The sequence below is a fragment of the Lacerta agilis genome, chromosome 2 (assembly GCF_009819535.1).
Source record: "Lacerta agilis isolate rLacAgi1 chromosome 2, rLacAgi1.pri, whole genome shotgun sequence".
Taxonomy (NCBI): Eukaryota; Metazoa; Chordata; class Lepidosauria; order Squamata; family Lacertidae; genus Lacerta; species Lacerta agilis.
Genome location: NC_046313.1, coordinates 101,067,727 through 101,119,208, shown reverse-complemented (window position 1 = coordinate 101,119,208; position 51,482 = coordinate 101,067,727). Strand labels below are relative to the sequence as shown.

General features: G+C 47.0%; 1 protein-coding gene across 1 annotated transcript; it reads left to right on the top strand.

Annotated features, from left to right (window-relative positions):
• Positions 1-7,294: 7,294 nt before the first annotated feature.
• LOC117041972 (G-protein coupled receptor 22-like) lies at positions 7,295-37,960 on the top strand. The gene is made up of 2 exons (XM_033141370.1): positions 7,295-7,374; positions 35,452-37,960. Exon 2 carries the CDS (start codon positions 35,525-35,527, stop codon positions 36,815-36,817), a length of 1,293 nt encoding a protein of 430 aa, XP_032997261.1. The 5' UTR covers positions 7,295-7,374; positions 35,452-35,524; the 3' UTR covers positions 36,818-37,960.
• The last annotated feature ends 13,522 nt before the right edge of the window (positions 37,961-51,482 follow it).

The following is a 51,482-nucleotide window of genomic DNA, read 5'->3' as shown; positions in this document are numbered from 1 at the left end:
GTTGTATTGTTTTCTTTTGTTTTCATGGACTGAGACGGCTACCTGCGATTGCTTGCTACGGAGCTGATTATCCCCAGAGGCTTGCTGGGAACGCAGTAAGGATTATTCATTACATTTAATCTCATTCTTCCTCCAAAGACCCCAGAACCTGGTTCTTCCCCACTTTATCGTAACAATCCTGTAACGTAGGTTAAGCTGAGGGATCATGACTAGCTGAAGGTCATTTAGTGAGCTTCGTGTTATACTGGGGTACACAAGGGGACACACGGACACTTACAGAGGAAGGGAGAAAGATCAGTCGTAGAGCATCTTCTTGACTGTCCAATCCCCAGCATCTCCAGGTAGAATTGGGACCATAAACTTCCTGAAACCATGGGGAGCTGCTGCCAGCCAGTGTAGACAATACTCTTAAGATTTAGTGTCAGGAGTATAACGTATTCCTGGACACCGCAGAGTTAGACGCAGACTTTTCTGGAAGCTTCTGGCTGTTGTGTAATTGACTGGACAGCACAACGCAGGAACTCAGCAACTCACTGGATAACTATATACAGTATTTATTGAAGCAACTAGCATCCATAAGTTACTATTTACAGACTTTACAAAAAAAGAAACAAAACATAAAATCTTTCCTCTCTGTCTCTCTCTCTCTACACTGACCACTTTCTCCACACCAACACAACCAACACACTAACCACAAGCTCTCACACAGAGCTCAGTCTTTAGGAACTCATTGACCAATCACAGGTCGTTGCTAAGGGTCTGAGAGAGAGCAGATCTGGGCTTTCTGCCAACTAGTAATTGCTTGAAGATAGCTGAATTTCTGCACGTAGGCAACTCTGAAATCTCTAACAAATACTGGGCTAGACAGACCAGTAATTTGACTCAGCCTACGTATGTGCCTACATAAATGGTAATATATAGATGCTAGCATTTTTTGTTAATTGTATCTCCCGCCATTCCTCCAACGAACTCAAGGTGGCAGACAAGTTTTCCCGCGGCCCCGCAATTTTATCCTCACAACAGCCTTCGGAGGCAGGCTAGGCTAAGTGGCAGTGGCTGGCCCGACAATCAAGCTTTGTGGCTGAGTGGGGATTTGAACCCTGGTTTCCCAGGCACCAGTCCAGCGCTCAAACCACTGCACCACACTTAGCACAGTTACGGCACAGTAATTCCATGCCATCCCTGACCCTTTGTAGGGGTGGCGCACCATCCGCAACCTTATGAAAACACTGGATCTTTACCCCTCTGGACCCTGGGCTCTCCCACTGTGCACCCCTGATCTGTGGCGCTCCTAAACCTGAACCCCAGTTCCTGAATTCCAGCTCCAACCTAAGTTTGATTTACAGGCCCCACAAGGCACTGACGGTGCCTAATAAGCGTATCCTTCCAGTAAAGATTGCTTACATTTTAAGTGCCGTAACATGACACAGACGAATGGAAATTCATATTCAAATACATATTTACCCATTACATTGTAATAAATATTGCACTGCATATTTATTAATCAGAAGCAGTGTTTGTATAAGGGTTTTCAAGTGTTCAAAGCCCTTCCAGTGCATTATCTTGTAATCTTTATGACAGCTGTGTCAGGTGAGTATTATTCTTTCCCCGTTTTCACAGATGGGGGGCTGGGGGGGGAGCCTTAGGCAACCCTGTCATCCTAAAGCCACCAAGTGAATTCATCATGGCAGAGATTAAAACCCAAGACAAAAACTTCCAGCAGATGTGTTTTTTTAAAGCAGTTCGGGGGCTTTTATACGCCTAAGCTCCTTCCACTCCTCTGAACCGTGAGAAATTCGGGAGCGGCGCTATTTGGGTTTGAGGGGAGAATGCTGGAGATCACTCGTGCTGTTCTTTCAATATTTGCTCTATTTAAAAATATACACAAGCAAAGCATGAAAATGGGGGGGGGGGGGGAGGTAAGGTACCGTACATGGGAAGGGCTGCAGCTCAGCTGGCAAGGTGCATGCATTGCACACAGAAGGTCCCAGGTTCAATCCCTGGCATCTCCAGTTAGGGTTAGGGGAGACGACTGCCTGGAACCCTGGAGAGCTGCTGCCAGTCAGTGTTGACAATACTGAGTCAGATGGGCCAATGGTCTGACTCGGTATAAGGCAGCTTCATATGACCCTCTGTGCATGCCTTCCTGGCAGCAGATCCACTGTCTTACATGAGGTCTGCATACACCCCAGCTCACTTCAGGGCTGGCAGATCGTCTCCAAGGAGCGTGCTGCAGCTGTTGCTGCCACTGCGGCGGCTGCCGCCACAGCAGCAGAGGATGATGCATTCTCTGGAGGTAGGATCTGCTGCCCCCTTCATGGATCACTGCCTTGTCGTGGCGAAGGGGCTTGAATTACTCAGGGAAGCTATGAGCTATGCCGTGCAGGGCCACCCAAGATGGACAGGTCATAGTGGAGAGTTTGGACCAAACGTGATCCACCTGGAGGAGGAACTGGCAACCCACTCCAGTATCCCTGCCAAGAAAACTCCATGGACAAAGACAACAGGCATATAAAAGATATGACGCTGGAAGATGAGCCCCTCAGGTCGGAAGGCGTCCAACATGCTACTGGGGAAGAGCGGAGGACAAGTACAAGTAGATCCAAAGCTGATGAAGCGGCTGGGCCAAAGCCGAAAGGACACTCAGTTGCGGATATGCCTGGAAGCGAAAGGAAAGTCCAATGCTGTAAAGAAAAGTATTGCATAGGAACCTGGAATGTAAGAACCATGAACCTTGGTAAGCTGGATGTGGTCAAAAATGAGATGGCAAGAATAAACATTGACATCCTAGGCATCAGTGAACTAAAATGGACGGGAATGGGCGAATTCAGTTCAGATGACTATCATATCTACTACTGCAGGCAGGAATCCCGTAAAAGAAATGGAGTGGCCCTCATAGTCAACAAAAGAGTGGCGAAAGCTGTACTGGGATGCAATTTCAAAAATGATAGATTGATCTCAATACGAATCCAAGGCAGTCCTTTTAACATCACAGTAATCCAAGTTTATGCACCAACTTCCAGTGCTGAAGAAACTGAAATTGACCAATTCTATGAAGACTTACAACACCTTATAGAAATGACACCAAAGAAGGATGTTCTTCTCATTATAGGGGATTGGAATGCTAAAGTAGGGAGTCAAGAGATAAAAGGAACAACTGGCAAGTTTGGCCTTGGAGTTCAAAATGAAGCAGGGCAAAGGCTAATAGAGTTCTGTCAGGAGAACAAGCTGGTCATCACAAACACTCTTTTCCAACAACACAAGAGACGACTCTACACATGGACATCACCAGATGGGCGACATCGAAATCAGATTGATTATATTCTCTGCAGCCAAAGATGGAGAAGCTCTATACACTCAGCAAAAACAAGACCTGGAGCTGACTGTGGCTCTGATCATCAGCTTCTTATAGCAAAATTCCAGCTTAAACTGAAGAAAGTAGGAAAAACCACTGGGCCAGTAAGATACAATCTAAATCAAATTCCTTATGAATACACAGTTGAAGTGAAAAACAGGTTTAAGGACTTAGATTTGGTGGATAGAGTGCCTGAAGAACTGTGGATGGAGGCTCGTAACATTATACAGGAGGCAGCAACGAAAACCATCCCAATGAAAAAGAAATGCAAGAAAGCAAAGTGGCTGTCCAATGAGGCCTTAAAAATAGCGGGGGAGAGAAGGCAAGCAAAATGCGAGGGAGATAGTGAAAGATACAGGAAATTGAATGCAGATTTCCAAAGAATAGCAAGGAGAGACAAGAGGGCCTTTCTAAACGAGCAATGCAAAGAAATAGAGGAAAATAACAGAATGGGAAAAACCAGAGATCTGTTCAAGAAAATTGGAGATATGAAAGGAACATCTCGTACAAAGATTACCACAATTAAGGACAAAAGTGGAAAGGACCTAACAGAAGCAGAAGACATCAAGAAGAGGTGGCAAGAATACACAGAGGAACTATACCAGAAAGATATAGAGGTCTCATACACCCCAGGTAGTGTGGTTGCTGACCTTGAGCCAGACATCCTGGAGAGTGAAGTCAAATGGGCCTTAAAAGCACTGCTAATAACAAGGCCAGTGGAAGTGATGATATTCCAGCTGAACTATTTAAAATCCTAAAAGATGATGCTGTTAAGGTGCTACACTCAATATGCCAACAAGTTTGGAAAACTCAGCAGTGGCCAGAGGATTGGAGAAGATCAGTTTACATCCCAATCCCAAAGAAGGGCAGTGCCAAAGAATGCTCTAACTACCGCACAATTGCACTCATTTCACACGCTAGCAAGGTTATGCTTAAAATTCTACAAGGCAGGCTTAAGCAGTACGTGGACCGAGAACTCACAGAAGTGCAAGCTGGATTTCGAAGGGGCAGAGGAACCAGAGACCAAATTGCAAACATGCGCTGGATTATGGAGAAAGCTAGAGAGTTCCAGAAAAACATCTACTTCTGCTTCATTGACTACGCAAAAGCATTTGACTGTGTCGACCACAGCAAACTATGGAAAGTTCTTAAAGAAATGGGAGTGCCGGATCACCTCATCTGTCTCCTGAGAAATCTCTATTTGGGAAAAGAAGCTACAGTTAGAACTGGATATGGAATAACTGATTGGTTCAAAATTGGGAAAGGAGTACGACAAGGCTGTATATTGTCTCCCTGCTTATTTAACTTATATGCAGAATTCATCATGCGAAAGGCTGGGCTGGATGAATCCCAAACCGGAATTAAGATTGCCGGAAAAAATATCAACAACCTCAGATATGCTGATGATACAACCTTGATGGCAGAAAGTGAGGAGGAATTGAAGAACCTTTTAATGAGGGTAAAAGAGGAGAGCGCAAAATATGGTCTGAAGCTCAACATCAAAAAAAACTAAGATCATGGCCACTGGTCCCATCACCTCCTGGCAAATAGAAGGGGAAGAAATGGAGGCAGTGAGAGATTTCACTTTCTTGGGTTCCATGATCACTGCAGATGGTGACAGCAGTCACGAAATTAGAAGACGCCTGCTTCTTGGGAGAAAAGCAATGACAAACCTAGACAGCATCTTAAAAAGCAAAGACATCACCTTGCCAACAAAGGTCCGTATAGTTAAAGCTATGGTTTTCCCAGTAGTAATGTACGGAAGTGAGAGCTGGACCATCAAGAAGGCTGATCGCCGAAGAATTGATGCTTTTGAATTATGGTGCTGGAGGAGACTCTTGAGAGTCCCATGGACTGCAAGAAGATCAAACCTATCCATTCTCAAGGAAATCGTCCCTGAGTGCTCACTAGAAGGACAGATCCTGAAGTTGAGGCTCCAGTACTTTGGCCACCTCATGAGAAGAGAAGACTCCCTGGAAAAGACCCTGATGTTGGGAAAGATGGAGGGCACAAGGAGAAGGGGACGACAAAGGATGAGATGGTTGGACAGTATTCTTGAAGCTACTAACATGAGTTTGGCCAAACTGCGGGAGGCAGTGAAGGATAGGCGTGCCTGGCGTGCTCTGGTCCATGGGGTCACGAAGAGTCGGACACGACTGAACGACTGAACAACAACAACAGGATCTGCTGCCCCTGCAGAACCTGCCGCCTAAGGCAGTAGCCTCACCATGCCTCAAGAGTGGGCCGGCCCTGGCTCCCTCTCACTGGCCCTGTTTCTTTGTCTCCAAAACAGCGGTTTCATCACACACCCAAAGCTTTGATCAGCACCCTTCTCACTCTGGTGGTAGGTTGAGGGGAGGGAAGAGGGAAGCTGCGATACCTTCCAAGACGTGATGCAAAAGGTGGGGAGCCGTTCTGCAGCCTGAGGGTCACATTCCCTCTTGGGCAACCGTGCCAGTGGTGGAGAGACACTTGGGGAGCTAAGTCTGGGTCCGCTGGACCTGGAGTTCCTGCTCTGGTGGGTTTTACTTCCCTAACATTCCAAGCGTGCAATTCTCCCATGAACGTAATAAGGTACCGTAAGCCATTCTGGGCCATGAATGAGGTTGTTCACTCACTGCAGCATCACAAAGCATCGAGTTGTTGGCACCTGTCTGTCTCGGGGGACAATGGAAGAGTGCGCCTTTGCGGGTGAAGTCAAACAGTTTGAAGGTTGCGGTGGCTGCTGTGGCTGTAGAGGTTGATACGGGAGAGACGTGTTTTGTTGCAGCTGGGGCAGATGAAGGCGTCCGGTTGTGCTGTTTGCAGATGCACCATGGTGTTTCTTCTCTCTGTGCTTCTCCCCAGAAATCCTTCTTCCTCTGGTCACTGCTACGGATGCATGACCGCTGCGGTCATCTGCCAGGGATCCCCACAGGGTGGGGTGGATGTTGCCAGCCTTCATGCCATGTTTGCCGACGTCTTTGTAACTCAGAGTTGGACTGCCAACGGGCCTGGTGCCTGAAGCCAGCTCCCCACAAGGCAAGTCCTTGGGGATCCTGCCATCTTCCATTCTGTGGACAAGACCAAGCCTGTGTAGATGTCGCTAAGACAGGAGAGCAAACATGCTGGGAACGTTGGCTTGGAAAAGCGCACCTTTGTTTGAAACTGCCCATGCAATGCCCAAAACATTCCTGACGTAGCGCATGTGGAAGGCATTGAGGCGTCGCTCCTGGCGGCTGTAAGTTGCTCACAACTCACTTCCATAAAGAAGCATGCTCAAAACACAGGCCAGGTAGAAGACCTTCGTCTTGGTATTGGATGTTGGCATCACATTCTCCCATACCCTTTTGGAGAGGCGAGCCATTGCCATAGCTGCTGGCTTATTGCTCTCCCAAATCAAGTTGATGGTGATCTTCGCAAAGCCACACATATTCGTACCCAAGCCTAGCAATTTTATATAGGCATGTATAGTCCGCCACTTCTCCAAGGAGTTCCAGACCAGCTTCTCAACCACCCTGTGAGGTAGGCTCGGGGAGCGACAAGCGGCCCAAGGTTCCCCAGGGAGGAGCTTTCCAGAGCTCTCCACACCTTCTAGGACGCAGCGTTGAATTGCTCCGGCGGAAGAAGAGCGGGGGCTTTTCTGCTGTTGCTCAGGGGGTCACGCTTCCTCTGGCTCCCTACCGGAAGAGAAGGCCTTAGAGGGCCGCTCGCGGGTCGGCGGCCAAGCGGCCCACGGAGCAGCATTAAGAATGGCTACCTCTACCTGTCCAGGGCGAAAGGATGGCGTCAGTTTTCATATATCCGCGAGCGCCCCCTGCAGGTGGAGCGGGCGGGGCAGCGCCATTGGGCCCTCCCTCACCCTATGGCTGCCCGGAGACGGCTGGAGCTGGCGAGGAGCAGCAGCAGCAGCAGCACCAGCACGTGCCAAGCCCCGCCTTCCCTCGCGCCGCTGCGCGCCATCCAGCCCTGGCCGTGGGAGCTGCCGGCTGTTGGCAAGAGAGGCGCGAGGCTCTCTGCGGCGGCGACGGTGCGCCCAGGTTCGTCCTGCAGCGCAGCGCGAAGAAGGGTTTGCGCGCGCGCGCGTTTGTTTTTTTAAATGTTTTGCGCTCTCACGCGCGCAGCTCTCCAGATGTGCAGGCAGGCAGCGGCGCGCGGCGCGGCCACGAGCCCGTCTCCTGCTGCACAGGCTGGGCCAGGAGGGAGAGAAGGCAGCGGAGCCCGCCGAGCTGGAGGGTGGCGCTGGGAGGAGGAGGAGGAGGAGGAGGAGGAGGCGAAGCGGCAGTGCTGCTGACGGGGATGATGGCGAGCAGCAGCTCCTGGACAGCCGCACGGAGGTGCCGCAGCCGGGCTTGTGCCTCCGCCGCTGAGATACGAGCCGCCCCCCCCAGGTGAGCGCCCCCCGCCTCGGCGCCTCGCTATTCCGGGGACGGGCGCGGGAGGCAGCAGGGATGTCTGCGGCCGCAAAGGCGGGCCAGGCCGGGGCTGCAAATCCCCAAGAGTTCCATACGGGATAACGAGCCCGGTTGGAGGGGGGGGGGGGCGGCCGGGAGAAAGGCAGGGGGTCAGCGCGCAAGGAACGTCCCTCGTCAGGAGGCTGCTTTCTTCGGGGGGGGGGGGCGGACATGCCTAGGCGGGAGGAGAACGGTGCCCATTGGAGAGAAACACCTTCTGCACATGCTCCGAGGCACCGTGGCCTCGGGGCGAGCCTAGCCTTTTGTAAACAGGTGCCCGAGCTCGTGCGAAGTCTTGCCCTTGTGCAAAGAGCAGGGGGAAGACGCCGCTGCCAACCTCTGCCTGCTTGCTGGCTGCCCGCTTCTGTCCGCCAGCCACCCACCCACCTGCTTGTCCCCCTTTTCGCGCCAAGGTGGCCTCGTCGTCGGGGCTTCCCAGCAGAGCCCTGGCTTTCCTCCGTCGCGGAGGGTCGAGGGAGTAGCCCGGGAAGCGAGAAGGCGAGGAGCTGCGGGCCGGCTGGCAGCAGTCCTGGCCGGGAAGCAGCTCTGGGCTTCTCCCCCGCTGACCTTGGGAAGCGACCTGCGGCTGCGGCTTTCTGCGCGAGCGGGGAGGGCAGCCGGGCAGGTTGGGCAGCAGTAGCGGCGGCGCGTTGCCCTCCAAGGTGGACGACGTGGCTCAGTCCGGGCTGGGCCGGCTACGGGCACTCGGGAGTTATGAGGGTGGGGGGAGCCCGGCCCCGACCGCGCTTTTTTGCTTGTTTGTTTGCCTGGAAGAAGGAAGGGGCGGGTTAAAAGCCGAGACCGAGGAGAGAGGGGAGGCGGTGGGGGTGCCGTGACTTCAGGGCAGTCGAGGGGGCGGAGTGGCAGCGTAGCTTGGGATTCCTGGGCCTCCTCTGGAAGGGATGGGAGAAGGTGGGTTTCGAGCGAGCCGGGTCTCCTTGGAAGGAAGTAGCAGTTTGGAGTCTTGCGGAGATGCTGTCGGCCCCCCCCCCTATAAAGTTGATGTGCATTGCCATTCAAACGGTGTGCATGCACCCCATCATGTGGTCGATTACGCAGGGCGGGGCTTACCTGCCACCCCAATATTATTTATTCAAGTTGGCACCCCTGGCTTTTGGGCAATCTCAGAAGCCTTTAATTATTGAGGTGGAGAGATTTCCACTCTTTGAGGGAGAAGGGATGGGGGGGGGGCTTGTCCTCTGAAGGGAGCAGATGAAGATTGGGTTGGAGGTGGAAACCCCTTGGCAAACCTCCACTGGCCTGCCACCTTATGGGTGCCAGCGACTCTCTGCCCTGTTGTCCTTGCCATTCCACCCTCCATGCAGGGGCCAAGATTCTGCCCAGGGGTTGTGCCACGTAGAACAGGGAAGGGTGGGCAAATGAACCGGGGGGGGGGGGCAGACGCCAGCTGTGCTTCCACCCCGCCATTGCAAGCTAGGTCACAGAATCATAGGGTTGGGAGGGGACCATGAGGGTCATCTAGTCCAACCCCCTGCAATGCAGGAATCTTTTGCCCAAGGTGGGGCTCGAACCCATGATCCTGCCATTAAGAGTCTCATGCTCTACCGACTGAGCTATCCCAGTTCCTCTTCAACCATTACATATTTATGCCTCTCATCAAAGGTGATTCTGTGGGTCCCAAAAGGCCTGCCATCCCAGGGTGGGTGGGAGGTTACCAGAGGGGGGGGGAGCACCTTTTGGGTTGTGTCTCCCACTCTATAAAACTCCTACTTGATTGGAGCCAGTCCAGGACCAAGCAAAGATTCACCACTACCAAGTTGCCTGAACATTTCAGCATGTTCTATATTTTTGTTTCTATGGGTATAGTTTTGCTGGCTTGTATTGGGTTTATGGCTGCGTATCTCTGTGCTTTAATCTTCGCCATTTCTTTGTTTTGTAATCTTAATTGGTTGTGTGGCACCGAGGGAGTTTTATATACTGAAGCCTCCTCTAGCATCTTACGATTTAGGTGCAGAGTGTATACACTCTGAGCGGCTTAAAAGTCTGCACCTAAATTTGCAAGATGTGAATGCAATAGACATGTTTGCAAACAGGCATATGCTAGTCAGGGATACGTGATTGGCTGCATCTGCCTGTTGAGCGTGCGTTCACTGAGCAATGTGTGAAACGTACCTTGGGGCACCAGGCATGGCTGTGCTTGTGTTTGACTCGGATAGACACTAGAACACAATGTCCCTGTGTGTCTAGGATCCTTCGCTGGCTGGCTGTAAGAAGAGATTATCTATAGGCAGTTGCGAAGTGATCTACATACAGTATAGCTTTTTCCTATGTGGGAAGTGTTTCTCTGTCCTGAGTGTGTGAAGCAACCCCCTTGGATCTCTGAAACAGAAATCAGCCTTAGTGTACACATTTTGATACTGTATATGTTTTGGGCACCTGTAATTTCCCAAAATCGGGTTTTAAGGCATAGTTGGTGGGAAGACAAGGAATAGGATTTGGGGCTTCTGTTTGTCCCTTTTTGTCTTAGTATTTGAAGGAGTGGAGTCTGGTGGCGATGGAAACACCTAGGAACTTAGGAAATGTCTTTGGGTGGAGAAAGGGAAATATTTAGGGAGTTAGGAGTCCAGATTTTAGTCTTCTGTGGGTGAAAAGTGTGTTCTGTCGAGTGTATGTGTGTATGTGGGGGGGGAGTTGGCTGTCTTTGATTTATTATTGCTTGCAACTCTAGAGCAGACTCATTTTTCCAACGTGGCCAAGTCAATCTCACTCTGTGCCTCACTTATAAAATGAAGATAATGATGTTTCTGTGCCAAGCTGCAGGGCTTGGGAGGATAACTGATTGGTTGGGAGGTGCCCTGATACTGTGTTAGCATTGATGTTGTGGTTCTGTGGCTGCCAAACTGCTGGCTCCTGGTCCCTCTTTGTAGCCCACTGCCGCGCATGTTAATGGAGAGGGGAGAAGGGGGAGATGTTTATTTTTGGAGTCAGTCCAGCCTTGAGCATAAGGATAGCTTTTACCATTTTGCCGGCGCCTCCCTAAAAATTATTCTACAGGTTTCGGCAGTCAAGATTCTGAATATTTAATGAGCTTTAATCCTCCCTACCATTCTCACAGATAAGGTGGTACGTGGGTGGCATTTCTCCCCAACCTTTCAATGTGCTCTTATGGACTAGGAAATGGGGATTCTAGTCCACATTCTTTTATTTATTTATTTATATATTAAAAATATTTCTATACCGCCGTCTATTAAAAAATAATAATCAGAGTGGTTTACAAACAGTTACATATAAATAAAGCCATGCGATTGAAAGGTTAAAAAACAGAAATCAGCTAAGTATTGTATACATAATTGCCTGCAAAAACCTGACAATCACTTTAGAGATTGCACCAGAAGCGGTTTAGTCCTGCTGGCCACATGACCCGGAAAGCTGTCTGTGGACAAACGCCGGTCCCCTTGTCCTGAAAGCGAGATGGGCGCCGCAACCCCATAGTTGCCTTCGATTCGACGTAACCGTCCAGGGATCCTTTACCTTTTACCTTTTTTTTTTTTTTTTGCCTGTAGAAATTTGGTTTGGGTAGGTGATCCAGGCAACTGCCTGAGTGGGGTAGCCCAGACTTGAAGGTTGGTGTGCGTATATCCCTGTCTCATGCTATCAGTCCAGTACAGTATCGACATCAGGCATTGCATTCTGGGAGAATTCAAGATGGCAGCGGCTCGCCACAAAACAGGGCTAAGTGGCAGCTCAGTGGCAATAAAAAATGTGTTGCTGGATTACATATGTGAGTGACTGGCAGCCGGCAGCCATACTGTATGGGGACTTCGATGGGAAGGGCACCGTCAACAGCACTGGGCAGGGAGCCATAACTGGGGAATCTTATAAAGTCTGGCCCTGGCAGTCAGGGTTCTCGGTTGTCCCAGAAGCGTACAAACAAGCTAGCCCATTGTTTCCCAAACTTGGGTCTCCAGCTGCTTTTGTACTTCATTTCCCATCATCTTTGCCCACGGGTCCAGCTAGCTAGGGATGATGGGAGTTCTAGTCCAAAAACAGCTGGAGACCCAAGTCTGGGAAACACTGCACTAGCCTCTCCGATTCGGACCTTCTCCAACGTGTAGCTGCTGACGAGAGGCACAATGGTAGGAGGAAGGCCAGTGAGCACACCTTGCGCTCTTCCCCTCACACGATGCTCATTGTGCAAAGGGAGTATGGCTGAATTGAGCAATACTGACTGACCCAAGGAGTTTCGTGGCTGGGATTTGAACACAGGTCTTCCCCCAGCAAAAGTCTAATGCTCTTCTCAATACATACAGCTGTCTTTCTCTGTCTGTCTGTCCCTCCCTCCCTCCCTCTCAAATTTTTCCTTCACCTCTTCCAGGGTTAAACCCTGAGATTTAAGCTAGGAACACACCCTGTCTTAATGGGTGTGTAGGGTTATGTAGCAGACCAGTCCTGCTGTCCAAAGTCTATAGGGATTCATAAGTATTTTGTAACTGGGTTAGGAAGTGGGAAGGTGGGACCGTGAGGTACAGGCTTTCTGGATGCTGTTACGGTTCCCCCCCCCCAAGAAGATAGAGATATCTTAAGGTATCAAGGGCGCAGGTACTTGGACAGCTCAAGTGGGGGTGGTCTAAGCAGACAGATTTCATCATCTTCACAGCAAATCATCTTTTCTATGAGCCTCTGCAGGCAGCATGGGGGTTAATGGGCCGTGCAGAGCAGTGCTTGGCATCCTTATTTCATAAATCTGTGTCTATGCCCAGGGGTCATTCGGCATATTAGCTGAGTGCCCATAAAGCACACTCCCCCCCCACAATGCAGCTCGCACACGGACCCTAAATGGTACATATTGGTTTCATGGTTCATTCCAAGTAACTGGGAAATTGGGGGGGGGGGAGGGTTGGATGGCTTGACAGATCTCTCTCCTTTTCCTGGAGTGTAGGGTGGGGGGGGCAGGGGGGAGTAGAGTTTGAGGGTCCACAACAGGGAAATCTTGCGTGTTTCTGATAAGAACCAGGCATTGTGTGGGATGGATCACAGATGATGCAGCTTACCAATATAACACAGCAAGTATTCGCTCCCGCTTTTCTCCCGCTCTGTCTCATCTCTTGTCACTTCAACACCCGTTAATAGTTGGTCTCCTTCCACTTGCTGGGGGCGAAGAACACGGAATTTTCAGATACTGAGTGATTGACAGCTTGCTGCATTGCACCCCCTGGAGCCTACTTCACGGCCCCTCCCCCTCCAATTTACATAGAAGGCTCTCAGTCAAACTTCATTTGCTTTTCTGCATAAGAGTCCCGTAACCTTAGCCCATGGGCAGGCAAACTAAGGCCCAGGGGCCAAATCCGGCCCAATCACCTTCTAAATCCGGCCCGCAGACAGTCCGGGAATCAACATGTTTTTACATGAGTAGAATGTGTCCTTTTATTTAAAATGCATCTCTGGGTTATTTGTGGGGCCTGCCTGGTGTTTTTACATGAGTAGAATGTGTGCTTTTATTTAAAATGCATCTCTCTCTGGGTTATTTGTGGGCCATAGGAATTCGTTCATATATTTTTTCCCAAAATATAGTCCGGCCCATTACAACATCTGAGGGACAGTGGACCGGCCCCCTGCTGAAAAGGTTTGCTGACTCCTGCCTTAGACGATGGTCTATATGCAGTTTCATACTAACCCAGCTGGAACAGCCCTTTCCTTTCCACTGTGTTAATTGCACGCTGGGTCAAAGGGTGTGTGCTCAAGGGCGTCTTCCCCCAATGGTTTTCAATGTACAGAGACAGTGTGGTATACTGGTTAGAATGTCAGACCAGGAGCTGGGAGAGACCAGGGTTCAAATCCCCACATGGCCCTGGCGCTCGCTGGGTGACCTTGACCCAGGCACTGCTTCTCAGCCTGTCCTACCTCACAGGGTTGTTGTGAACATTAAATGAGGAGGATTGGGGGGGGAACCCTACATGTTTCTTTGAGCTCCTTGGAGGAAAAGGGTTAGGTATAAATGCAATCAGTGAATGTTTACTGCAGCGGCCCAGATGTTTCCCAGCGCTTCCCATAACAAAATTCTGCAACAGAAACCTGTGAAAAGTGGGTTGTGGGATTCCTGGCCCCGGTGCAGCTGGCATATGAATACTTTCTGCAAGCACCTTCTACCACCACCGCCACGCCAATCCTGCCCCGTCATCAAGCACTGGAAGACTGTGCCACACATTTGCATCATGAATAGGGAGATGGGAAGCTGCCTTGTGTGGTTAAGAGCGGTAGACTCGTAATCTGGGGAACCGGGTTCGTGTCTCCACTCCTCCACATGCAGCTGCTGGGTGACCTTGGGCTAGTCACACTTCTCTGAAGTCTCTCAGCCCCACTCACCTCACAGAGTGTTTGTTGTGGGGGAGGAAGGGAAAGGAGAATGTTAGCCGCTTTGAGACTCCTTCGGGTAGTGATAAGGCGGGATATCAAATCCAAACTCTTCTTCTACTCTTCTTATAATGAACCAGATGGTCAGTCCACCCAGCTCAGAGCTGTCTGCAACGGCTGGCAGCAGCTCTCCAGGGCTTCATGCCCCGCAGCCTTGCCTGAGGAAGATGCCATGCCTTGAACCTGGAACCTCCTGCATGCAAAGCAGGTGCTGTCCCCCTGAGCTATGTCCACCACCACCACCACCCCCCATTTTGGCACTCACTGCCCAACAGCTTGGCTGTTTCTCATTGAGGGCAGCGAGTTCCCTACCCCGGTCCTGAATTAGGTCAAGAAAGCCGGCGCACTCGTCATAAGCCTTACTGTGTCACCTGCAGGCTTGTCTTTTTTTTCCGGAACGGAAAGGTATTGGAACAGTGACCTCGGCTGCGCGAGAACAAGAGCGCAACACTTTTGTACAGAAACGTGTTGCCCAGCCCCAACCCTTCCATCTCTCACAAAGGGCTGCCTCGTTCAAAGGATTAAAGAAGAAGAAGAAGAAAAGTCATTACTGATGAAATCTCTGTGCATGTAATTGTTTTGGTTAAATTAAAACTCTGCTTCTTCCTTCCTTCCCTCCCCAACCCGCCCCACCCCCCGCCGGCCTGTGCACACCTTGCTGCTTTTGCCTTGCTCTGCTTCTGTCATGCTCAGTTGCACAACGTAAAAGGCAAGGGATCGACTGGTGTCCTAAATGGGGAAGAGAGGCAGGCAGGCATGTGCTCAAGTGCAGCCATCGTTGTTAACCCTTGTTGAGCAACCTGGATGTTCTTTTCGACAATGAGAGCAGCTCAGGCCAGTCTAAAAAAAAACCAAAAAAAAAACGGGCTCCAAGCCAGATCATTTCATGGCCCGTGCAAAGGATTATATACCGTTTTCATTTTGGATTAGCCTGGAATATTAACTGCAGCGCTGCAGCCGTCATTGAGCCGGTGCAGAGAGAGTAGCAGGACGGAGTATTGTTCGGCTTGCTGTGGAAAGGCTTCTCCCCGAAGCCAAGGTGTGGGAACTGGCTTGCTTGGTACGAAATGAGAGGACAGGAATAGTGGGCAAATTGGGAACCTGGCAGAACAGAGAATCAGTGTAGTGTAGTGCAGGATTATCCAAAGGAGAAAGTGGTTTAATAATGGGCGAGATAGCAACTATCTCGCCACATGGAAACACAAATTTTTGAGATAGCAAGCAACTAACTCTTGTCACGTCGCTTGGATAAATATACACAACTTTTCCAGATAGTTTAAATGACTGCTACTGTGGACCATCTGGTTAAGGAAATGATTAGATAACCTAAGGAGAGCTCTGCCCACATAGCATTCTGCTACCACGGTGGTCAACTTGATGCCTGTGGGAGGCCTACCCACCCCCCCAAAATAGAAATTGGGGGGGGGGGAGTGGCATTCTGCTTCTCCAAATTCCCAGAAACTGATATTCAACGAGGTATACAGCATCTGACCCTGGGTGCAGTACAGTGGTACCTTGGTTCTCAAACATAATCCGCTCCGGAAGACTTGCTCCAAAACCAAAGCGTTCCAAAACCAAGGCGCGCTTTCCCATAGAAAGTAATGCAAAACGGATTAATCCGTTGCAGACTTTTAAAAACAACCCCTAAAACAGCAATTTAACATGTATTTTACTATCTAACGAAACCATTGATCCATAAAATGAAACCAGTAATCAGTGTACTATAGCATAAAATAAATAAAACAGTATTGTAGATGATAAAAATTACAATTAATTTTTTTCTTACCTGCACTGATGATAGTCATTGTTTGGACGGGGGGCTTTTATCTATTTCTGTAGTCACACAATCAAACAATCAATCAGTAGCTGAACTGGGATCCACACAGTCACAAAAAACAAATTAACTGAAAAAGCCTCAAAACAAAAAATGCAAAATAAATATCAAAAGCAAAAGCACCAAATATAAGCTCCAAATATCACCTCAGAACACTGCAATCGGAAACGGAAGGCTTGAATTACAATGGGGGGACGCAAATTAGCAGCGCAACAGGAAACACAGGGGGACTCAAAATGGAGCACGTTTGGCTTCCGGAAAATAGTTCGAAAACCGGAACACCTACTTCCAGTTTTGCGGCATTCAGGTTCCAAGTTGTTCGTGAACTAAGCTGTTCGGAAACCGAGGTACCACTGTATTGATATGATGAGCTATCTTTCAAGGGTTGTTCCATGGAAGATGGAGCAAGCTTGTTTTCTCCAGCTCTGGAGGGTAGGACTCGAACCAATGGCTTTACAAGAAAGGAGATTCTGACTAAACGTCGGGAATAACTTTCTGGCAGTAAGAGCTGTTTGACAGTGGAACGGCAGGAGGTTGTGGACTCTCTTTCACTGGTGGTTTTAAAGCAGAGGTTGGATGGCCACCTATTGGGGATGCTTTAGCTGAGATTCCTACACCGCAGGGGTTGGACTAGATGACCCTCGGCGGTCCCTTCCGACTCTACGATTCTGTGAAATGTTTAATACAGTACAGACACTCAATTTTTTCAGGAGACCTACGTATCTTTTACAGTGCTTTGTTTTCAGAATTCGTTGTACACGGCACGGCTTCTTTACCGATTCATGAGATGTAAATCTCTACTAAGTGGGGGGAAACTCCCTCAGGTAATTAGTAGGCCTGTCACTAAAGAAAACTTAGTTGATTAATCTTATAAGTTGCAGCTGATTAACTGATTAATTAATCGAAATATTTCTGAATTTGCGTAAGGGGGGGACCAAAACTAATGAAACAAAGCATTCTTCTTTTGCTTCCAATTGATGTGTTTGTGCATGCATCACGAAGACATCTGAAGGCAACCCTGTTTAGGAAAGTTTTAAATATTTGACGTTTTATCATGTTTTTAGTATTCTGTTGGGAGCTGCCCAGAGAGGCTGTGGAAACCCAGCCAGATGGACGGGGTATAAGTAATAAATTATTATTACAGTGGTACCTCGGGTTAAGTACTTAATTCGTTCCGGAGGTCCGTTCTTAACCTGAAGCGTACTTAACCTGAAGCACCACTTTAGCTAATGGGACCTCCTGCTGCCGCTGCGCCGCCAAAGCACAATTTCTGTTCTTAAGCGGAGTTCTTAACCTGAAGTGTACTTAACCCGAGGTACCACTGTAGTATTATTATTATTATTATTATTATTATTATTATTATTATTCCTTCGTAGAAGCACCGCCACCACCCCTTTCGCACACAATACAAATAAAACGCCTCCTCCCTTGCCATTTTCCCTCTTATATACCTGCCAGCTAAGATTCCACTTCATGGATCTGACAAAGTGATCCTGAATCCCCAAAAGCTTATGGCACAGTGAATTTATTAGCCTTTAAGGTGCCACCAGATCCTTTGTACTTGCTGCTGCAAGAGACTTAACGCTAACAAAGATGCTTGTTTGAGACTAACGAGAGACTAATTTCCTCTCTGGAAAATTCTAATAATAAGACGGGGTTTGTTTGCCATATTCAGTTTTTATACGCACTTGTATTTAAAAATAAATCAAAATCCCCTGCTGATTATTTGGTCTTTTCTAGTCAATGGAATCACAGCTGATTAATTGAATATTGCACTCTTAATAGCTCGGCTCAGTCTGTAGAAATGCTGCCTCCTGCACAGTTCCCAGCTCTTTCTAACTTCCCCCTTGCTGGTTCTGCATTTCTTAATCTTAAAAGGCACAAGTAGCAAATACTCATTTCGCTGGTGAAAGCTGGCATTTAACTCAGTGGAGATGTGCTATTGTCACCCATCTCTTACCAGCATCCAAGTGCTGTTTTGTAAAATAACAACAACAACACCTCACATCTTTCCATGTATTAACCCCCATCTTTTCGCTATTTTAAGATGAAATGGGATCAAATGGATTTCCCTTTTCTTGCCGTTCTGAGTAGGGGGACGGGGGCTCTTTCAGGGTGACCTCAGCATCATGAGCTTCGCGATGCAGCATATGATTCCCCTCTCTAAATTAAACAGAATATAAAACTCCCTCTCCCCAGGGAAATGAAGTGTGCCAGAGAGTAGACAATCATTCCTCTCTTTCCTTGGGTCCAGGGGGGCTTTATTTGCCTAGCCCTGGAGGCATGTGTGTCACAGTGGACTGTCTTGCCTCACTAGCGGCTGCTGAGCTCGTTATCGCAGACACAGTTGACATTGCTTCATTAGCCTCATTAGCAGGTTGCTGTGGTGCCAGGCTTTGAAGGGTTTGTATTAATTTACATGCGAACACATATTGGGGAGGGTGAGTTGACACTGCGTCCTGGAATGGAAAGAAGCTGGGGGGGGCATGCTTCATTTAACTTTAAAAGCCCCTGCTAAGGCATCCTGAAATTCTGCAACTACAAAGCCCCTAATCACACCATGGGAAGAAGCGAATGTTACTGTATACATTATACAGTTCATAGTTTTTTTTTTTATAAAATGGCATTCAGATTTTGTTTTATTTTTGTAAATGGCTGGAGCAGGGAGCGCTGGGACTTAACAGAAAATCATGGTGTGGGTGGATGAGTGTACAAGAAGATGAGAGGAACTCAGAGCATTGATAAAGTACAGTACAGTCGTACCTCGGAAGTCGAACAGAATCCGTTTCAGAAGTTCGTTCGACTTCCGAAACATTCAGAAACAAAAGCGCGGCTTCTGATAGGCTGCAGGAAGCTTCTGCAGCCAATCGGAAGCCGCAGGAGCCCCGTCAGACGTTTGGCTTCCAAAAGAACGTTCGAAAACCAGAACACTCACTTCCATTTTTTGATCATTTGGGAGCCGGAACGTTCGACTCCCAAGGTGTTTGGGTGCCAAGGTACAACTGTACGCCCTGACTGTGGGAAATCCCTTCCTGAAGTCTCAGTGGTTTTCTAGGGCTGCAGTCCTATGCATCCTTAATTTATAAAGCCCTACATGGCTTAGGTCCAAGCTATTTAAAATACTATATTCCCTCATACAAACCTGCCTGGGTTTTGAGATCTTTGGGGAGGCCATTCCCTTGCTCCCACCGCACTCACAGGGTGGGGATGCAGGACAGGGCCTTCTCGGTGGCTGCTCCCAGACTGCAGAACTCCTTCCCTAGAGAAGTTAGACTGGTTCCCTCCCTGTTGTTCTTCCACTGGCAAGTAAAGATTATTTTTGTTCCAACAGGCTTTTGGGAACTACAGTGGTACCTCGGGTTAAGAACTTAATTTGTTCTGGAGGTCTGTTCTTAACCTGAAACTGTTCTTAATCTGAGGTACCACTTTAGCTAATGGGGCCTTCCGCTGCCGCCGCACAATTTCTGTTCTCATCCTGAAGCAAAGTTCTTAACCCGAGGTACTATTTCTGGGTTAGCGGATTCTGTAACCTGGAGCGTCTGTAACCCGAGATACCACTGTATTTGTATGGTTTTAATATATTTTATATATAAGCAACTCCCCATTTGCACCGGGGTTGTGTTCCAGGTCAATGCACAGGTCAGTGGTTGTGCGTCAGCGCATTCCACTCCCTTCCGGGGCTGAGAACAGCACACACGTCGGCTGTCACACGTACCCTGGTCTCGTGCAAAATGCTCATTCCCTGTATGTATATAGTTTTACTTCTAACAATGTGTTACTGTTTCTCAATTACTGTTTTTTTCTGTTTTTAGTGAGTCGCATTTTTATATGTAAGCCACCTTAAGACTCATCAGGGAAGAATATGTTATAAATATATGATGATAATTGGGAGTAAAGCCTACTAAATATGAACAGGTTTGCAGCTTTTTCTTTTCTTTTCTTTTCTTTTTAAGTAATAGACAAGTCTGTTTGGTCTTATCTCCTCAGCTATTACCTACCACTTATTTGTGTGTTGTTGTTGTTGTTGTTGTTTTGCATCCTTTAAATATGCAAATTATTTCACAGTCCTTTTCTCATCTGGGGGTTACCAGATTTTCAACTGGCCAGTGTGCAGTTAACAATTGCTTGATGTGCAGACAGACACACTGTGAAAAATGATGCCTGCTGGTTTCTGCACCTCACTGTTACTGTTAAAAGAAAGGAGAAGAGGTTAGAACAGCATGTTATCCTAAAACAGGCATGTCCAACAGGTAGATAGTGATCTACCGGTAGATCACTGGTAGATCATTGGCTCCCCCCAATATTTTACCTCCTCCCTGAAAAAACTAAACAACTTTGATCCGAACCCTCCTTGAGTCCATTTGGATCTCCCAACTTACTGGACCATAAGGAAGAGACTGCCTCTCCATCTCTGGATTCTTCACACTCTGCTTGAGAGAGGTCCCCACGTCCCATGCTTATTCTTTGGTTTTGCTGTCCCAAACAATGGTTGGTGGCTCTGTGCCCCTGATCTAGAAGGAACCCCATGCAGTTTCTCTGTGGAGGCCGGTCCATTAGGCCTCTGCACTCCAACCTCTGCCCTCAGCCAGCCGTTACCTGCCTGGCTGTAGGCTTCCTCTTTCTTTAATCTCAGCTTCCCCTCTCTGTCCCCGCCCCCTTGGCTTCACCCATGGTTGGGACAGAGCCCTACTCGTGCCAAGGGGCCAGCCCCTGTCGCAGCTTTCTTTTGTGACCTTATGTAATTTCCTCTCATCAATTCCAGTAGGTTTCTCACCTTTCCTTGCTCTTGGGATGCTTAAGAAAGCGCTGCTCCCCTGACTCATTCTCCACACACACACCCCCATAACCCTCCACACACACCCCGATAAAATATTAGCTGCACAGTAGCTCCTTTCTGGGTTTGGAGGAGTGAGACTCATCCCTGTCCCTGACACTCCCAGCATCCTACAGCACCTCTATAATGAGTCACGAGAGTGAGACACACACAAACACCCCACCTTCCACGCTGCCGCTGTTGACGGATGGGTCTGTTAGCGGCTGTGGCCCACGTCCCCTCCTGCCAGCTCTGTGGAGATTTATGCCTTTAATATCCCCAGCCTTACAAGAGTTCTCACAGCAGTGAAGCAGCCCGCAGGACAAGTCAGCGGGCGGAAGGGACTTTTTGCACCGAGAGTCTTAGTTAACAGCCTGAAACCCAGCAGACAGTGGCTGGGAGATGGGTGGGGTAGGGTGGGTGAAGAATGGAACGAGGCTTGCTTCACAATCAACCTTTTCCCTGAGTGGATATTCTTTGGGTAGTAGGGGAACAGTGCGCTTATGTGTAATGAGCGCACACGTGCAGCAAAACATGCACAGGCAGGCCCTTGCAGAGCCAGGCAGAGGCCCGGGCCAGGTAGATAATGTGGCCCTTTAAAAAAAATTTATTTCAAGGCTTGAACCATATCTGCATATAAAGACAAAATGGAAAATATATACAATAGTGCTTTTTTAAAATACATAGGGAAAAGGATTGTTTTAAGTATTTACATTTAAATAATGGTGAGCGATTGTGAATATGCTGACCGAGGCCCCCTTTGGAATTGGAGGCCCGGGCCATGTGGCCCATATGACACCCCCACCCCACCCCGTTTGGGCCTGTGCACAGGTATGTGTGTTAAGTGGGGAGGAAGGCTGTAGCTCAGTAGTGGATTCGTTCAGCTTGTTTACAGGCAGTCTGGGGTTCAATCCCTGGCATCTCCCGTTGTTGGTGGGTTTTTTCCTTGAGGATTAGCTAGCAGGTCATGGGAAATACCTCCCGTGTTTTGTAAGATCCTGCACACCTGCCACTAACCAGAATAGGCAGCGCTAAGCTAGGTAGACAGATGACCTGATCTTGTACAAGGTTGCTTCCCTATGTCCACATGTCCACACACAAGCGTTTCCCCCCCCCTACATGGAAGCAATAGTCATGTCAGGGGGGAAACATCATGTGTGAAACTACCTAATAGAACTGCCGCTATCCTGCAGTCACAGCTTTTCACTCCCCAACTAGCTCTTCCCGAAGACATGGCCACACTGAGCCAAACCAGTAGCCCACCCAGTTAATATGCACAGATGAAGCTGTTCTTAGACCAGTGGACCAGCTCCGTATACATTGGTACCTCGGGTTACAGATGCTTCAGGTTACAGACTCCACTAACCCAGAAATAGTTCCTCAGGTTAAGAACTTTGCTTCAGGATGAGAACAGAAATTGCGTGGTGGCAGCGGGAGACCCCATTAGCTAAAGTGGTACCTCAGGTTAAGAACAGTTTCAGGTTAAGAACGGACCTCCAGAATGAATTAAGTTCTTAACCCGAGGTACCACTGTATCTGGTAGGGGTTTGCATCAGATTTGGACAAATCTTGAGCTGAGACAGGGTGCTTCGAGGGGTTTAGGGGCAGGATCGATACTGGGGTTTCCCAAACTTGGGTCTCCAGCTGTTTTCAGACTACAACTCCCATCATCCCTAGCTAGCAGAACCAGTGGTCACGGATAATGGGAACTGTAGTCCAAAACACCTGGGTGACCATGGTTGTAAGCCCTGATCCATATGAAGCTGCATGAGTTGAAGCAGGGTCCCCTGAAGTGCTCCATTGTGCCCTGGTGGTTCACTGGTGGTGGTAGTGAGCTTTGCAGAAATCAAAAGTTATTTCTCTAGCTTAAGGGAAATGCCAGAATGAGGCGAGGGGGGGTGGAATGTGCTCCTTTGCATCTGACAGGTATAGCTTGTAATCAGGTGTATTTATTTCGCAAGTGCTCTCCAGTCCCAATGCTTTGGGGAAAGGAGCATCTTTGCAAGAGCAGAACTTACATCTCTAAGGAAGTGAAGAAGCTCCTTCACAACTGGCAGACCTAGCTTATAATCAGAGCGAATGGTTTTACCCAGGAAGCAAATCCCTTTTAGTTCTTCCCACCCCAAAATCAATGGTAAAGGCACTTAGCACAAAAAGTCCCTGGGGCTATTTGACTGCAATCTGGCAGATTTCTTATCCAGAAGGGCACTTCTCACTAATGCCTGTAAATTTCATTTTAATTGTACGTGAAACACATGGGAAGTTTAAGCGATTCCTTTTTCGCACACCCTAAAACTGTAAAAGCTTGCCCTTGCATGAAAATCACTGTACCTGTCTTATCTGAAATTTGGCAGTATCCCTGCTCTCAAAAGTGGCAACCTTGCCTTGCAAAGGTTATGTAATTCTGCCAATAAATAAATAAATAAGACTGCAGTAATGGGAACTTTGCTAAGTAGCAGGCAAAGTTAAAATGAAAACATCAAGAGGGAAAATGTGCAAATTGTGAGTGTAGGTGTGGATTCATTAGATGGCCCCGCCACCTGGTTAATTAGGTGGCCCACCACAGCTGTCAATTAAATCAAGGATTATGCCCGCGTGTATCTTATCAAAGTAGCCTCTGAATGCTTATGCTACAGTATGTTTACCGCAGGGTTTCTTGTTTTTGCCCTCTAGCCTTCAGGCCATTAATCCCACTGTGGAATTCAGTTCTTTGTATAGACCAGGGGGCAGCCCTTCCTCACTTCTACCCCCATCCTGAAAAGCCTGCCACTGACTCCTACACATCGGAGAGTGCTGGGCATGCAGAGCTTGTTCTGCTTGGATATTGTGGTAACTACCTTCTGATTCAGTACATGTCACCTGGGCTCAGTCCAGCGGGTCGCCCAAGCCCAAGCCCAGCCTTCCTCACTGTCCCCTTCCCTTGGTGCAGAAGTGCCCTTTAATGGCAAGTTTTGCACAGGGACAAGAGCTTGTGCTAAGGTGCTAGCACCGCCCCCAATGATGCACAGAAGGCAGAAATGGGGACCCAGCTGTGGCCTGAGGGCTCCAGTTGTGCCTTCTGTTGGCATCAGCAGTTCCCTTCATTCCCAGGTGCTCCCAGCTGCATAATACCATCGCACAGAACTTGGAGGCTGTTGGTGGATTTGATCCCAGCCCCCACTACAGATTTAGGAAAAACCAATCCTGGGTGAATCCAAGCTTCTTTAGCTTTGGTTTCAGTCAGGGGAAGGGGATTTCTGTCTGCCTCTTTGGAATTTTATAATGCCGGGAGGTAGCGCTGCTTGCAGCCCTTATTGGTTTTGGCCTGCCATAGCTTGCAGCCCTTGCCCCAGGCTTTCTTGGGAGTCCTCTGCAGAGTTATACCTGGATCAAAATTATGCCTTGCGCAGCCATTTTATGAGCCAAATCTGCTTTGATCCTCTTGAGTTTGGTTGCCAGTTTCCAGCAGTGCACCCTTCTCCCCTGATGATGCTGGTTAAACGCCTTCCTCATCTGCACGATTTCAGAGTGTGGCAATTTCATTCTCATTCATTCCGAGTGTGCCGTGCTCTGCCTGCAGCCCCTTCGCCCCTTTTCTAGCAGTGCACTTTACACAGATTGCAAAATCGGGATGCCTTGCATCTTGGTTTCTTCTGCAGCTTTTATCTTTTGAATAGGATGTTAATCTTCCTGCCACTCCAAGGTTCGCAGCAGTGCACTTAGTATTAGTATTAGTATTATTTTGCCTCTCCATTGTCTGCAGAGCGTCTGTGATGTTGTTCCATTTTCAAATCTAGCTTTCTAACAATTTCTCTGTGCATCAGTTCATATGTTTCATATGCTTTCACACTGCCACAGTTCTTTTCCGTTATTGAAAGGTGAAATAAAATGTTATTGAAGCGTGCAGGAGAAAGGCTGTAGCTCCTTAGATAGAGCATCTGCCTTGCATGCAAATGCTCCCAGGCTCAGTCCCCAACATCTCCAGCTAGGGGCTGGGAGACCAACCTGCCTGAAGCCCTGGAGAGTTGCTGCCAGTCAGTGTAGACAGTACTGAGCTAGATGGAGCATTGGTAAAACTTGCTAAAAACTGCTGGGGATAGGGAATGGAGGAGTGACGAGGCTTCATCATGGGGAGCAGTTACTCAGCATACATAGCCATATCTTGCTTTAAATATGCAGAATTGTCCCTTGAGTTTAGCACTGGAGAGGTAAAGGTGTACTTCAGTTTAAGGCAACAAGGGCTTATCCATACTTTACCTTTCCTCCACTTTTTCCAGGCACGGTCCACACTTAAAAGCTGAGTGTCTAAGCGTTTTTCTGTTGCTCCAGAACTTTCCACACAAAAACCCGCTCTTTAAAGCTCATTCAGAACAAACAGCAATCCACAGAAAACCAAAATTGACATTTGTTCCAATTGCTCCACTGCAGAAGGCACCTGGATGGGCTGTGTTCTGTTGCTACGGCCGTGCTTGGAGTTGTGTTCTGGGGTGGATGTGGAATGTTCCTTTGCCCTGCAATGCTTTGCAATGCAGCTTCCTTTTTCTTTGGGTTTTTCCTTTCCCCACCACTACTCTCATCTCGATGTGCATATATTTCGTATTGCAGCCAGATGCTCAAGAGCAGCTGTCAGCAGCCCTAGGGCGGCAAAGCAGCTGGGTAGGGGACAGTGCCTTCCCCTGTATCATCTGCTTTGGGGTCATTAGGTTGTTTTCCTTTGGCCTGTACCAGAAGGTCTCTCCCCCCCCCCAATTCAATTTAAATAAAATGCTGATAGACTTACTTTATCCATTCATCTACTTCCAGGGTTCAGGTCTTCAGGCAGTAGAAAGTGATGGATTGATTGCAAAGAACAAGTAGATGTTACATGTGCTTTAACCAGGTTTCATAGCTTTATTGCTGGTTTTAATTAGTTATTGAGCATTTTCAATTAACTGTATTTCATTGATGAATTTAATGGGGATTTTTTTTGTACACCACTTTGAAGTTTTATTATAATCAAGCAGTATATACATGTTGTTAAATAAAATAAAAACAAAAGAAGAAGGGAATGACAAATGGCAAGAAGACTCAGATTTAGAAGTAAGGAGGTACAGTATTGAGCAGAGGGGCTGTTCAGAGCAGCCTCTTCAGGGTTAATTCTTTTGCCATAGGAGGGGGAAGGAGGAACCACATCCATTTAACAAATTGGAAGGCTGAGAAGAAATAGGAAAAGGAGCAGCTGAGGCAGAATTCTTCCAGGACTGAATCAAGCCAAGCTCTTGAGTACAATTCATGGGCCTACTAGACTGCTTTTGCCAAGTTTAGGATTGCACTGTTAATCAGTTTGAAGTGTTTCCATTAATCAGCATGTTTCTACTCTGTATATCTGAGGAGTTCATTCCTACACACTGTAGAGAGAAGTTCTGCATGCACACACACACACACACTACACACTTAAAATCACATTCAAAGCACATTTCCCCCCTCAAAAGAATTATGGGCGCTGTAGTTTGTTAAGGGTTACTGGGAATTTTAAATTGGTGAGTGGTAAACTCCAGTGCCCAGAAATATTTGAGTGAAGGAATGTGCTTCACATGTGATTTAAATGTACACAGCTACATCTGGGCCTGTAGTTCAGTAAGCATTGAGTGGGCAACATGTGGTCTTCTGAATGTCATTGGACTCTTAACTCGTGGCTTCCCAGCCAGCATGACCAGCAGTCAGGAAAGACGAAAGTTGCAGTCCAATGACAGCTGGAACACCACAAGTTCCCCACAACTGCATGAAAAGGATCAGAAGTTGTTCAAGGCCCCAAAACTCAGCCAGATGGGTGGGGTATAAATAAATTATTATTATTATTATTATTATTATTATTATTATTATTATTATTATCATCATCATCATCATCTAAAACTCTCAGGAATACAAAACTATGCAGAGATTCTCATGAACCTGGCTCAGTACATTGACAAGATTCTGAGGAAACTCAAATGATATGCACCATTCTCAAAATCTGTTCTTTAACAAATCCTGTGGCTGGAGAATGTTTGTTGTGGTGGTGAGCTGGTGGAGAGGCAGAGAGGCTTTGGGTCCCCCCCCCCACCTCTGTGCAGGAGGGGGGGGAACACTGGGGCAAATAATAACAATAACAATAATATTTGTACCCCACCCATCAGACTGGGTTACCCCAGCTACTCTGGGTGGCTTCCAGCAGATATAAAAACATAATAAAATATCAAACATTAACAACATCCCCATACAGGGCTGCCTTCAGGTGTCCTCTAAATGTCAGATAGTTGTTTATTTCCTTGACATATGATGGGAGGGTGTTCCACAGGGTGGGCACCACCACAGAGAAGGCCCCCTGCCTGGTTCCCTGTAATTTCACTTCTCGCAATGAGGGAACCACCAGAAGGCCCTCAGAGCTGGACCTCAGAGCTGAATGATGGGGGTGGAGATGCCCCCTAAGGTTATACAGGGCTGAAGTCGTTTAGGGCTTTAATTTAATCACCAACACTTTGATTTGTGTTCCGAAATGTACTGGGAGCCGATGTAGATCCTTAAGGGACCGGTCTTATATGGTCCTGGTGATTCTACAAGGTGCATTTCCAAATGTTAGTACGCTGGGGTGGAATTGTTCTCTGCTGTGCATGCTTAGTCACCCTTCTCCTGTTCTACATGACAAGGAAATCATATTCCCCTCTGGGTCAATGTCAAATGCATTTTATTGGCAGGAGAAAGAAGACAAGTGTAACCGGAATTTAAGGGGTAAATTCTTTTTTTGCTCCGGAATATGTCAACACAATGCCTGGAACACAGCCATCCCCAGGGACCTGACCTGATGGGTGGTTTGTTTTTGGGTTTTTTTAGTTTTAAAGGTTCCTTTTCCATCTCTGACTCAGTAACAAGCACCTGCTGTTGAATAATGCTGTGTCCATTGCCTGCTTCTTTCTCCCAGGATTGCGCATTAAAAATAATTATTCACCCAATCCATCTATTTGAGGAAGTTTCTTTCGTGCTTTGGGCAAATTGTTGCAAGGAGAGGGGTTGTGGGTTACTTGGCTCAGTCAGGACCAAACTAATGGTGAGGTCTGGAGATGTCAGGTCTCCTGAATTATTATTATTATTATTTTGCTTAAGGCTGGGCTTAATAATTTAATAACCCCAGTCCTGAATTTTGTTTCTGTCCTGCAGGTAAAGGGGCAGTGGGGAACGCTGGTACCCTTATGCAATCAGACTGCGTAATCAGAGATTCGAGGACATGATTTGTGCCTGGTGTTCTCTCTCCTTCCTACTCTCCCTCATTTATACTTGCTCAGTTATTACTAGGTGTGAGCTTGCCTTAAGTTCCACATATTTCACCATAGCGGAGCCGTTTTCTACCATAGAAGTTCTGTGCCGTTTTATTGCAGCACACAAAACTGATAGTAGCTTTGATTCGTTTCTCCCCCTCCCCCCCCGATAATTCAGAAGTTGTCATTTTAATTGGTGGCCTCGTGATTTGAGCATTTTCGAGATTTGTTATGCTGGCTTGTTTTGCTTCTTGAGTCCCTGGGAGTTGCTTGGCGCCCAGTGGGGATTAAATGTATATATGAGTGGATTGTGTTTTGATTAGTGCTAGTTTTGTTTTTAATTATCTAGTGCATGGCGGGTGGGGACGGGGACGGGACACACACACGCCAGGAGTCTTGGCTGCTTCGGTTTAAGAGAACGTTACAGAAGGAAAGTGTTCCCACCCCCTTGTTTATTTATTAGATGTCTCACCTGCCCTTCATCACAAGTTCTCTGGGCAAGATACAGCAACGGAATATAAAATTATAAAAACAAATTCAAGCTATAAAGACCCGTAAAACAGCACAATATTGAGTATATGCTGTGTCCGACATCTTCCTTCCCACTGCAGCAGATCAGGTTGTCACCAGCTACATTTTGGTCTCAAAGCTGGCACAAGTGAGCGCAGTTCACACTTGGCCAATGTGTCAACTCTCTGATACCTGTGCCATGTTGAACCTTCACTGGATCACTGCAAAGATCATGATACACACCGACCCCTTTTCTTGTCCCTATGATATGGAACTTGATGCTGAGCCTCTGTAAAATCTCCCAGCCTTGTTCCTCCCTGAAGGCAAGGCAGCCTCAGTCCCGGGAGCCAAATGCAAGCCTCTCTGGCCCTTGAAACTCTCCCCATACCACACAGCCCTCACTGGACTTGCTTCCTAAGAATGTTAAGAACAGCCTGCCGGATCAGACCAATGGCCCCTCTAGTTCAGCATCTTGTTCTCAAAGTGGCCAACCAGAGACCTATGGCAAGGCCACAAGCAGGACCAGCCCTCTCCTCTCCTGTGGTTTCCAGAGACTAGTATTCAGAAGCATTGCTGTGCCTTTGTGGTGCCAGTGTGGTGTAGTGGTTAAGAGTGGTAGACTCGTAATCTGGTGAACCGGGTTCGCTTCCCCGCTCCTCCACAGGCAGCTGCTGGGTGACCTTTGGCTAGTCACACTTCTTTGAAGTCTTTCAGCCCCACTCACCTCACAGAGTGTTTGTTGTGGGGGAGGAAGGGAAAGGAGAATGTTAGCCGCTTTGAGACTCCTTCGGGTAGTGATAAAGCAGGATATCAAATCCAAACTCCTCCTCCTCCTCCTCCTCTTCTTCTTCTTTGCTTTGTACCCCTTCTGGAATGTATTGTCAAGCTCTGATAATGCTTCTTGCTTGTCTGGATGGAGAAGGGGGAAGGGGGCATAAAAGTAGCCTACTGTACAGAGGCAAGTTTTACATTTGTTGCTCTGTTTTTGCCTCTGACCCCATCCTCCACTGCCATGTGGCCCTTGGAAGGTTGCCCAGAATGGAATGCGGCCCTCAGACTGGGGAAGGTTCCCTGTCCATGGCTTTAAAGAGCTGGAGCAGTCCAGACTGCTAGTAGAACTGAGCTGCGTGAGCATGCAGCCTGCTGGGTCGAAGGTCTTTCTGAGTATACAAGCACATACCTTCTTTGAGGACCCAAAATTGTGAGGAGAGAGTTCATGCTGCTGCAAGATGGCCTGTAGGAAGATTAAGTTACATTAAGCTGTAATTTCTTCAGTGTCTTTCCACACACAAAAACTAATAGTGCTTACTATCTTACAATATAGGTAGTGGGTGGTGCTGTGGTCTAAACCACTGAACCTCTTGGGCTTGCTGATTGGAAGGTTGGCGGTTCAAATCCCTGCGATGGGGTGAGCTCCCATCGCTCTGTCCCAGCTTCTGCCAACCTAGCAGTTCGAAAGCATACCAGTGCAAGTAGATAAACAGGTACCACTGGGATGGGAAGGTAAACAGCATTTCGGTGCGCTCTAGCACTCGTCACGGTGTCCCATTGTGCCAGAACCGGTTTAGTTATGCTGGCCACATGACCTGGAAAGCTGTCTGTAGACAAACGCTGGCTCCCTCTGCCTGAAAAGTGAGATGAGCGCCGCACCCCATAGTCAAGTTTGACTGGATTTAACCGTCCAGAGGTCCTTTACCTTTACCTTACAATATACAAAATGGAAACAACAATAAGAATAATACATAAAAGCCTAGGAAGGGCAGGGGAAACACTGGCCCCAGAATCATTCAGTTGGTAGACCATGAGACTCTTTAATCTCAGGGTCATGGGTTTGAGCCCCACGTTGGGCAAAAGATTCCTGCATTGCAGGGGGTTGGACTAGCTGATCCTCGTGGTCCCTTCCAACTTTACAATTCCACAATCTTCTACAAACACCTGTGCCTGAAACCCTGGAGAGCTGTTGCCAGTACTGAGCTGGATGGTCTGACTCAGCTGTAGGGATTTAATCTTGTTTTAAATGTATTTGGGTATTTTGCGTGTGTGTGTTTTTTAAACTGTTTTGAATGATTTCATGTGTAATTTGCCTTAAGGTTGTGGTTTACAAATCCCGCTACAACTAAATCTGGTCATTGGCCATGCTTGCTGGGGCTCATGGGAGTTGTAGTTCAGCAACATCTGGAGCGGCAAAGGTTTCCCACACCTGCTTCAAATCATTCTCACTCGGTGAATACCAGAGAGAAGCCTTTTCTGCAGCAGCAACTCTCTCAGGAATTTCCTCCTCAGGGGGAATTTCTCTTTGCACTTTTAAGCGTTGCTTGAAAACATTTTGATTTATGATTATAGTTTTAAAGCTGTGTATGCTGACTTGCTTTTCACAGATTTTCTTAGATTGGCTAGGATATTGTGTAGGTGTGTGTGTTTGTGTATGTAGGATATAAATCGATCCATCCATCCATTCCTGAAAAACAAAAACCTTACCACCATTCAGAGGCAGAGTTTCAAAATGACTTTTCGGGGCCATCTGCTAAGAATCTGATATCAAGATGCCCAGCAAGATCTTTTTATTGGATTCTACAACATGTATTTATTTTTGCCTTCCTTGGGGATTACCAGCCAGCCAGTGTGTGCTAATGAGCAGAGTTGGACTGGAATTTGAGGTCTCTTCCCTGCCACAGGCGTATTTCTGACTTTGGGAAACCACTTTCCGTCCCAGTTCCCCCTCTGTAAATTGGGAACGAAGAATGATAATACATGTAGTATAGTGAACCACTTTACAAATCGAGGCGGCAAAATGCTATATAAATAAGTGATAAATGATGGTACCAGGAACGCTTCCATGGGCTGTTAAAAGAAGGAATCGCAACATAAAATGGAAGAGGATTTTTTAAATTGGCTTATTCTGTTTATATATAGAAGGCAACGAACAATTGAACCATAAAAACAATTACTAAAACAGAATGCCTGAACTGGAGCAAATGACAGCAGGAGAATAGTAACCGCCTCAGATATTATTAAGAGGTTGCACAAATAGATTGGTTTTTATTTACCGTAAATGTAGCTAGAGAGTGAGGGCTCGGTGGAAAACTTTTATGGAAGCTGTTCCAAAGCTGCAGTATCTCAAGTTAGGAGGCCCTAACACAGATACTGCAGTGGAAGCTCAAATAAAGATGGCATCCGGAGCAGGTTTATCATGTGAGGATTGGCAAGCAGTTTGATCATCAAGTTCCGGGTTGGTCATGTTAACAATGAGGAAAATACCCCACCCCAGTTCTGCTCTCGGGCCACCATTTTTTACATACAGGGAATGCTGATTGCTGAACTTCTGACAGCAGGCTAATCTGTGGGGATTTTGTCTCAGCTAACCTGGTTGCTTGGCACGTTTAGTCTTCAGATTCCACTCCCCTGAAGTATAAGGATTTGGATAAGTTCCAGCATTAATTTTAGAGGGGGGGGGTGCCTAATTAGTAGCTTCTTCAATGTGATAGCTTTCTCCTCTGATGCACTGATGGCTCCTCTGAAGTTTCCCAACCCATTTATAATTAGTCCCAGGTATTGTTGTTGTTGTTGTTCAGTCGTGTCTGACTCTTCGTGACCCCATGGACCAGAGCACGCCAGGCACACCTATCCTTCACTGCCTCTCGCAGTTTGGCCAAACTCATGTTAGTAGCTTCGAGAACACTGTCCAACCATCTCATCCTCTGTCGTCCCCTTCTCCTTGTGCCCTCCATCTTTCCCAACATCAGGGTCTTTTCTAGGGAGTCTTCTCTTCTCATGAGGTGGCCAAAGTACTGGAGCCTCAACTTCAGGATCTGTCCTTCTAGTGAGTACTCAGGGCTGATTTCTTTGAGAATGGATAGGTTTGATCTTCTTGCAGTCCATGGGACTCTCAAGAGTCTCCTCCAGCACCATAATTGAAAAGCATCAATTCTACGGCGATCAGCCTTCTTTATGGTCCAGCTCTCACTTCCGTACATTACTACTGGGAAAACCCAGTAGTCCCAGGTATATATAACAGCATTTTCAGACTCTCATTCTCTCTGTAGGGAAGGTAACATACAGCTTGTTCTTTGTGACTTGCAGTCTCTTGGTGTTCTTAACATTCTATTATGTAGAACAGACGGCGTATTCTTTTCCTAGTTGAAAGAGATTTAGGGTGAAAAGACAGGTATAACATTCTTTTAAAAGTCACTGTGGTTTTATTCACTTGTGTGTATTACTGTGGCTTCAGTTTCCTTATAGTGTACATAATATTTGCAAGTCTTAATGCTGGGTCAGCTCCCAGTATCACCCTTCATGTTTCAGAAAGGCATGTTTCATCTTTTAAAAATAGTTAACAAACAAACAAACATACCTCACTTTACCAAAACAAAGCATCCCCTCACAGATATTTCAAAATCAGGTGCATAAATGCTCCAAGAATGATTTGTGGGGAATAGGTTGCTGATGTTGCAGGCACTAGCCAGTTAAACCCACCATGAACAGGTTTCTCTGGAAATGCCAGAAACTTACAAAATCAGTTTGTTTTTCTGAGCACGTTCTGCGATGCTAAAATGAAGGTGTATTTTTAGGGTGTTTAACCAATCACCATCATAATTTGAATGTTGTGTCCATCTTTACTCTTAAAACCCATCAAAACTGGAATAGTCTAACCTGTTTTCATGTTGGTGTGGCAATTTAAAGCGGGAAGTTCAGCAGGCCTTCATTATACACCTTTAGGCGCCAGGCAAAAGCATTCGTTTTCAACCAGGCCTTTGGTTGATCTGATTTATATCCTATGCCCATTTAAAATGGGGGGGGGGGGCTGTTGGGTTGTTGTTTCTAGTTTTATTACTGGTTTGTCTTTGGTTTTATATCTTGATTTTATTCCATGAACCGCCCTGAGACCCCCGAGTATAGGGCGGTATATAAATTAAATCAATCAATCAATAAAATACTATCACAAAATGACAGTTGGTAGAGTAGACCCACTGAAATTAATGAACTTGACTAAGTTAGGCCCATTAATTTCCAAGTACAACTTACTTGAGGTATCACCCAGTGCCATCCAACTCCACGAGCTTTTTGCTGTCAAAATGTCATATCTAGTTGATTTTAGAGATGCGTGACTGAGGCATATCAAACAAAGAAAAGGCACGCTCTTACATACAAACTTCTCTAGCCTGTTACGACTTCTTGGAGAAATCTTATATGTATGTGTTTATCCTTTGCACGTATTTCCTCACCCTACCTTTTTGTCCAAGACCTACATGGAGGTGCACATGACATTAAAACCCCACAGTATTCTTTCTCAATTGCTGAATTTTGATTGGGATAATTTGGCTCTGGCTCACTCTAAACTGCCAGAAGGAGCTGGTGTTGGTTGACATCTTCCTCAGTTTGTGCTAATTTTTGCCTTGTGTTGTGCTTTTCGTTTTCCTCCCCCTTCTGGAACGGCACCGGTCGATAGTCACACAATATGTTACAATAAAATATGAATCCGTTTGTGTCCAGATTTTGTGTGATTCATACGGGAGGTGGATTCTCCCCCCCCCATAACATCGTATACATAGTTTATCTAGCAGTTTCTCTTTCTGTTATTTTTCCTTCTGTTTTCTAGGGGCTAAACTCACAGTAGAGGCAAATGTATGTATTTTAACCCTTCTAGGAAAAAGTAGCTTCAGAGGGAAGCGGTTTTCAGCAAATAAGTGGCAGGCAGAGGGTGCTTAACCCTTCTCTCACCAATTTTTTGGCGTAGCAAGTGAAGGGGGGCAGTTTACAGAGGAAAACCAGCAGGTGGGGAAGGGTTAAACACAGCCTTCCTCCTTCACTTTACCACTGAAAATTGCCCTTTCCTCTGACTTCGAAGGAACAGCAGTTGGGGGTTACATACCCAAAAATATGTAGTTTGGCCGGGAGGCAGATTAGTTATTTAGCTCTTGGGGAAAGCAGAGTCTGAAGTCTTCTCCACCTGTGCTAATGCTTTCCTGATTTGTGGGGGCTTGGAAGGGAGGGGGCTTACAGTATGCGCATGTAAAGTTCAGTCACTGCTAGAATCCCATAGAGGACAGTTTCCTCTCTGCGCCGTTCAATGTCTCTGAATCCACAGACCCACTCGTTTTCCTGCAGGCGACTGGCTTTTCTGTCTTTCATGCCTGCCTCCAAGTACCCCTCCGGGGTTTATTATGGTGGGTAGGTGTGTATAGAATTTCAATTCCTGAAAATCTTTGCTCTCATGATCACGGAGGACGTGTTAGAATACATGCACAGATAAGCGCTTTTGAAAACTTCAGCTGCTCAGGGGTGAGGGGAATTCACAAGGGCTCTGCATCTCTTATCAATGCTCTCTTAACTGCTCCTTACTTGGATAGTGAGCTTGACTGACAGGGAAACCTCATCCATAAAGTGTGTGGGGGGGGATGCCAGCGATTACTGCATGGCAAAGGAAAGGCGTACAATTTTTTCAGTGAAGTTAATGCACAGATTGCATATCTGATTCACTCCATGGTGGGGGTGCAGAGATCTTTCACCTTGTGGTAAGATGCCCCTGTTGTTGCTTTAAAAAAAAAAGGCAAAACAAAAACCATTCTGCCTATTGGGGTTAATACCCCCCCTCCCACCTTCCCATCACCTAGGCCGGCCTTCCGAAACTGGGTGCTCTCCAGATATTTTTCGACTACAGTTCTGATCCTCCTCAGGGAACTGCAGCCTTCCCCGGCCCACTAGGCTGTGGGAAGGCTGGCCTAGGTGATGGATGGGATGCCAGTGGCAAATTTTGTAACGTGAGGAAGATTCCTCAGGGTTCTAGTTAGCCCCAGGTGCAAACACTGTCCCAGGCCGCTGCTGTCAATGCAAAGGTTCATCTTGCTGCTTTGATGATACTTGATGGTACCTCTCTCTCCCCACAGGTGAGGGAGCTGCCTGCAACCCCAAGCCCATTCATTCCATGGACTATGCCCACATCTCCATGCCCTCTCAGCCATGGAGACTCCCATGTTTGACACTATCCTGGAGACGACGGACGGGGTGACCCCTGACCCCAGCTGGACACTGCCCTACCCGCTGGGCTTCCAGGTCTCACTGACAGGCTTCCTCATGTTGGAAATCGTACTGGGAGTCAGCAGCAACTTGACCGTATTGGTGCTGTATTGCCTGCAGGCTGGCCTGGTGGACTCTGTCAGCAACATGGTGACCATGAACTTGCACGTGCTGGACGTGCTCATATGCGTGGTGTGCGCCCCGCTTACCATGGTGGTGGTCCTGGTGCCCCCCGACAGGGCCGCCACACTGCTCTGCTGCTTCCATGAGGCGTGCATCACCTTCAGCAGCGTGGCCACGGCCACCAACGTGCTGGTGATCAGCCTGGACCGCTACGACATCTCGGTGCGGCCAGCGCAGCGCGTGCTGACCCCGGGCCGCGCCATCCTTCTCCTGACAGGCGTCTGGGTGCTGTCCCTGGCTGTCTTCTTCATACCCTTCCTCGAGGGCGAGCTGGGCCACGCCAGCACATGGCAGAACCGCACCGTGCTCTGCGTCGGCCCCGAGGAGTTCCACGCCGAGCTCGGCACCTCCTACCACCTGGCGATCCAGATCCCCACGTTCTTCGCCGCCGTGGCCGTCATGCTGGTGACCTACGCCAAGATCCTGCAGGCCCTCAACATCAGCATCGGCAGCACTTTCAAGCGCAGCCAGCGCCACAAGACCAAGAAGAGGAAGCGGCGGAAATCGGCAGAGCCAAGTGGCAGCGTGGCGGTTGGCGGAGCGGAAGCCAAGCGGCTCTCTCAGCCCATGCCGGCGCTGCCAACACCACCACCCATGGGGGTGCAAGCCTCGGTCTCTGTTATCATCGCCCTGCGGCGAGCGGTGAAGCGCCACCGTGACCGGAGGAAGCGCCAGCGGCGGGTTTTCCGCATGTCCCTGCTCATCATCTCGACCTTCCTGTTGTGCTGGGCGCCACTGTCTGTCGCCAACCTGCTGATCCTGTGCCTGGGGCCCAGCCCCCTGATGGGCAAGCTGCGCGTCTGCTTCCTGGCCATGGCCTACGGCACTACCATCTTCCACCCGCTCCTCTACGCCTTCACGCGCCAGAAGCTGCGGAACGTGCTGCGCAGCAAGCTGAAGAAGCGGGTGGTGTCGGCCCTGCAAGTGGACCCCGCGCCTGGCGGCACCGTCATCCACAATTCCTGGGTGGAGCCGCCCCGCAAAAGCTGCAAGGGCCGGCTGCGGAGTAGTGACGGAGCCGAGCGCTGCCTGACTGAGGCCGCTAAGGAGTGAGGCGTAGGGGGCCGAGCCCTCAAAATGGAGGTTCAGCAGAGTTTGGGGGTGGGCGTACGAATCTTCCGTCTCGCCCAAGCTGGTGAGCGGCGAGTGCCAAACACTGAAAGGGGAGGGAGGCACACAGGCCGCCAGAAACTACAACACCAGTGCTAACCCCTCCGCCTGAAGCCACGGAATAAGAGAAGTGGGGGTGAGCTGATGTCTTAACGAAGCAGCGAGGGTCAGCCATCGGCGCCTTGCTGAAACCCCAAGGGTTTCTGGATAGGGTGCGATACTGATCCCTCACAAAAGGCCCCGTGCCCAGAGTGCAAGGCCTTCCCGTTGCCAACGCTGAAACCAACCGACTGTCTGAGGTAAAAGACGAAGGCCCAAGCCTTCCCACTCACGGCACCTGCCAATTCACCACACTGAGACCCAATATGATGATCACTACTACTACTCCTCCTATTTAATGTTGATATCGGTGCCAAGAGTTGTGCTAAAGACATCCACTCGGGTGAGGTCCCCTGCATATAGGGTCGTTGAGCCCACATGGCAGTGAACGAGTGAGCTTCCCCGGGGGCCTAATCACCTAACACACGTTTCTCTTTATTGCTGGCTAAGTCCGGGGTGGCTAGAACAAGTTCTCTGCCTGCTGATGGAAGTGGAGGAAGAGGTCTAAGAAAGCATTTTGTGGCTGCGGGGGAAATGCGGGTTTGGGGAAGGGGTGAGGCTCACACAGCTCTCGGCCCCTCCGTTTTGCTGTGCTTTTCTCTCCAGAACCCCTTAGATTAGGCAAGCGACACACTGTTCTCTTGCAGCATGCCAGGCCCCTGCCGCCTCCAGAACATGCTATGGTTTGGGGGGTGGGTTTAAGTGCTGTTGTAGATCTCCCTGTCCAATGGCTGGAGCCTGGCAAACATACCTTTCTGCAAAGGGTTATGTTAGGCTCTGCGCCCACACACCACTTCCATATTGGGACCAGTTTCCCAACAACCTACTTGGGTTTTTTTTGTTTTTGTTTTTTTAAGGCTTCAGTACTGCAGGCGCTGATTTCGTTGCCTCTGCCATCGCTGGTGGCCACTGACTCCCAGCATCAGATGCTAAGCGCAGCTGCTGTTCTGGGTTTGAAGGTTCACTACAGTACCAAACAGCAACAGCTTTTTGGGGGGGGGAGGGGAGGGAGAAATGGACCCCTCCAATCAAAGGAGCAGGGACTGTAGGTGTAGACGTGCCCCAAGCGACCCCGGATGTCTCGTTTAAAAAAGAGACCAGACATCAAAAGCTGCCTTATACCAAGCCCACACCATTGGGTTCCATATAGCTCAGTATTGTCTGACTGGCATTGATTCTCCAGGGTTTCAGGCAGGGGATATTCCCAGCCATACTGGGAGATACATCAGGATTAGAACTGGGCATTTTCTGCATGCAGAACAGGTGCCCTGCCCTCCTTGCAGCTGGTATCCTCTAAGTAACATGGTCTGGGAAGAGGACCTAGGCATACATCAACAGCAGAGTTGGACCCAGCCCTTGCATACTGTGCCTCTGGGGGGACATGAGCAGACTCTGCCTCTGGAGGGGAGTGGGGGAAGACGGTAGGCCAAATGGAAGGTGCCAAGGCTTGGAATTGGGGTGGGCAGCTTCATAGTGAAAGGGCTGTCCAAGGGTGCCATTTGTGTACTAGGGGAGCTGAGCTGGGTGCAAGTCCCACCTGACTTGGTGGAGCTTACTTCTGTCAGGCACTAACGAAAGTTGCAGCACTGCCCGAGATATAGGCACACACCTGCCCAGCCACTCACAAGAGATTATTTCCTTGCCGCTGTTACGTTGAAGGTTGTCAGAAGGGAAGGAGGAGAAAGCCCTTAGTCTACAAGCTACAATTCCCCTCCTTGCTGCTTCCCAGAAATGCTTCAGGAGCATATGGTCAGCTCCTAGGCAGTCAGTTCTCTCCCTTAGAATAGACCCCAGAATCCTATGGCTCAGCAGCACCCGATGGCGGGAGAAGCAGAGAAGTGCCCCTCAAAAGTGTGTGGGCACGTGGCAAATGCTGAATAGATCACGAAGCTGGCGAGAGCCTCTAGAAGGACTTTTTTTCCTTAACGGGTTGGTGGCAGCTCGTTATAGTTCCTTATTTTCGAGCTGCTTAAAACTTGGCATTAGACTGGTCCTTTACCTAGACTTACTGCAATACAAGAACATAGAAAAGCTGCCTTACACCATCAGACTGTTGGTCTATTGCAGGCGAGGATTGGCACCTATTGGCAGCAGCACCTCAAAGCTTCAGACCAGGGTCCAGAGACTGAACCCTTTGATCTTCTGCATGCAAAGCTACAGCCCTTCCCTGGTATCCACAGAGCCACGCAGACAGTCACACAAACTGGCCCTGTTACATCCTTCCTCCATGCCAACCGCCAGCACAGTTGTCAACAAAAGACTTTCTACGTCTTCCTCATTCATCCCACGTGGCAAAAGAAAAAAAAAAGTGTGGGGGGGGGGACCGGGACCTGTTGTAAGTAACAATTGGGTGCCCAGCATCTTACTGCCAGGAGTCTGAAGGCGGATTTCACACGACTGTCTCGTCTCTTGTGTATCGGTGTAGTCTAGCCATAGGTGTCATATTCTGGAAGCTGTAACATGGCCACAGTTGAAGGTAATAAAAGAGCTGGTGAGTTGTGTGTGAAATGTGTCAGAAATTGCGTGGGGGTTCCCAGAGGGTAGAACCAGTTGGCATCACATGAACAACCCACTGCCCCTTTTAGATATCAAGCTGGAAGTTGCAGATTCATCCTTGCAGGATGGGATCAACTCAGTGGTAATAGATTGTGCACTTATTTTCCCACTGGAAGGGAGCTGCAGAAACAATGGTCAAACGCCTCACATCCATATTTTCCCGTGATGTCCCACTGATACACCAAAGTCTTTCTGAGTGTGGTTCTTCCTCCTGACTGCGCTATCTGCCAAGGGCGTGTAACTGGTGGCTTTTCCCCATTATACAAGAACTTTGCCTTGGAGAATAGTAAACCTCTTGAGTCTTAAAACCTCTTTCAGGCTGCTTTATTTCGTCTGGGTAAAAGACTTGGCTTGACGTTTTGCCACTTTGCGTCTCTCTCATTCACTTCCTCTGATCTTTAGCCTCAAGCTGCCCTGAGACAATCTAAAATACAGGTGAGCAACCTGTGGGTTGAGGCAGGAGCAGGGAACCTTGGGTCCTCTGAATGTTTCTGAACTACAACTTGCGTCATTCCTGGCCATTGGCCATGCTTGCTAGGGTCGATTAGAGTGGTAGTTCTGCAACATCGGCAGTGGGCAGGGCCAGAGCCAAGACTGGGCAATGCCACCCTCTTTCGCCCTCTCTCCTTGCCACCCTTTTCTACCTCCCTTTCTAGCACCCCTTTCCCTCCCTCTGCCCAGTGGGCTGCTGAACAGCTCTTGCCAGAGGTCGGAACTAATCCCTTACAGAAGACTTTTTTGAAATTGGGCTGGGGTCCACATAAAATGGGCCCCACTCCCAGGTTTCCCACTCCAAAAATGAATCGTGTAAAGAGTAGTCTGTGACCATGTACGGGCTGTGGTTCATACAAAATTTAAAAAATAAATGAATGGGGAAGGGTGACAAGTCTTTGCAATAATATTTTTGCTTTCTTGCGTGACATCAAACCTGAGTTGTACAAATGTCAGAACGTTAGGTTGATGTATGGTGAGAACAGTTGTTTCCTTTAAAAATGTACAGTGGGAGAAGATCCCTATTTGGCACTTCATAATTATAGAGTCACTCCTTTAGAGTGTGGGAAGGCACCTGCCAGCTCCTTTAGAACAGGTGCATAAATAAAAAATATATAAATAAATCTAGATATAGGACTACAGCAAAATGACGTGGAGGGAAAAGGGAGGTTGAGGAGAATGGAAAAGCACAACAGATAGGCAGTGTTTTCCCCCACTAAGGACCGGGTGTTTATTTTCTGTGTTGGACACTGCCCTGTCACAAGCAAGCTGCATTCAAGGAGGAGTTGACTTGCTCATTATAGTCAATGGTGGCAATCAGTTTTGTTTTTTTGAAAAATTGGAAGAGTCTGCTGTCAAAATGCCAACAGTCTCCCGCTAAGGCAACTGCTGCGGCAGCACAATGAGGCTCTTCGGCATCATTTTCACATGGGGAGTGTGTTTTCTGAATGTGCTTCCACCTAGCGAGATCTCAGTTTTGCTTTTCAATGGATTGCCAAGGTGCAGTAAATCTCAGGTCTCACCCGGAAGGGGGAAATACCTTGAACATCAAGCCAAGTACAATTTTTCATTGCTCTTATCAACTACTGGTAATTGCTGCTTCTTAACAACACATCCCACCCTACCAGAGCAAAACCTAGCGACTGCAAAAGCTGAAATATCTCTTAGAATTTGAGCATCGTTATTTTTCTCTTCTGGGGGCGGGGCAGGTATCAAAATGAGCAGCAATATTAAATAGGAGGTTCCCCTCCACCCAATAACATCCTTTATATGAACCCTTCATTTATGCAATGGCCCTGTTCCACCAAACAATATACTATGATTTATTAGGATTGTTACAAGTAGGTAACTGTGTTGGTCTGCCATAGTCAAAACTATTTATTAGGATTTGGCAGTCTTAATCCCAGGAAGTATTAACCATGGTTTACCATTACATGCAAACAAAGCCAATAGTTTTTATATTTTGTATAATAGTTATATGCAGGTCTGCTTACATGAAATCAGATCACTGATCCAAGTAGCCAAGCATTGGCCACTATGACTGACAACATTTCGAGGTCTTTGGTGAAGGCCTTTCCAAACCTTAGTTGCCTGTAATTCTGTAACTGGAGAGTTGGCAAATTTAAGTTGGGGCCTTGGACATGCAAATCACATGGTATACTACTGAGTTGGTGCTATTCTTGGGAGCAGGTATTTGGTCGAATACATTCCTATTCCATTATTTAGAAAGTTTTGGACTGTTACCAAACCCCATTAACTACAGACATATATTTCTATCTATGGTCCACCCCTTTAAGGTTTACATGCTATCTTAAAGGTTGCAGCTTTTCATAACCAGAACTCTGTAGTTGTGCAGGTGCAGATCTGCAGAATAATTTTACACTGGCAGCTCTGCTGTGTGCATCTGGAAACCAGTGTGAGTGTGCAAACCTTATGAGGAATGGTTGAGGGACTATGGTATGTTTAGTCTGGTAAAGAGAAGACTCAAGAGGAGATACGGTAGCCATCTTCAAACTAAAGGGCTATCACCTGGAAGATAGAACAAGCTTGTTTTCTCCTGCTCCAGAGGCTAGGACCCAAACCAATGGATTCAATTACAAGATTCTGACTAATAGTCACAAAGAACTTTCTGGCTGTAAGAAGAAGAGTTTGGATTTGATATCCCACTTTATCACTACCCTAAGGAGTCTCAAAGCGGCTAACATTCTCCTTTCCCTTCCTACCCTACAACGAACACACTGTGAGGTGAGTGAGGCTGAGAAACTTAAGAGAAGTGTGACTAGCCCAAGGTCACCCAGCAGCTGCATGTGGAGGAGTGGAGACGTGAACCCGGTTCACCAGATTACGAGTCTACCACTATTAACCACTACACCACTCTGGTGCTGTTTGACAGTGGAAAAGGCTTCCATGAGAAGTGGTGGGCTCTCCCTTCCTTGGGTTTTTTAAAGCAGAGGTTGGATCGCCATCTGCCATGTGTGATCTAGTTGAGATTCCTGCACAGCAGGGGGTTGGACTAAATGACCCTCCTCAGGGTTCCTATGTTCTATGATCTGATCCATCTTCCCTGCAGCATGCCCCAGGCTCTGCACTGCAGGTCAGTATGGCTGCTCTGTGGCGCCGTGCAGATTAACCAGAACAATGTTGGCACTAGTTTGCCCTGTGCCATTCTGCATTTGATTTAAGATGCATGAGATTTACCTTGATGTTTCCTGCCACATCAGAGCTGTGGCTGCAAATTATGCAGACGTGCGGTCTAGTTGTCCTTGATGTGGCTGCAAGCTTTTAACAAACATATTTGCAATTATTGCTTCACAATGTCAGCAGAAGTTAATTTATGTAGCCAAACCCAGGGACAGAAGACAGAGGGGCTTAATACATTTTCAGAGGAGGAAAAGCCTCACTTCCTAGCTGCATGTCACTGGTTAGCTTCCCTGTACTGTGATGATTCTTAACCTAGTCAATTTTTCATGAGCCTTGAGAGGACGATAAGAGATCAAGGGTATGCGTCTCAAAGTCAGTTTTTTAAAAAAAATTCCAACTGCGTTTGATCCTTAAAGAATTGCTTGTGGCTGATTTCATTTCGGATTCTCAGCAAGGGCACATTTCTCCCCCATAACGCTCACCAAAAACCCACCCAGCTTTTCTCCTGCAGACTATTCCTGTCTTGTGCATTCTGCCTAGATTGTAATTGCTAGAGTGGGTGCTCAGTGCTGATCAGTATGGGCATTCCTCACCTTGAAAGCAGTCTATTCGGGGAAATTCAACCTTTTTGGTCGGCCCCACCACAACTACAATGTTTTGAAATCTGCTGCTGGTGTCAAACACCATCTCTCCCTCTCAATGAATGCAATTCACGTTCGTTGCAATGTGCTACCTGCACCAAGTGCTGCTGCAGTAAGGTCACATTGTAATTTACGGTCTCCCACGACACCTCTCTGAATTCCCCATGAGCCCTCCTGTACAGCACTCCACACTGTTCCCTGGTGCCTGGTTTCCATACAGTACCTTCCATGAAGTCCAGATTCCACAAATGCATGCAATTCCACAAATTATCCCCCCCACACACACACACCATGCTGCCCTTGGAAACTGGTAAGGATTGTTGGGATAAGGAGTCTGTGTTACACCATTCAAAAGCACTCCACTCTTCAATTCTAATATCCTCTGCACAGGAAAATAACCCTTCTGCCTTAGTGCTTTAACTCCTAGCTGTAAGTGAAATAGTTATTATCCTGCTCCTGCAGCTATGGGAACCTATTTCCTGTGCTCAGACTCAGCCCTGGAAAGATGGAAAGGAAGAAAGGGAACGGCATGCTTCTCTGAGGTTGTGCAGAAAGCTTTCCTCATGCCACTGCATAGCTGTAGCCTGCCTTCTTGCTTGTGAGAGGAAGGGACTAGTGCTTTGAGGTTAAATAGCGGGTCAGACACATTTAGGCCCCATCTGTGTTGTACATTTAGAGCTGTATCATACGAATTTAATCTGCCTCCTGTTGTAAACAAAATATGCCCTTATAGAGCCCTTATAGAGTCCTTTGTAGGTTCTCCATCGGTAGGAGAAAATAACAGAGGCCAACCAGAGAATATTGAGAAGCAAAGCAGCTAGTAAGCCTGGTCTTTATTAAAGCTGTTGCAACAGGGTGCTCCCCTCACACGCAGGAGAGAGGAGGAGGACCTCAAACACTGACACACAAGGCCTTGTATAGCCATTTTGAAATTCCCTGCCCTGGAGCTCAAGACCACCCCTCCATACATTATACATACATGACAGAAGGGGTGTAGCCCAAGACCACCCCCCACAAACATCATACCTACATCACAGAAAAGGCAGTCTAAAACAGAAATTTGAATGTTACTGTTTTTCCTGTCTGCCAGGTTATCTGATAATGCCTTATCTGATTGCTTTTCCTGGTAGTCTGGCCATTCCTTTGAGGTAGTAATTACTTAATTCCTGAGAAAATGGGAAGGTTTTTTCACCTCCTCCCTCCTTGCAGAGAAACACTTGGTCAGCTTGGGAGTCAAAATGGTTTCAGGACTGTCTTCCTATGCTGCTTCAGACATGTGGTTTATATATTTATGTATGTGTTTGCTTGGTACATTTATGAAGATTTATTATATACCTAAGACCTTAGAATTCTTATAACACTCCCAAATAACACTGTAGTTTCTTAATGGAGCTGTGTGTTGCTAGAAGACCCCCTATTCCCCTCACAGAGCGACAATTCCCAGCTCCCTGGGAAGAGGGTTGAACTGTTAAACCCCTCTGAGAGTTGTGGCTCTGAGGGGATGGGATAGGGCTGCCATACGTCCAGAATTTCCCAGACCATCGAAAATGGTGTATGGCAGCTCATATAGGAAGTGTTGAACTTTGGGCAAATTTCCGGGGGGGGGGGGGGATAGCTTAAAAACATCTTTTTTATAGATTTTGCAAAGAAAAAAAGTGGGGGGGGGGAGCTCAACACTTGTGGCAAAAACAAAACATAAAACCTTTTGTGTCCAGATTCTCACTTCTAGAAATATGGCGACCCTAACTTGGGGGGGGGGGGCTCTCCTAACAACTCATGGTGCCCAAAACAAACTACAATACCCAGGATTCTCTGGGGGAAGCCATGAAAGCGTTCACAGTGGTACGGTACTGGTTTAAAGGTATAGCGCAGGTCGGGCCTGATTCTCCAGAGGTCATCCCTGTGCAGGGAAGAAATTGTTTTTCTTTGCAGAATCCAGTGTTAACTGGAAGGCGGGTTTCTCAAACCCTGGAGTAGTAAGGGCTCATCCATGACTGGGCTACTTCCCCAACTCGGCAGCCCTCAGCCAGCCCCTCCTGCCTGCCTGCCTCCCTTATTACAAGCAGTCCAGGAGGTGGCACTGCCTGAAATCCTCCTCAGCATTTGCCCCTGTAATTCTCAGCAGGGGGAAAAAACGATGGGGAAATGGGTTGTCTCTTGTCTGTCACTGACTCTGCCTCAACCTACTGTTGGAGTCTCAGCCCCTCTGCCCTACCATTGAGCACCAGCAGGGAGCCTTTCCCCACTGAGGGAGCAACACCCCACTCCACTCCCAGGCTTCTTCCTTGCCAAGGTCACAAAATTTGGGGGGAGGGGACAAATTGCTAAGATAAGGAGACATAACTGTAGAATTGAAACACACCAAGAGGCTGAACGTCCAGAAGTCAAATACCAAGGAATGTCCTGTAATTTGCGCCAGCCTATCCTGTGGGGATCGTGTGGGTTTAGGATTCCCGAGAGGATTTTGCAATGACATTGCATTGAGACATTGATCTGCATGGCCCGACGTTATCCTTAAATCCATATTATGCCCCACCTGCTTCCCCCCTCCTTGGCAGTGGCAATGTGATCTCGGTCAGGCTGGTAACAGAACCCCTTTGTGTGTAGGAAATGGCTGTACTCTGGATGGAAAACAATAAAAGGGCTTTTCCAGCTACATGGATCGAGTGACTTCCTGTAAATATCTTCTTCCCACTCAAAACACCCAGAATCGCCTTCAATGACAAATAATTTCAAAAAGGTTGTCCGATTCTGTGGTTTTGTTTCGGTTGGGGTGTGTGCGTCTTGCTGCATCATGCAGGGAATGCCACAATATTCTTGTAATGAAATGACCAGACCCCCCAAAAAATAAAAATAAAATTACAAAGTGTCCTCCATGCATTATTGATAGGCTTTTATGACGACTGCTGCTATTGCAGTGCTGTATTGGCTCTTAATTCTTAGAAAACACAGTAATACTTTGGCCAGCATGAAGCACTGGTGCCATCTAGTGAGTCCTGAAAGAACCTGCTTACAAACTGCTCTGTTTATTGCGAGCATTCGCAAGTGATGCACACACAAATCCATTCTTGCACTTCTTTCAAACCAATGAAAAACCTGCGTTCATTTAATACCTTTGACTTTTGAAACAATTTTCTTCTGCCTGGTATAAAGTTAGGATGTGAGCGTTGGTAACTTTCCAATAATCTCTTTATTGCAGGCAGACAGACATGCAGTAAACTGAGCATACTTTCCTGTCCATAGGATTGGGCAAAGAATTATTATCTTCAGAAGGTAAATGCAGGTGCAGAATCATAGCAGGAGTAAAAGTAACAGGGTTGGGAGTAAAAGGTGGCCAACAGGTGAAAGGTTAAATGCTTCCCCCCAAAACACACAAACACACAACCTTTCTGCTGCAAAACATCTCTAACCAAGGAAAGGAGAAGAGCTGTCAAACTAACATTACGCAGCTTTATAGCAATGTAGCTTTGGTACTCACTGTAATGCCTGTCCTTTGTCCACCTGTGATGTCATTTGTTGTTGTCATTTAGTCGTGTCCGACTTCGTGACCCCATGGACCAGAGCACGCCAGGCACTCCTGTCTTCCACTGCCTCCTGCAGTTTGGTCAGACTCATGTTGGTAGCTTCAAGAACACTGTCCAACCATCTCGTCCTCTGTCGGCCCCTTCTCCTTGTGCCCTCAATCTTTCCCAACATCAGGGTCTTTTCCAGGGAGTCTTCTCTTCTCATGAGGTGGCCAAAGTATTGGAGCCTCAGCTTCAGGATCTGTCCTTCCAGGGAGCACTCAGGGCTGATTTCCTTCAGAATGGATAGGTTTGATCTTCTTGCAGTCCATGGGACTCTCAAGAGTCTCCTCCAGCACCATAATTCAAAAGCATCAATTCTTCACCAATCAGCCTTCTTTATGGTCCAGCTCTCACTTCCATATATCACTACTAGGAAAACCATAGCTTTAACTACCGGTATAAGGACCTTTGTTGGCAAAGTGATGTCTCTGCTTTTTAAGATGCTGTCTAGGTTTGTCATTGCTTTTCTCCTAAGAAGCAGATGTCTTTTAATTTCGTGACTGCTGTCACCATCTGCAGTGATCATGGAACCCAAGAAAGTAAAATCTCTGCCTCCATTGCTTCCCCTTCTATTTGCCAGGAGGTGATGGGACCAGTGGCCATGATCTTAGTTTTTTGGATGTTGAGCTTCAGACCATATTTTGCGCTCTCTTCTTTCACCCTCATTTAAAGGTTCTTTAATTCCTCCTCACTTACTGCCATCAAGGTTGTATCATCAGCATATCTGAGGTTGTTGATATTTTTTCCGGCAATCTTTATTCCGGTTTGGGATTCATCCAGCCCAGCCTTTCGCATGATGAATTCTGCATATAAGTTAAATAAGCAGGGAGACAATATACAGCCTTGTCGTACTCCTTTCCCAATTTTGAACCAATCAGTTATTCCATATCCAGTTCTAACTGTAGCTTCTTGTCCCACATAGAGATTTCTCAGGAGACGGATGAGGTGATCAGGCACTCCCATTTCTTTAAGAACTTGCCATAGTTTGCTGTGGTCGACACAGTCAAATGCTTTTGCGTAGTCAATGAACTGCTTTTGCGTAGTTTTTCTGGAACTCTCTAGCTTTCTCCATAATCCAGCGCATGTTTGCAATTTGGTCTCTGGTTCCCCTGCCCCTTCGAAATCCAGCTTGCAATTAGTATGGCCTTATCTCTTTTTAAAGCTGTCTTAAGTCTAACCTAGTGGCTTTAGGATTTAGATTTGATGTCATTGGCTACCGTGATTATTATTACTTTATTATTTATTAAATCTGTTTGCCTCTTTATTTTGCCCAGAGCAACTTACAGACAACTAAATGATGTATCTGGAGTTCCATTTACTCAGCAATTCTCCCCTGTGTGAATGAAGAGAGATCTGGTGTGATTCTGGTTTACAAAGCTAGAAACTGACCAGTGTATTAATGTGCCAAGATAACCCCATCCACCTCTCCCTCATATTGCACTGTGGAAGCAGGCCTCAGTTTGAAGAGCACATTCCACTCCACTTCCAGGCTTCTTCCATAATATGATATGGTCCACCTGTACATCGCCCTTCCAATAATGTTCCTCTGAAAGAGGGAGACCAGGAATGAGCCTCTGCTAAGATGTGCTGCTTGACTGTCTGCCCACCTTTCATCATGCCCACTTCTGCCCACAGAGTTAGGAGCTGTAGCACACCAAAGTACTGTAGTCACATGGAAAGATCCAGCATGGAACTGGTGAAGATGCTGCAAGCAAGCATGGAACTCGCAGAACTGACCGCGAAACTCCGAGACCAGAGGGAGGAGAAGGTGCAAGAAGAGTGGAAGAAATTCAAAGTCTATTTGAAACAACGTGAAAAGTTGGATATTTGAAGTGAAATCAGTGAATATAATAGTTGATAGCTATACAATGTTAGGTTAAAATAGTATATAAGAAGTTAAGATTGTGTTTTTTATATTAGATGTTATGGTTAAGAATAAGTTGATAGAGATAAGATAAGATGTTAGTTTAAGATTAAGAACAATGGTGAATGAGTGTTAAAATAGTTACAAAGTTACTAAAGTAAATTTGAACTGAACGCAGAAGAGAGAACGTGAGGAAGTCCCATAACTAAGAATTGGAAATAAGGTTAAATAACTATATTGGTGTGTTCCTGTGTTCCTGTGAGGTGTTAGGTATGTATTTGTTTTATTTGATTGTTATTTGTATTTTGTAGTGTGTTTGTATTATATGTAGTATGTATGTTTTTATTTGTTGTTTTGTGTGGAAATACCAATAAATTCTTCATTAAAAAAAAAGATGCTGCAAGCAAGAAGATGTAAGCTGGAATGTCAAACCTGGTGAAACTGACCTTAAGTAGCTTTCTCCTTCAAACTTTGGCAGCCTGCTTTTGCAATTGCAGTTTTGATTATCACTGGGAGGCTGAGAAATTAGTTAATTCACCTCACAAACACGCAGCCCGGTTCTGTTTACAGCTGCATGGCAGTAAGTTCCACCGAGTTCACTGTGGCTTACTTCCAAGCAAGTGTGTGTTTGGACTGCAGCCAAAATCCTAAAATCTTTGCATCAAAGAACTGCTGAAGGGAGGAAGGACTTGGAGGGTGAAGAGGAGCAATGCCCCAGATTATCACATCTAAAATTGTCCTCTGTGGATGGTTCTGTGGGGTGTTACTAGCTCAGCCAGCAGGGGGAGTATGTGTTGCCACCCCCTAAGGAATTTCCCTTCTGGCAGTGCGATTTGGTCTACTTTCGTAAAAGGCATTTCCTCCAAGTGTTCCTTGAAACAAAAGAGAAATAGCAACAGGAAGTCCATAACCCAACGGCTCGCCAGGGAAGGCGTCCACTGCTGACACCCTTGACCTCTTGGCGGTAGCAGTGCAAGCAGAAGGAAACAAAACAACTCAAATATCTGAAGCACGTGAAGCAACAAAGCTAAAAATAACTGTCCGTGCTCATAAAAACAAACACTGCAGGTATCCATGTTGGACCGTTGTAGTAGGGGCACGGAATCCATAAACCACGATACGGTTATATCTTTAACAGGAATAATAAAAATGTCACAAAGCCACAAGCAAGGTTTTGAGTTGTTCTTTTCTCCTTCTCAGGGTACTTCTGCCAGCCACAAGGAATCTATGGCCACTTAACAGTGTAAGAAGCACAGCCAGGAATAATTCTAGGACAGGGGGTTCCAAAACTGGTCTGTGGGCCAACAGTGGTGAGCAAGATCCATTCTTTTTGTTTTTAACAATAATTTATTGGTTTTCCACATCAAAACAAATACAAATACAATAGAAAAAAAACGACAAATACAACAAGAAAAACAGAAATAAAAGAAAATACATACCTACACCGGAACACCAACACTCCATACATTTAATTAAAATCTTATTTCGAATCTAATTAGGGGGACTTCCCCCGTTCTCTCCTCTGCTTCTAATTCTAATTTACTTTAGTAACTTTCTATCTATTTCAACAATTCATTCACCTAAATGCATAATCTTCATCTCTAAAATTTAAATCATTTAACATGAAAATATCAAAATACAACTTCTTAATATAAATCTTAACTTCTTGTTACCTTATCTATCTCTTATTCCACTAAAACTGCTGCTGGTATTTCTAATTCAAACCTTATATAATATTAAACTATCCTTCTTTAAAAACAGTCCAAGTATCTCTTCTCTATTCCAAATCAATTTTTTTAACACTCTGACTTCGGGGTACCATGGTAAGCCTTCCTAATACACATCTAAAATTTTTCACCCTATCCCTCTTACCATTTTTTCTCCCCACCTCGGAATCACCCACCAGACCTCCCTCCACCCCTTTCCAAAACCATTGTCCAGAATGTCCTCTTTTTCCTTGTATCTAAGGGCCAAAGCCTTGTCCAGAAGCATCCTTGCAAAGCTCTTCAGGAAATATAATACGTCACCATCCAGCATCTCCATTTCAAACTTCCAATCAACTTTTAATTGTAATTTCCAAGATTGTTCCTTCATTTCTGGGCTCCCACCCCAGAAATCGGATATAGTATGTCTAAATTCAACCCTGGGCCTCTCACACCCACAGGGTTTTTCTTCTTCTTGGAGTTGCATAGTCACTGTATCTTGTTCTTCGGATATTTCCTCAAGTTCCTTAGCAAGGTTCTCCTCAAGTTCATTAGCAAAGTTCTCAGAAGCCTTGCCGATTCCAAAAAACTTTTCGTCGACATTCTGATTCAGCAGTTCTAATTTCTGGTTCAAGAGTTCTAGTTTCAAAAGAATTATCCTTTGTCCTTGGGTCATTCCCGGATCTAAAGTCATTTTAAAAGTGAAACCAAAAATGGCAGAAGCAGGCAGGAAATAACAAAGTTCAGTACTTTTCCATCTTTAGGTCTCAAGTTTCAGCCGCCATTTTCCCTTAATCAGGGTGCGAAAATTATATTCCACCAACTTTGAGAAGAAATGCTTTAAAAGTCTCAATCCTCCCCTAACAGGGGTTTTGACAGATAGTACTTGTCAGAGAAACTCCAATAGAAACATTGTATCAGCCAAATGCAGCAACAGCCAGATACATTGTTACTTCTTCCAATTCGGCAGGGAGAGGAACGGACTTCCTTTTGACATTCCTCCCCAAAAGCCAATTAAAAAAAAATTTTTAAGGCCAATTAAACTCC

Coding starts and splice junctions, on each gene's coding strand:
- LOC117041972 (XM_033141370.1), top strand. CDS start 35,525: ATGGAGACTCCCATGTTTGACACTATCCTGGAGACGACGGACGGGGTG.